At 32.8% G+C, this 72,089-nt stretch overlaps 3 protein-coding genes across 5 annotated transcripts; all 3 read left to right on the top strand.

Annotated features, from left to right (window-relative positions):
• Positions 1–2,963: 2,963 nt before the first annotated feature.
• LOC129314239 (pentatricopeptide repeat-containing protein At1g30610, chloroplastic) lies at positions 2,964–23,606 on the top strand. Of its 2 annotated transcripts, XM_054957602.1 has the most exons (9): positions 2,965–4,170; positions 4,699–4,890; positions 5,306–5,387; positions 5,515–5,706; positions 8,269–8,382; positions 17,414–17,504; positions 17,588–17,745; positions 22,064–22,495; positions 22,978–23,606. In XM_054957602.1, the coding sequence occupies exons 1-9, from the start codon at positions 3,032–3,034 to the stop codon at positions 23,323–23,325; spliced, it is 2,748 nt and encodes a 915-aa protein (XP_054813577.1). In that variant the 5' UTR covers positions 2,965–3,031; the 3' UTR covers positions 23,326–23,606. The 2 variants fall into 2 exon arrangements, with proteins under 2 accessions (XP_054813578.1, XP_054813577.1); XM_054957603.1 differs by lacking the exon at positions 22,064–22,495 and having other exon boundaries at positions 2,964–4,170.
• Positions 23,607–25,418: 1,812 nt separating this feature from the next.
• On the top strand, positions 25,419–26,807 carry LOC129313754 (protein CDI-like). The gene is made up of 2 exons (XM_054957120.1): positions 25,419–25,590; positions 25,745–26,807. The coding sequence occupies exons 1-2, from the start codon at positions 25,451–25,453 to the stop codon at positions 26,520–26,522; spliced, it is 918 nt and encodes a 305-aa protein (XP_054813095.1). The 5' UTR covers positions 25,419–25,450; the 3' UTR covers positions 26,523–26,807.
• Positions 26,808–42,822: 16,015 nt separating this feature from the next.
• Positions 42,823–47,795, top strand: LOC129312705 (probable tocopherol O-methyltransferase, chloroplastic). 2 transcript variants are annotated; one of them, XM_054955382.1, is made up of 6 exons: positions 42,823–43,249; positions 45,812–46,023; positions 46,227–46,331; positions 46,504–46,707; positions 46,889–46,991; positions 47,450–47,795. In XM_054955382.1, the coding sequence occupies exons 1-6, from the start codon at positions 42,898–42,900 to the stop codon at positions 47,551–47,553; spliced, it is 1,080 nt and encodes a 359-aa protein (XP_054811357.1). In that variant the 5' UTR covers positions 42,823–42,897; the 3' UTR covers positions 47,554–47,795. The 2 variants fall into 2 exon arrangements, with proteins under 2 accessions (XP_054811357.1, XP_054811358.1); XM_054955383.1 differs by having other exon boundaries at positions 42,824–43,249; positions 45,854–46,023.
• The last annotated feature ends 24,294 nt before the right edge of the window (positions 47,796–72,089 follow it).

Consider the following 72,089-nt stretch of genomic DNA (forward strand, 5'->3'; position numbering starts at 1 on the left):
GAATGTATCTTTTAAAAGTTTAGGATTCAAATCGCTCCTAAACTTATAGTTCAAGATTTAAGCTGTATACTAACCCTTTTGTTTTTAATACTTATTTTTTTTTTCAGTATTTGCAGTCTTTTGAAGAAATCAAGGGATGGAAGAAACATGCAATCAGAAAATGCCACTTGGACAAGCCTCCAAATAGTGCGCTCCTAATGATCATGTTTTTTAAAATAAGAAGGAGGTCAAGGAAATGGCATCATGTCCGATAGAATGGAAGCATAGAGACTTGTGTTGATTTGGCGTGACCATCTAAAGAAAAGAAGAGTCCTACTGTCAACAATAGATAGTCTTCATATAAGGAATCTCTTTTAGGATTTAAAAGGAATTGATTATAATGGCATCGCTTAGGAAGTTCCGTCATGGAAGATGATCTTTTGATCTCGGACTTGCTTTAACAAATGTGGGACCTACTTGAACCTTTAGAGTAAATAAAAAAGCTAATGAGTATTTATCCTATCATCCCTGTCTCTCACAACGATTTTAATGATTGGTGCAGGCCTTGGAATAATACATTGGTTATCACTATTCTTGGAGCACACTTCATTCTGTGAAAGTTTAAGGAGTGTTTTGAGAAGAATTTGATACTTGAATGAATTTGAGCTTATTGACATTCCTAACAACTACTATGTTGTTCGTTTCACTGATGAGACCAACTGGGTAGTTCAGTATAAAAAAGCCTTGTTTAGAGGACCTTGGCTTATTGCATAGCATTGTGTGCTTGTTCAACGATGGACACCATATTTTGATCCTTTTCATAATTCTTTAGGGAGAATCACTACCTGGGTTCACATTCCTAACATTCCCATGCATTATTACACTAAGAGCTTCATCTATAGATTAAGTGACATGATCGGACGAACTATCAAAGTTGATATGAATACAATTGCAGATGTGGATGCCTTAAAAGCTAAAGTTGAACAAGGGAGATATGCTAGGATTTGTGTTAAGCTCAACTTGCAAAAGAAATTAGTGCCTCAAATTATCTTGGCTTCTACACTCTTCAATGTGGAATACGAGGGACTTGATCTAATTTGTTTTGCCTGTGGGAGATATGGACATCGAACAGAAGTGTGTTCATGGATATCAAGTGTGTCGTCTTCTCAAGCTTCAAGCCCAATTATTGCTATTCCACTACCTTGCTTGTTGCTGGAGAGTAAGCTACCTGGAGTAGATGAAATATTCAAGATTTAGATGTTTCCTCTGGAGCCTGCTCATCTTCATTTTGCACATCCAAAAAGCTATAAGGTTAGGTATGATTTCAAGGGAAGAAACACGCCTTAAGGGGAAAAAGTTGATTACATATGGATTTCTTCAAGATATGCAGCCCTTATAGACTTAGGGGATGATGATGGGAAGTTTTGCTTTTGACACTATGGATAAATCACTGATAATGTATGTTGAGAAAAGGGAGGCTCAAAAAAAAGCCATTTCTGAGATGGGACAAAGGGGTAATTCTTATAGAAAGGACCTAAATAATGGAAAAGGGATTTGTGTAGCAAAAGGTAAGGAAGCTGTAAGACCTAATCCATCAAGCTTGATTGACAAAGTTCATCCTAAAAATTTAGCCAATAATGGGCTAAAAAATGGATCCAAATCTATAATAAAGTCAAGCAAGACAAAAGAATTATGGCCCAAAGAGCCTATATAGTGGTAAGTGCTTCTTTAAACTTTAGCCCAAACTAATTGCAAGCTAATCATTGATGAGAAGGAATTTCCACCTTTTGTGTCTCTGCCCTAATTGATGCCTTCTGATATGTCCATAGTTATCACACATTCCTTGAAACATCTTCTCCCTGAGCCTTAACTACTAGAGGAAATCAAAAACCAAGAGTAATCCTTAAAGGGCAAAAATTAATGCCACAGTCACCCTTTTATATGGTATTATGGAGGTTGACATTCATCACGAGTATGGTAAAGTTTTTTAAATGTACAAATCTCATTATAGGAGATAGTCATGGAGTAGGCAGATCTGATAACTTTTATTACTAATATTCCTATTGATTGTTATGTATTTTTACATGAGGATAGGTTGAGGGTTATCTAGATACTTTTATTTGTAAACTCTTCAAGTCCCAAGCTTGCCTTACTTATTAAAAAAAAAAGTATTTTCAATCTTTTTACGAGTTAAAACCATTGAAAATATTGAAATTATAGAACCTAAATGATAAATATAATTCAACCTTACTAAAAGGAAAAATGACAATAAAATTCTTTTGAATTGTGTAAATAACAATTTGGTCCCTCAAAATGCCATAATACTAATAAAGTCATTAAGGACTTTTTTGTCAATAACTTTTTTTAAAAAAAATACTATTTTACCCTTACTGAAAATAACAAAACTCAATCACAACTCTTGTTTAAAAAGTCACAATTTTTGTTCTGTAAATTACAAAAATTGAATAATAAATCACAATATGTCAAATTTAATTTTTGTTATTAAAAAACAAGCTCTAATCATAACTTTTGTTTAAGGAACAATAACTTTTGTTCTGTGAATCACAAGAGTTAAATAAAAAATCACAATTTATTAAGTGTAATTTCTATTATTAAAAAATAAGTTCTTAAAATAACAAACTTTATTCATAACTTTTGTTTTAAGAATAATAATTTTTTTTCAAAGAATTATAAGAATTTAATAAGAAATCATAATTTGTCAATAAAGATAAAATAAGTTTTTTAAAAAAAATTTATGAACAAAGAGGTTACTGAAAACTTTATTAATATTATAATATTTTAAGGGATTAAATTATCATTTATATAATTTTAAAAAATTTTACTATCATTTTTTTTATTAAAACTATAATAAATAAAACGATGGAAAAAATTATAAAAATTTAAAATAAAATCTAATAAAATTTTAGAGGCCAATAATGGTGTTTTACCAACAATAAAACAAAAGACATTTCCAAACAAGCTCTCTCTACTGGTCCTTGTCTTTCAAAACTCAGAAACATCGAGTTTGGCTGTCCTACCCTTTGATGAAGAAATGGGAGGTGTTAGCTTTGAAATTAGTAGAAATTCAGCTTTTGCTATGCATTGCTATGGAAATTCGTTTTCTTCCGGGGTTACGGTATCTTGGAGACCCTTTCTTGGTACGTCTTTGGACACTAGAACTGCAAGGAAATATCAAGTTTTTCATGCTCAAAAGCTCAATTATGGACCAGCTTGTGCTTCGTCGAAGAGTGTCTTCAACGCTGGGTTGATTAGTGATGGTCTGGTTTCAAGTGAATTAGAGTTTAAGCCATCATTCGATGATTATTTGAAGGAAATGGATTCTGCCAGAGCGGACAAGGAAAAATTGTCCTCCAGAAATGTTAGGGTAAAGAAGCATGCTGCCAATACTGAAAACCAAAAGAGGGAAAAGGTTATGTCGAGGAAACCAAGGTTGGAAGGAGTTGAAAAAAGTACAAAACTTGAAAAGCTGGGAGGACATGTGGATAAAACAAATGAGTTAGGATTTGCTGAAAAAAATGGGGCATTGCAAGTAGTTGAAACAGTCCTGGGAAAAGAAAGCTCCTCCGTAGGTCATATTAAGCTCAGACCACGAGGGGCTAAAAGACGTGAACCTGAGTATGACGGGGAAGAAAGCAAGCTTGATAGTGCTGTGAAGCAGAAAAAGGAGGCAGAGGTAATAGAAGACAGGTGGTTGGAATGCCGGATTAATAGATCAAAACCAGATTCTGATGGCAGTTTGTTTAAAAGGGAACGTAGAAGGACAGGCAATAGCAAAGCTTCACTTAATCGGAACAGCAACTGTGGCAACACCATAGAGGTGGAAGTCGGCCACGAAGTACAATCTTTAAAGATGGTAGGAGAAAAGGATGTTACAACCCGCCAAATATGCTGCAACTCAAAAGGGAAAATGCCTATGATAAACAAAACTGTTGTTAGCAACAACGGCATTCACAATGGACGTGAGAAAATCTGCACAAAAAATGAGAACGTGGGGAAAGAAAATGGGTGGGAAAATCTCAACTTGAATGGAAGCATTAGATGTTATGGTTATGACAACTTGGAGGTGGAAAGAGCAGCATTTAAGACTTTTGAAGAGTTGAATGGTGTTGTCAACAAGCCACAGGTTTCGCACAAGGAAACGGAGGATAGAATCCAAAGGCTAGCAAATTCGTACGGAGTCATTTCCTCCTTCTTTGCTCATGGAATACGTGAAAATAGAAAATATTTACTCAGAAGTTTAATGTGTTCTTGATTTTTATCGCATTATTATTTTGATTCATTAGCTAAGAAATTGAAGCAGTGTGCATGGGGAACCTGTAGAAGCCTTTACTGCCGAAAGGAAAGAAAAAGGCATAAAAGTATGATACAAATAGCATTGACGATCACAAGTTGGATGTCTCAATGGCCACTGAAGTATTTTCGGCATAGAAATTAAATTAGGAGTAAAACTCGTCTCCTAAGGATGAACTTCTGTGATTTTGTATTTATTATTTCCTTCTTACATTTCTGGAGTGGACATTGGCTTGCTTCCATCACTGTAATTGATACCTGGAGGATTTTTTTTCATGTGATGCATTCATCTTTTTCTTTCGTTTTATGCTCTTTCATACTTGATACATGTATGGTTCAAGGGTTTTTTGTTATTTCAATCATACTAAATTGTCTTTTTCCGTCCCCTTGGATAATTTTCCCAAACAGGTTGAATGGTGCTGATATAAATATGCCTGAATGGATCTTTTCTAAGATGATGAGAAGTGCAAAGATAAAATTTAATGATTATTCTATTGTGAGGGTTATCCAAAGATTGGGAAAACTAGGAAACTGGCAGCGGGTGATACAGGTCATTGAATGGCTTCAAAGGCGTGAGCGTTTCAAATCCCACAAGCTAAGGTACTTGTATCCTTCTCTAAATCAATAGGTCTTGTGCCTGACGTTTAGTTAACATTGTGTGATGTATTATCTGGCATATAACTATGTTTGTATGAAAACCCCAGTTTAATTTGTATTAGTAGCAGGTGAAAACCTCTGTTACAGATGGTTCATTTGTAAGGGCAGTCATACTTCCAGACTAAACTGGAATATTTACGGCATTGCACTTTGTTTTTATGTGTTCCCTTTTTCTTTTTCTTCTTGTTACTAGAGGTACATGTTTTCATCCTTCATGCATTTGACTTTGATTTCTCTGCAACAAAATTTGTTGCCTGTATATGGAAAGGGAATTTGAAAGCTGTGAAGTTTTATTTTTGGCCAGTCCCTGGCATTATTTGCTCTGAGTATCCTTTGATGTGTGGATCTTCAACGCCAGGCATATATACACTGCTGCTCTTGATGCACTTGGAAAGGCAAGGAGACCCATAGAGGCACTAAATGTATTTCACGCGATGCTGGTAATGCACGTGGTTCATGCATCATGCTCTTTTGTTGGGAAATGTGTTTTCTGATATTGAGGTTAGAATATGGAGTTTGCATTACTTTCCTAACTCACTTTCCTCTCTTGTTTTTTTTTTTTTCCAGCAACAATTGTCCACATACCCTGATTTGGTAGCTTACCGTAGTATTGCTGTCACTCTTGGACAAGCAGGGCACATGAAGGAACTCTTTGATGTGATTGACATCATGCGGTTGCCACCTAAGAAGAAGTTCAAAGTAGGGGCACTTGGGAACTGGGACCCTAGGCTGGAACCAGATGTCGTAGTTTATAATGCCGTAAGTTTTAGTTGGTGAATAATTTGTGCAAGAGACGGCAGTTTTCTTTAAATTCTTTGAAGGTTTTTCTCACAGTGAATTAGATGGACTTTGGTGCAGCCTTTTAATTTCTTGAGATTATAAGTTGAAGTTTTGATAGAAACTTGGATATATTTGATTATACAGGAAGAATTACACCTCTTCAATGGGAAATGCAAGAGGAAAATCATATATCACAAGCAATCCCCTTACTACAGCAGCTAATCACTCTTGAAAACTAAAGAAATTTTGAGAAATTTGAATGAAGAACGGAATTAGACATTTGAGATAGACAAATGCTGTACCATTTGACTTCAAATAATTCAAATTCATACATCTCAATCACTTATTAGCACAAACAGCTAAATCGTGCATTACAAAAAACATTCACGAGCCCACACAACTTGGCTTCCTATAGAATTTATATATTAGTAGATAAAAGCAGAGAGGTAGAGCAAGCAAAGCAAACGACAGAACTCCCTTGAGTTTCAACTTTCAAGAGGTCAGGTATCTCCTGACTACACTAAAATCCTTGCCTGCATTGCCTCTGCAAAAGTATAGCCCGTAAACGTCCACTCACTCCATGTAGACACTCACAGACCCACTCACTCCATGTAGACACTCGTACCACCACAAACAAAATACAGATGCACCAGCTTGGTGACCACTTTTGGGACCACCTCCTTCCCCTCCTTGCTCATCTCCTAGTGTACACATTTCTACACCTCTTAACAGATGGGTCTTTGTTCTATCCTCTAGTGTAGACTTGGCCCAATAGACTATTGGGCCCATCATCTCCCCCTCCTGCCAGTCTCACCTTGTCCTCAAGTGTCAGGGTGAAATTCAGGAAATTGATTTACTGTAACTTCTGTATTCTCTCAAGTGCTATAACAATCAGGAAGATTCTTCCATATAATGAGAGCTTGAGTTCTGCTGTCTGCCAATCTTTACACTCTTTTGAAACTCTGGCTGAACTTGCAGTTCCTGCTCCTTGGATAGGAATGAAGGGAGTTGTTGGGCTCTAATTTAGGGAAGAATGGATTTTTTTTCCCCCCTTTGAACTGGGACACACGATAGGTGGGGTGAATTTGGGCTGTTGCAGGTAACTCCAGTTTGTAGGTCACATTCCCATGCTTTCCAGCACTTTGAAAGGTCCGTAAAAGAACCAGCTATATGGTGCATGGATTCTTTTCAGTTGGTCAGAGAGAAGTGTGATTTACGGGCGCCATATGTAATTTGCTTGGTTTCATCGGTAATAATTTTAGAAAAAAATCCTCAAAATTGAGGGAAGATCTTCTCATTGATCTTTTAAGCCAATATCTTCAGTTTGTGAGGCTAAAATTTGAGATAAACCATGTCTCCCACTTCAAACTCATCCTCCCTCCTCTTCTTCTCAGCTCGCTCTTTCATATGCTGCTGTGCTTGCTCCAAATGGGACTTGAGTTTATCTAAGGTCTCTTTCTTTTCTTCAATCTGTTCATTCTCTTCTTCTGCCAATTAGATAGAGAACATAGTGTAGCTTTTATATATTTGATTATATAGGAAGAGTTACTCCTCATCAACGGGAATGGAAGAGGAAAATCAGTGTATTACTAGCAATTTCTCCCTATTACAGCTGCTAATCACACTGGAAAATTAGAGAAATTTTGAGCAAATAAAAGCAAAGAGATAGAGCAAAGCAAGTGAGAGAACTTCTGTGTGTTTTGAGAGGTCAGGGTCTCTCAACAATACCAAAATCCTTGCCTTCCCCCCACCCTTCGAACCACTGTGCAACAAGACAACCTTTAAAACACCCACCTACTCCTTTCAGACACCCATACACCCACTAACAGACAAAAGTTAGATGTGCCAGCTTAGTGACCAATTTTGGAATTACCTCCTTTCCCATCCCTAGCTCTTCTTGTATGCACCTTTCCCCATCTCTTTATAGATGGATCCTTGGTCTTTCTTCTGGTGTAGACTCAGTCTACTTGACTATTTGGCCTATCAAGTTCTAGATTATCCGGATGATTAAATTCACGTGATACAGTTTGATTTTTTTTTTTTTTTAATTAGCTGAAGAGAGGATAGATATGCAGAACATGTGGAACCATTTTTCATGCGCTGTCTCAATTATATTCTCTATAGTACACTACTTTTTGCTTAGTTAAGGAGTTTCTCAAATAAAATGCTGAACTGAAATAGTTTTCTGACTTTATCTTGCTTGAAGTAGCTTCTAGCTTGCTGAGTCACTGTGGTTTACTTTGTACTCTATGTTGCATTTTGAAAAATAGATGGCTTCTTTAAATGGATGTTCGTGAAAAAAAGCATCATGCTTGCATTTCCACACATCATAGGTGCATGCTCTTTTCTTTTGTGAGTTTTTTGATTGAGTTTTGATTACACTAGTTGGAGTGGATTTTACTATGCTAATAGTTATTTTTTTCCTATAATCTTGTGCTTAATTAACATCCTTTGGTAAGTGATGTTCTGTTGTATAAATTTATTTATTTTTAATTAATTTGGATTTGATTTAGTATTTCCATGTATCAATTGAGCATGCAGGTCCTCAACGCTTGTGTTCAGCAGAAACAGTGGGAAGGGGCTTTCTGGGTTTTACAGCAGTTAAAGAAGCAACGTCAACAACCTTCTACTACAACTTCTGGCCTTGTCATGGAGGTAATAGTAGTAGCCTCCAGTTTCTTAATGTTTCATATTATTGTACAAACGTCCCATTTCTTGGTAATCAATTTGTAAAGTGAAATTTGGAATTTTAATTTTCAATTTTGTGATAAATAAATTATAAAGTAGATTATTTAGGGAGATAATCCAAGGAGGATGGATGAAGCATTTAGCAAAAGCCGTAGCAGGGGACGAATGACAAAAAAGGTGGGAAAAACTATAACAGCAAAGAACAAAAGTCTGACCCAAATGGATAGCCGGAAGCATGGTTTAAAAACTCTTTCATCATACTTTTGCCAAGAACTATGCCAGTTCACAACTCCTCTAGACATTTCTTTATTGCTGCCTATAACTTGATAGTGACTTATAATGAAGTCCTCAAGGTAGTTGGGCAAGCCCAAAACTTGAGACAAAGTAAGAGCCTGTTCCAAAGATGCTAAGCCACTTCTCAATGCAAAAAAAAAAAAAAAAAAAAAAAAAAAAAAGAAAAAAAGTGGCTGTTAAATTCTGGACTCTTAGAATAAGTCACGAATGCACTGGTAGTATTTCATTTGCATTTATATCAGAGTAAGGCTCTGTTTGTTACACTGAAGGTAACGCAACAGGAATGGGACAACATTGTGCAATGTCTATTATTACCGTATAATTATTCAACAATTTCTTTCTGTTTGAAATAGTTTTGAGTAAGGGCATCAAAGTCATTTTTCATCTAAAATGTTTTTTTTTTTTGGCATTTTATTCTCCATTCCGTTGTGCATGCCAAACAGTCTTAAATCACAAGCTTTCCCTGAAATAGAAAGTTACTCGGATCTCAAGTCCAAATTAAATTTTTCGACTAAAATGCTTCCCGCATGCATAGGTTTTGGTTCATATTATACAAACTGAAAAAAAAAATAGAGAGTATTTTGATCATGAAATTTAAAAATTAGATTATAGTGTAGGGTAATGATGTAGACTAAGGTAGCATGGGATGCCAAAACCTCACATTGAGTAATAAGGAATTCACTATGGGGTTCTTAAATGGGTTGGTTTTATAGCCCCAATAACTAGCTTTTGGGGAAAGGCTTGTCACTCCACTCCGGTGCAGATTAAAGAACATCAAACTTTGCAGTTAGTGATTCCAAAAATGGCTGCAAGTAGTGGGTTTTGACCTGTTGACTATTCTGATCAGTGAGGAAACCAAGTGAAGTGTCTTGGAATGTAGTTGTTGGGACGACAACTCTACAAGGAGGGTGATTGATATAGACTGAGGTAGTATGCAGTGCCTTATCCTTGTTGAATATCCTAACGTGTCAAGGAGATTTGTGTATGTCTTGAAAATAAAGTGAGGGTTTGAAAAACTTCAGCAAAATTGAGGGTAGGCTTATGTAATTTACTCATAATATTCTTTATTTGAAAATCAGTATTGTTTAGGGATTTGAATTGTGAAGTCAAATAGGGCTTTTGATATGAAAATCTTTTAATTTTATCAAATGGATTTTATTCCTTTAAATGGGAAGATTACCATTGCTTTTTATTGCTTGTTTGTTTGCTACTTTGTTTCTTCAATAGATTGCATTATACTTTGCTACATATCCTTTAAGATGAAATTTTTTGAAATTCTCACCACCTCAGTCACTAACTTCAGTTGACGGTCCATTAGCAATCTTCACTAAAAAAAACTTCAAACACATGTATGAAGATTGGAAATACGATATAGTCATATGGTTTGTTGCACCTGAGTTGAGCATCCAGATATTGATTTTTTAAGTCGAGTCATGAAAGGATTACATGTGTAGGCGATAACACCTATGCCAATGACTTTTCCTGAAATTTGGCCTTGATGAGTAGTCATTCTTGGGGGAATGACAAGAAAGGACCTCATGAGAATACTAATGCCAAATCAAGATTTTTTTAAAGATCTTAGTACTGAAATATGGGGAGAGAAGTGCTGAATTTTGGAACTTTAGTTGTGAATATACCCTAACTTGACATTAATGTTTTTATGAGGTCCTTATTTGTTATTCCCCTGATATTTTTATTTCTTTTACAATGGAACCAATTGTTCCTTTATCTCAATAAATGAATTAGGCTCCACTTGGCCTTGAGTTTGCTCCTCACTAGCCACCATAAGCCATGTGTCTCCCTTTGTTGACTTGACTTCCTATTATTTGGATTCTATGAAACTTTTGCATATGCCCTTGATATGACTTGTCTTATTATGGTGATTACGCTACATATTCCAACCTTTTTTCCTTGAGCTCAGGAGCAGTGTGTCTAGTGACCATAGCAGAAGAATTAGTCATGGTTGATTTCATGGAACGCCTCTCGAAGTGAAAGAGTGAGTTATGCGGACATAATACTCCCCTTTTACTCTTCAAAGATGGGATTAAGTCCCAACAGAAGGTGGTAAATTCTTTCCCTTCTTTACTAACTTTTGATAGTAGGATATGTGAGTGGGGATTCAAAAAAATGAACTATCTTATTCAGCTGAGATATGCTCTATATATGCAAGAAGGGAATCAAAGAGTTAGAAATATAATCACCTAATCAAACCCAACATATTAGGGGAAGTAATGACTCTGATTTGCAGTGGTCACAGGCTAATAATCAGGGATTAAAATCAAATTCATTAAATTTCGATATTTCCCACACTCCCCTTCAAGTTGGATGGTACATATCAACCATATCCGACTTGCCACTTCTTTGTAAAGACCCTTGGTAAAAATATCAGCCATTTGATTCCATGTGGGCACATGTATGAGTGATACAAGACCACCTTCGATCTTCTCTTTAATGAAGTGTCTATCCACCTCCACATGTTTTGTCCTATCATGTTGAACTGGATTGTGTGAGATATTTATAGTAGCCTTGCTATGTGTGTATAGTCTCATTGGAAATTGTAGCTCAATCTTTGGCTCCTTTAATGCCTTCTTTACCTAGATTACTTCAAATATGCCATGTGCCACTGCTCTAAATTCTGCCTTAGCACGGCTTCTTGCAACCACATTTTGTTCTTTTACTCCTCTAAGATACTAGGTTCCCCCATACATATGTACAATAGCCTAATGAAGATCTTCTATCACCATATGCTTTAGCCCAGTCTGCATCAGTAAATATTTCTACAGTCTTCCTTTCTGTCTTTTTGTATAGTGTTCCTTTTCCTGGCGTGCCCTTTAGGTACCGTATGATCTTATAGACTGCTTCAAGATGTTTCTCCTTGGATTATGCAAATGTTGACTTGCGACACTAATTGCAAAAGCAATGTCTGGTTTAGTATGGGAAAGGCAAATAAGTTTCCCAACTAGTCTTTGGTATCTCCCTTTATCAACATCTTTTCCTTTGTTTTCTGCTTCTTCTTCTTCCTCTTCTTCTCTATCATCTCCATCCTTGTTTTTGTTTTCTATCTTCCTTTTATCCTTCTTCTTGGTTGTTACATCTATGGGAGTCATGCTAGGTTTGCATCCCATCATTCTATTTCCTTTAGGAGATCAAGAACATTCTTCTTTTGGGATATATAAATCCCTTTCTTGGATCGTGCTACTTCCATATCCAAGAAGTATTTCATTTCTCCTAGATCTTTTCTTGGAAAGCTTTAGCCAATGACTACTTTATTTTTTCCATTTCTTCTTGATCATCTCTTGTAAGAATGATATCATCCACATACATACTCAGGATGGTTCTTCTTGTTTCCTTGTGCTTGAAGAATAAAGTATGATCACTTTGGCCTTGGATGAACCCTTCTCTTTTAAGGACTTGAGTGAACCTTTTAAACCAAGCACGGGGTGACTGTTTCAATCTATATAGAGACTTCTTTAGTTTGCAAACCATATTTCGCCTTTGACTGGGGAACCTAGGTGGATATGTCATATATACCTCCTCTTTCGAATCGCCATTGAGAAAGGCATTTTTCACATTTATTTGATAAAAGGGCTAGTCGATATTAGCAACCAAAGACATCAAAATTCTCATAGTATTGAGTTTGGCTATTGGTGCAAACGTTTCTGTATAATCTATTCCATAGATTTGAGAGAAACCTTTGCAACAAGATGAGCCTTGAATTTTTCAATAGTACGATTTGCTTCATATTTCACGGTGAACACCAACTTACACCCTTGTACCCTTTTTCCTTTTGGTAGTTTGGCCTCGTCCCAAGTATTATTCAATTTGAGAGCATTCATTTCTTCTATGACAGCCTTTTTCCATTTTGGTGACTTTAGAGCCTCTTCAATGCATGTTGGTATTTTATACTGTCCAAGTTAGTTGTGAAAGCCAAATAATGTGGTGACAGGGCTTGGTAGGATACAAACCTTTTTATTGGGTGTTTAGTGCAGCATCTTGGCTTTTTCCTTAATACTGGTTGATCATCATAATTGTAATCTCCTCTTCAAGTTTCTCAGGAGCTGTCGTAGGTTCAGATTCATGGTGTGTCAGGAATTTGCGTCTTATTCGTTGATGCTTTTCTCCGAACACAGTATTTTTTAGTGGTTGGTTTCTGGTACTCTCTAGGTTCATTCTCAGAAGTTATACTCTCTAGGTTAGACTTAGTCATAGACTCAAAGGGAAGTTCAAATGGGGGTTCATAAGGTACAGGTTCTATAGGTTTAGGGTTAGGTTCAAAAGAGGACAACACAGCATCTTCCATAGACTCCAATTCAGTCATATTCTCCCCCTGAGTTGGAGGCTTGGGATAAAAAGATTCTTCCTCATGAAATGTGACATCACAACTGACAAAGATCTTTTTAGAAGTAGGATCATAGCATTTGTAGCCTTTTTGAGAGGCGGAACAGCCAATGAAGATACATTTGATAGCACAAGGATCAAGTTTGTTACTGTGATAAATGTTGAACAAAGGCAGCACACCCAAAAACTTGTAAAGGAAGGTGGTTTTCAAGGTGAAGGTTAGAGTGGGTGCTATGGAGAACATCAAGAGGAGCTTTGAATGATAGTATGTGGCTAGGTATTCTATTGATGAGATGGGTGGCAGTAAGAATAGCATCACCCCAATAAAATTTTGGCACATTATGGGTGAGCAAAAGGGCTCTGGCAACGTCCAAGATGTGGTGATTTTTTCTTTCAGCTACCCCATTTTGTTGAGGGCTATGAACAAATGTACTTTTATGAACAATACCATTTTTTTGAAGGAAAGTGCTGAGAGCACTATTAATGAACTCTATGCCATTATTAGTGTGAATAATTTTTATGGCTGTTTGGAACTGGGTTTGAATCATATGGTAGAAATTCACATATATTGAGACAACTTCAGTTTTCTCTTTAAGGAGATAGGTCTAGCAAACTTGAGTGTGATCATCAATAAATGTTGTGAACCATTTTTGATTGGTTCTATTTGAAATATGGCTAGTTCCCCAAATATCACTATGGATAGTAGTGAAAGGTTGGGATGGTTGATAAATATTACAAGAAAACGTAGTCCTTTGGTGCTTTGCAAGTTCACAAACATCACAGTAAAACTTGGAACATCTTTATTGGAACAAAGAGAAGGAAACATTTGACTCAAATACTAAAAGTTTGGATGATCAAAATGTTGAATGGTACTCAAAGCTTATGAGAAATTACCTACGACAGTTGCTGTTGGTTGTTGGGATGAACTCAGCATTTGGAGTTTGTTTAAGAAACTCATAAATTTGGTGAACTGTTCAGACGAGAATGCATGAGATGTGGGGTTTACCTCATCAAGTTTTTCTGAACCGACATGGTAACCACATCCCCTTGGCCTTTTTGGTTTCCAATCTGGAGGTTTGCCATGAATATCTCAACAAGTTTCTTTAGTGTGACCTATCTTCTTGCAACACTCGCAAACAAGTTTGTTCTTTTGATTCCTTGAATCCACATTTTTAGAGGTAAGAGCAGAAGGTTCTGGCGCAGTATTAGATATACAATTATTATTTTTAAGCATTACCCGTTGTCGAGAATCTTCACATTTGACTTCAGCAAAAGCTTCTCAAATTGATGGAAGTGGTGCACAGTTGAGAATTCTTCCTTGAATGGCGTCAAGATTTGCATTAAGTCCAACAAGAAATTCAAACAGGTGTTCCTTATCTACATGTTGTTTGTATTGGGCAACATCATTGGCATTCTTCCATGTCATCTCATTGTTCAAATCTAGCTTGTGCCAAAGTGTAGTCATTTCAAGATAATAGTGATTAAGACTTTGGGCCCCTTACTTCATATTCCATAGCTTGGTTTTTTTCTCAAAAATTTGTGAGACATTTTCACCATCCGAGTATGCCTCACGAACAGCCTCCCAAATTTCATGGGCAGTAGGTAAATACATAAAAATCCTCCTTATGGTTGGCATCATAGCATTTACAAGCCACGATGCAACCATAGAATTTTCAGATTTCCAAGTGTGCACCCCTTTAGTGTTCAACTTGTCAGGTTTTTTAGTCTCACCTGTTAGAAATCCGAGATGTTCATGTCCTTCAATGGCAAGTCGAATTGTTTAGGCCCACTCTTTGTAGTTATCACTGGTGAGCTTCTCTGCTTCTCTAGGATGATGAGGACAGTGGACCCTTCCAGAAGTGGTATTGTGCCTATTCCTCCTCCCTGACGTCGATTTGAGCTCTCCATTTCAGTATGGGATCGTGGTCGATGATAGGCTTCAGTTTCAGTGGTGGACCGTGTTGGGTCATCGTGCGACGTTGCTGCCTGCTCTATCTCTTCTTTAGAGGATTGAAAAATCTTGATCTCTCCCTCTTGCTCTGATACCATGTGAGTAGAGATTCGAAGATGAACTATCTTATTTAGCTGAGATGCTCTATATATACAAGAAGGGAATCAAAGAATTAGAAATATAATGGCCTAATCTAAGCCAACATATCAGGGGAAGTAATGACTCCAATTTGCAATGGTCACAAGCTAGTAATCAGTGATTAAAATCAAACTCATTAAATTTTGATATTTCCCACAGGATACATCAACATTAGACATCCACTGATGAACTTCATACAAGTTCAGCTTGTGTCACAACTTCACAAGATTGTTAAGTTTTAGGTAAAACTCAAATTCTCATCTTACATCATGAATGTTTCCCCTAATATGATGAGATACATGGGATTCCTTCACACCTTCCAATATCTCCTTGGCTATTTTGCATTGCACAAATATCTCCTCAATCTCTCTCGTCACTAATTCACATAAAATCTGCGAGTCATATCTTGTATTAAGAATCTGACATTTTTGGTTGGATGTTGTCACCCTTGATATAATCTTTTTCACAGCCTCTGGGTGAAAACTATAGCACTCTGAAGCTATGGCAAGTAGTTATTTTACTTACTTTCATTTAATTTGTGACCTTTGGTCATTACAGGACAGTTTTTGGCAGCCATGGAGAAGGATGAAAGATAGTTGAAGCTTTTTGGTTATGCATTTGATGGAGAGATGCTGATGAAGAGTCTGCAATGTTGGCCTTTGGCATTGGAGAATTTTGTTCCCTTAGGACTTTGATGCCATGAAGCAAACCATGGAAATTTAGAGACCCTTTTTGTTTATAATGTGTGCTTCTTTATTGAAGAAAAAAGTGTGACATCTATAAAGGCATAGGAGTAAGACCTGGTCCTAGATGTTTGACTAAGCATGTTCAATCGGAAAATTTCTAAATGCATGCTTTTTGCGGATGATATAGTTCTTATCACAAAGATGAGAAAAGATTAATTGTAAACTTGAATTATGGAGAACATTAGAGTCAAAAGGTTTTTGCCTGAGTAGAAGTAACACAAAATATTTGCATTGCAATTTTGATAAGAGGTCAATCAGTAGTAATTTAGAAGTGAAACTGGGAGATCAGATTATGTCTTAAGTGAAGAAGTTTAGATATTTGGGAGTTATTATGCAACATGATAGGGAAATTGAAGGGGATATTGCACATAGGATACAAGCTAGTTGGTTTAATTGAAGAAAGGCTAAAAGAGTTATTTGCGATTATAAAGTACCTAATAAACTTAAAAGAAAGTTTTATCGAACTGCAATAAGACCAGCTATGTTATATGGTAGTGAATATTCGGCTTTAATGGGATAGGAAGAGTATAAAGTTGGAGTGGCAGAGATGAGAATGTTAAGATAGATGTGCAAACATATACGTAAAAATAAAATCCGAACTGAGCACATATGTGAAAAAGTGTGCATAGCACCTATTGAGGGAAAAATAGTGGAAAATCATTTCAAATGGTTTGAACATGTATAAAGAAGACTACAGGACACACCAGTGAAGAGAGTGGAATGGATAATTTTGAGCTTTATTAAAAGAGGTGGAGGACGGCTAAAGAGAATAATTTTGGAAGTTGTTGAGTGAGATCTCTTAGTTAACAATATTTTTAAAAGCTTGGTATATGATAGATTATAATGGCGTCGTATAATCCACGTAACCAATCTCACCTAGTAGGATGAGGCTTGTTGTTATTGTAAAATATAAAAGCATAGACCAAGAGAGTTTTGACCTCTATAATCCTATAATACTAGAAATTAAGCTAAATCGAGTTTACTTATTCTACTCTAATTAGCTGACATATATAACAAGTATAAATAAAATACATAATAAAAAACTTATCATCATGTGGAAGGAAACACTTGATAACCCCTGCAGCCAAGACACGGACGGTGCAAGACCAACTGATTCCGTACAAAGGCTAAAATTAGAACCTTCCAAACATGAGAGGAAGTAGAGGACAAAAGAGACGATATACATGAGAGTTAATTTCAATAGGCTAGCATCATTGGTCCTAATGTTATCATCATGGCCGGTCTGACAAATACCATGTTTGACCTTCAGCACTATTTATTAGAGGAAATTGATGGAAATGCCATTACCACTTTGCCACTGGCCCTGGTCCTTTCTTGGGTCTACTTCACATTTCCCAACTGTTAAAATATTCAGTGAAAGCAGACTCATTTTGTCAGAAAATTTGAAATTAAAGAAACCTGTAGCTAATGCTATGCTTTTACTAGCTACAATGCAATTGCATGTGTGAACGTCAGCTTGGCTGTCATTGATAATAAAGTTTTACTTTTCAATTTGTGTATGCTTGAGCAGGTGATGTTTACATGTGGCAAGTACGATCTAGTTCATGAATTTTTCATGAAAGTTCAGAAGTTTTCTATTCCCAATGCATTGACATATAGAGGTACGGTCATGTATTTTTTCATGTAAAAGTGAAATCATGTAATTTTGAGATGATTTTGATGTTGACCATGATGTTACATCCAGTTCTTGTGAATACACTATGGAAAGAGGGCAAAACTGATGAGGCTATATTGGCAGTGCAAGATATGGAAAGACGAGGAGTTGTAGGTTCTGCTTCTCTTTATTATGACCTTGCTCGATGTCTTTGTGCAGCTGGAAGGTGTGGTGAGGCACTGATGCAGGTGGTGTTCCTCAGTTACGCTTTTAGAGTTCTTTTTTATTTATTTATTATTATTATTATTTTTTTTTTTTGGGGTGTTGGTGTTGTTGAAGTTGGGAGGGGCTGAAGTTTTTTCTGGTTCTTTGAAGATCATGCTTGTCTTTGAAATTATGAGTGCATTTGGGGGATATGATGCATGCAGATACTTGCACCGCCTGGGTGGAAAAAGACTTCAACAACAACAACAACAACAAGCCTTTATCCCACTAGGTGGGGTCGGCTACATGGATTGCAAGACGCCATTGTGCTCTATCATTTATCAAACTTTTAGGAATATTATTAATTAAGAGATCGCGTTCAACAACTTCCAAGAGTGTTCTCTTAGGCCTTCCTCTATCTCTCTTAATCGGACTCAAAGTTATATGTTCCATTCTTCTGACTGGTGCCTCTCTTGGTCTTCTTTGTACATGCCCAAACCATCTCAACCGATTTTCTACCATTTTTTCCTCAATAGGTGCCACCCTCACTTTTTCGCGTACGTACTCATTTCGAATTTTATCTTTACGTGTATGTCCGCACATCCATCGTAACATTCTCATCTCTGCTACTCCAACTTTATGCTCTTGCTGTCCCGTTAGAGCCCAGCATTCACTACTATATAACATTGCCGGTCTGATAGCAGTGCGATAAAACTTTCCTTTAAGTTTATTAGGCACCTTACGGTCACAAATAACTCCTTTAGCTTTTCTCCAATTAAACCACCCAGCTTGAATTCTATGTGAAATATCTCCACTGATTTCGCCATCATTTTGAATAATGGCTCCCAAATATCTAAACTTTTCCACTTGAGGTATAATTTGATCTCCCAATTTCACTTCCAAATTATTGTCGAATATTCCTTTACCAAATTTACAATATAAATATTCCGTCTTACTTCTACTCAGACGAAAACCTTTCGACTCCAATGTCCTCCTCCATAATTCAAGTTTACAATTAACCTCTTCTCTTGTCTCTGCTATAAGAACTATATCATCCGCGAAAAGCATACATTTCGGGATTTCTTCTTGAATATGTTCCGTCAAAACATTTAAAATCAAGTTGAACAAATAAGGACTCAGAGATGATCTCTGATGTAGTCCAATCTTTATAGGAAAATCCTTTGTTTGACCACTAGGTGTTCTTATACTAGTTTTTACCCCCTCATACATATCTTGTATGGCTTTAATATAAGCAATCCGTACTCCCTTTTTTTCCAACGCTTTCCAAAGTACTTCTCTTGGTATACGGTCATAAGCTTTTTCCAAATCAATAAAAACCATGTGTAGATCTTTATCTTTACAACGATACTTTTCCATTAATCCCCTTAGTAGATAAATCGCCTCTGTAGTTGATCTACCTGGCATAAAACCAAATTGATTCTCAGAAATACTTGTCTCCAATCTCAACCTGTGCTCAATTACTTTCTCCCACAATTTCATTGTGTGGCTCATGAGTTTAATCCCTCTATAGTTAGTACAATTCTGAATATCTCCTTTATTTTTATAAATAGGAATTAATGTACTCTTCCACTCATCAGGCATTTTCTTGGACTGTAAAATCACATTAAATAACTTAGTTAACCATCTCACCCCTTCTTCACCTAAACATTTCCACGCTTTGATAGATATACAATCAGGTCCTTGGCTCTACCATTTGCCATTTTCTTAAGAGCTTCCTTTACCTCCTTATCACGTATTATTCGATAGAATGACAAATTTTGTTCTCCTTCACCAGTTACTAAATCCTCAAGTTATTAGATGAATCCTCTCCATCATTGAAAAGTTTAGAAAAGTAAGTCTCCCATCTATTTTTAATTTCATCATCTGTAACTAAAATTCTTCCCTCTTCATCCTTAATACACCTTACCTGTTCTAGATCTCTTGATTTTCTTTCCCTACTCTTGGCAATCTTATAAATATTTTGCTCTCCTTCCTTCGTCTCAAGGTTCTTATAAAATTCTTCAAAAGCTTTAGAACGAGCTTCACCCACAGCTCTCTTAGTTTCCTTCTTAGCCATACGGTACCTCTCCCAATTTTCCTCATTGTTACACAAATGTATGGCTTTAAAACAGTTCTTCTTATACTTGATTTTGTCCTGTACACTATTATTCCACCACCAAGACTCCTTATCTCTCGGACCAGAACCTTTCGATTCTCCCAAAACTACTTTTGCAACCTCCCGTATCTTTTTAGCCATATCCTCCCATATGATGTTAGCACTTCCCTGAGATTCCCAAATTCCTTTATCCAAAAGATTTCGCTTGAAAATATCTTGCTTCTCACCTTTTAATTGCCACCACCTAATCCTTGGTGTTACTACTTATCGATGTTTTTGAATTTTACTCATAATACACACATCAAGGACTAGGACCCTATGTTGTTGTCGTAACAGCATCTCCGGGGATCACCTTACAATTTTTACAAAGTCTTCTATCTGTGTTCCTAACCAAAAGAAAATCAATCTGTGACCTTAAGGCTCTACTTTTGTAAGTGATGAGATGCTCATCTCTCTTCTTGAAACAAGTGTTGGCAATCTTAAAATCATACGCCAATGAGAAATCAAGAAGAGTTTGTCCTTTATTGTTTAGCTCTCCAAAACCAAAACCACCATGCACCCTCGCATACTGACCAGCTTCCCTCCCAACATGCCCATTAAAGTCTCCTCCAATAAAAATCTTTTCACTCTGTGGTATATGTCGAATCAACCCCTCTAGATCCTCCCAAAATAATTCCTTAAGACTGGCTTCTGTCCCGACTTGCGGCGCATAAGCGCTAATAATATTAACAGTCTCACGTCCAATTATCATTTTTAAGGAAATAATTCTGTCTCCGATTCTGCTAACTTCTACAACGTTCTTCTTCCACTCCTTATCTATAATGATGCCTACTCCATTGCGTGCACTTACTTTTCCTGTATACCAAAGTTTGAAACCTTGAATATCCTTAGCTTCTTCTCCACGCCATTTTGTTTCTTGCAGGCAAAGGATATTGATTTTCCTTTGAATCATAACCCCTACAACCTCTAAAGATTTACAATTTAATGTCCCAACATTCCAAGTACCAAATCTAATTTTGCTCTTATGGAATAACTTCTTTAGCCGCGTGCGTCCAGAATGACGCGGTAGCCCTTGCTCATTTAACACTACATCTGGGCGCCGATGCAGCGGCTCTAACTCACTTATCACTGTACTCGAGCCATGCAGCGCGTTACTTACGGGCAACGACCTAGCATTAACATTATAACGTCTATTGTCCATGTTCATGATAGATTCAACAAAGTTTTACATTGGCTGTTGATGGCCTAACACAACCCTCCTCCTTTACCCGGGCTTGGGATTGGCTATAAACATAGGCGGAGTTGGGTGGAAAAAGACTTCCATATGTTAAAATCTGAGGAAAAACCTAAAGCGCAGAGAGAGAGAGAGAGAGAGAGGGAGGGAGGGGGTCTAATAGGAGAGAAGTCAGGATGTTTTGGCTAGTGGAAAATAGTCAGATTCAAGATGTTTAAATTTTGGCCCCTCTTATTAAACTTGTAGATGAGGGCCAAAATCAAAGAAAAAACTCAATATCTTTTAGCTCTTAGATTGCTCAGTTACCTTTGCTCAAGAGTGATGCCATATTGATAAATACTTCCTCTAGTCCTATTTATAAGGCAAAGAGAACAGATTTTTTTTTTTTTTGGTCTCATTTACAAGTCACTTTATGAAATTTTCAACAGAAATTCCCCCTTACCTTCTATTGAATGTTGGAGGAGAAAATATGTTGTTAAAGTATGTATATTTAACAAGGGGCAAATTTGAGGATTTATTAAATTTTAAGAAATCTAATGAGTTTTTTTGGTTTTCTTTGGTTTCGGTGAAACATGTTGGAAGTGACTTATAAATAGGACTAGAGGAATATTTTTCAACTTTTACAAGCAAACTTTTTTCTCTTCTCAACTATTCCAATTCAATCTATCCATTATTGTTTGATTATCCAACACTTTGTCAAGTCGTAGATTCCAAAAGAACAAATAAGATCTGAAAGGTAAACTATGTGTGGTTGAATTTTGAAGCCAGATACCTCACTGTTTCAAATCGCAAAAATAGCCCTGGCACCAAAAAGCCTCCTTTAACAACTCAATTTTTTTGCTCACTTGCACTGTACAAATTTCAGGACCTACCAAATCTGTATTGAAGATTCTTTCCCCCATAGAGAGAAATGCCAGTTATTTATTGACTGGTGGGATTTTATTTTTTGTAAGAAATAATATATCTACACCACAAGGCTTGATCACAGAAGGTGTTGCTTATCCTATGACAGATAGAGAAGATATGCAAGGTTGCAAACAAGCCACTTGTAGTGACTTACACCGGCTTAATTCAAGCATGTCTGGAATCTGGAAACATACAAGATGGGGCATACATTTTTGAAAAAATGAAGGATGTTTGCTCCCCTAATCTTGTTACTTGTAATACAATGCTGAAAGCTTACCTGGAATATGGGATGTTTGAAGAAGCAAAAGAATTGTTTGAGAAGATGTCAGAAAACACGAATCATGTGAGGAGAAATTCTGATTACAAAGTTGTGGTGATACCAGATATTTACACATTCAACACCATGTTAGATGCATGCATTGTAGAGAAGAAATGGAATTATTTTGACTACGCTTATCAAAAGATGCTATACCATGGTTACCACTTCAATCCAAAACGTCATCTTCGAATGATACTGGAGGCATCAAGAGCTGGAAAGGTGATCTTCCTTTCAACTGCTTTTTCTGTGTGTGTGGGTGAGTGGTTCATTCATGATTCTCGGAAAAGTGAATTTTACGCTGTGTCATGTGGGTAGTTGAGGGTATGTGCTTGATAGATAAGAGTTAATTGAAAATAGATCAGGTGTTTTCAGCAGGCCTACTTGGTAAGCCAACAAAGAGGAGCAATACTATGTGTTTCAGAATGTATCTGTTCTTTTGTGGTGATGAACTCTTTGCAGAATAGGTCCTGCGTGACATACTTCTAAACTTTCATTCTACAACAGCTTTTGCTGCTAACAAAGAGGAACTCTGGCCATTTTGTCACAATTTTTGACGTTAAATATATTGATTGACAGGAGATATTTAATCTACGCCATATTACTTTCACCTTTTTTTCCTTTCTGTTTCATTAGTTAGAAGCTTTAGATTTGTGGAAACCCGTTAAGCATTCCATTAACTCAGAACTTTGAATGTTTGCCAGGAAGAGCCTATTGAAACGACGTGGAAGCACTTGATCCAAACAGATCGTATTATTCCAGCTACTCTTATAAAGGAAAGATTCTGTATGAAGCTTGAAAAGGATGACCATGTTGAGGCTCTTAGATGTATCACCAGTGATCTCTCTAAAGACATGCAGGCATTTTCTAAGCTATCTTGGTTGAATCTATTGAAAGAAAATGCTCAACGCTTTCAGAAGGATACACTAGTTAGGTTAATGGATGACGTAAACACCTTAGTTTCCAAAAGTAGTTTGTCACTTCCAGCACTTGAAGCACTTGAAAACCTAATGCTATCTTGGAAAGAAATCTGTACCCTGACCTTGGTGTGACTGACATCAAACAGGTGGTTAACTCTAGATGAACTAGTGTGTAAAGAGCACTATGATTGTAACATACGCTATTAACACCACCGGTTCAAAATTAGATGTCAATGGTTACTGTCACCTTTTTTTTTTTTGGGCATTATCTGGTGCCTGGTGGAGTGGTGGTCAGGCTAGTCCCATTTTGTGTAGATTATTGTTATTTTTTTCCAATTCGTTTTTGTTGTGCTTGAAGTTTTGTATTTTTTGTATTTTTTGTCAAGAAACAATCGATTAACTCTTTGGCATAAGTTGATTGATATAATATTGACAGTGATAAGAATCGGTTATCCCGATTTTCGATGGATGAAAGGAATCTAATCACGTTTTGAAAGGAATCAAACTCATGGATTTAGCTAACTTGATTGATCTAAATTGTTCAAATTTAAATTGGAAAATTACAAAGAGTCGACAAGAAAATTAATTACAAATGAGTTCTTTGAATTCGAGTTATTTCTCATGGGTCCCCCAAAATTCCCTCCAATAATCGGTCCCCCTGAAGGACCTGCGCAATATGAATTGTAAAATTCTTTGTCTGACACGGAGATATTGGGGAGGATTTGTAAATAAGTACTAGATGAATTTCTTTAGGAGAATTTTAATTAAGGACTAGGAATTTGACTTAATTATTAGTAAATTCTAAAAAAAATTGAAATTTCAATTCATTCCAAAAGGATTAAAGTGAACATAACTTTAACATTAAAAAAATTAAAGTATTATTCACTTGTTAATTTTGCTTGAGATACATATCATTAGTTGTTAATTTTTTAAATTCACTTATGAATTTATCAATGAGTTATAAGTTACATCAGTTTGTCAAACAAGCAGCAATATCAATTGTTAATTTACTAACTCTACTTATTAGTTTATTAACATCAGTTGTAAATCATAAAACTTGTCAATAATTTACAATTAATATTAATAAATTAATAAGTAAAGTTAGTAAATTAACAACTGACATTATTGTTTGTGATTGAACAAACAGGTTAAGTTATGTAATTTATAACTTATATTGATAAATTAACAAGTGAAGTAAACAAATTAACAAGTGAAGTAAATAAATTAACAATTAATAATTTTACATTTTGAATAAAAATAATAAATGAAAGGTACTTTAATTTTTTTACTATTGAAATTATTTTCACTTCAATTCCTGAAATAAATTGAAGTTTTAATTTTTTTTAAAACTCACTAATAATTAAGTCACATTTTTGGTACTTAATTGAAATTCTTCCAAGTTTTTTTGAGAAAATAATAATTATAGACTTTGTAAAAGTACTAATGACAATCGAAAATATCATAAAAGGATTATGATTTTTATTTATAATTAAAAATAAATAATTATTGAAATAGTGAATGAAATATAAATTTTAAAAAGTTGGTGGTAAATTTTTTAAGAGTATCATTCGTGAATTCATGAAAATTATTTTATGATATTTTCAATTGTCATTAGTACTTTTACAAATACTGTTGAGAAAGTCCTAGTGAGAAAGCAACGTACCGGAGGATTAAATAGCAACGTGCTGGAGTGGAAAACACGGAAATGTGTGCATGCATCTGTCCTTTCAACTATGCAAGCAGATCAAGCGTGTGACTATTTTCTTCCACCCCACACCGGGGGCATATGGATTTGTGTGCAAGGTTCCACATTCGTTCGGTTAATTTTGGGTCTAGATAAATAAATATTTAGAGAAAATAAATTTTAAAAAATTTATTTAATCCTCCAAAAATGAAATTCTATTTTTAAGGATTTTTTTTAAAAAGTATTAATAAAGTCCTTCCGATGTGTTAAAAATTTGAACTTTAAATAAAACTAATTATAATAGTTAAATACACTTTTATATTTTTATTTTTAAAATTTATTAAACCAGAATATTAAATAATAGTAATTTTAAAAAATTAAATCAAATGACTCCATATTATATAAATTAAATGAAAAAGTCTAAATCTTAAGTAAAAGAATTTTAATTTTAAGTGATTATAAAAGATGACTAGTTGGGAAAACGGGGGCGGCAAATCAACGGGTCCGATCATTGCCATTGGATTTAGACGCTGTTTATAGTGCGATCTTTCCGCTGTATTTTTGGCAATTATTATGTTCTGGGATATGTGGGTATATAATATAGATTCACGTTGTTCACCTCACAATTATCTAAATCCTAGCTCCAACGGTCATGCTCTCTGCTTTTCAATTCTTTGGTTCCGCTTCTCTCTGCATTCTCAATCGGGCTTCTGGTTTGAATTTAGCATTACTTTTTTTGACTCCCCATTTCCTATTCTCTTGCTTCTTATAATACCTGGGATCTCAGGGAATAGTTCCTTGCAGAGACGACAATTTATTTTTGGTGTTCCTAGTTTGTACTAATTTCTTAAGCCTCGATCTGTACAGGGAGGAGCGACATTCATCATCTGCTAATATGAGTTCAACTAATGGTGAAGTCGCAGATCAGAAGCCCTTCAGGATCTTCGTGGGTTATGATCCTCGCGAAGAAGATGCCTACCAGGTCTGTCGCCACTCAATCCTCAAGAGGTCTTCCATTCCTGTGGAGATCGTACCCATCAAGCAGTCCGATCTGAGGAGCAAGGGCTTGTATTGGCGTGAAAGAGGGCAGCTCGAGAGCACCGAGTTCTCCTTTTCCAGATTCCTGACCCCGTGCTTGGCCGGTTATGAGGGCTGGGCAATGTTTGTGGACTGCGATTTTCTGTACTTGGCAGATATTAAGGAACTAAGGGACCTGATCAATGATAAGTATGCCGTGATGTGTGTTCAACATGACTATGCTCCAAAGGAGACCACAAAAATGGACGGGGCTGTTCAGACCGTGTATCCAAGGAAGAATTGGTCTTCCATGGTGCTGTACAATTGTGGTCATCCCAAGAACCGTGTCCTCGCTCCCGACACAGTGAACTCACAGACGGGTGCTTTCCTTCATAGATTTCAATGGCTTGAGGATGCTGAGATTGGGTCCATCCCACTTGTGTGGAATTTTCTCGAGGGTCATAATAAGGTTGTAGAGAAAGATCCAAATACATTCCCCAAGGCTATCCATTATACTCGTGGAGGGCCGTGGTTTGAAACTTGGAAGAATTGCGAATTTGCTGATCTCTGGCTCAATGAAAGGGAAGATTATCTGATGCAAGCAAAGAAGAAACTGTCTACAAATTAGATTGGAATTGAATTGTTGGTACGTTTTCATGTTATTACGAGTCAATTACGTCATTTGATAACTTTCTCAGCCTTTTGGCTAAGATAGGCGTAGAATATGTTCTCATACTCAAGTAGTAGAAAGTTCTGAGACCATTGGTCCCAATTCTATTTGCAGCATAGTGGATTATAATAAAGTGAAGCTATTGAGAGTGGGCTAATGGTATGGGCTGTATTTTGTTTTTCGGCCATTATGAGCTGTGTACACATTAAAGTGCTAAATTTTAAGGCATTCATTTCCGTTTTATTCTATTCTTCCGTTCGCCGCCACCCAATTTTGCCATTATTCTCCATTTAATTTTTGTGTGAATTATGAGACTTGAATTTAATGACTGTATTTGATAGTGGTATTGAGTGCCTATACCATATGAACATTAAAATCTATATCAATAATTCTGAATTTATACTCTATTTGAGATTAATGAATGAGTGGGTTCATTTGAACTATTAATTTAAATTTTAAAGGTTTAAATGATACAAAAATTCAATACTTGAATTAAATACAGTCACTAAATTTAAATTCATATTATGCTTCCCTTCACGAGTATTTGTATTACTGCGTAATCCTTTTTATTTTAAAATTTTATTAATATTCTTTCAATAAAATCAAACTTTACTTTAAATTAATTTTTGAATTAAGGATTAATTTTGTTCCTAAACTATACTCGAAAATTCATAAATAACTCTAAACTCAACTTATGGTCAATTCTGCCACTTAACTCTAAAAAATTCACTGCTTACGCCCCTGACATTAACTTCTACCCTTTTTCCAATTATGTGGGTCCCATATTTAAACTTTTATAATATTTTTATTATAAAATATTATATAGTGGGTCCTACTTTTTTAATATATTTTATAATATAAACTCTTTCTTTGCTCCATTCATCTACTCCCTCTTGTCCCACTCTCCCTTTCTCCTTCATTATATCTCTCCCAAGTCCATGTATGATGCAGCCTATTTGTACATTCTCATTCTCATGGCTACCATACGAAGGAAGCTTTAGAGAGAAGTTGAAGGTGAAGGCATTGCCAACAATCATCTTGGTCTCTACTCTCCCTCCTCCATTTTGCTTTGAGAAGAAATTACTTTGAGAATAACCCATCTTGGTTTTAGCTTGATGTCAGCATTGGTAGCAACTACCCTCTCTTCGCCACCATCATTCATTTCAAAATAAAATGATTTTGAAATGAATGGTCTTGCAGGTTCTCAATGGTGGCTTATCTCAACAAAACAGGTTCTTAGGAAAGCATATTTGTGCAAGAAAGATGAGAGGAAGCAAAAGATGAAGGCTCTATTTTAAGGGAACCAGAGAGAGATGTTGAGGGGGCCATTAGTCGTGACAAAAGAAGATCAAAAATAGCCATCGAGAAGGTGAGATGGATGGATATTGAGTTAGGGGAGCTTGCTCTGTTTTGTGATTGTGAAATAGAGTATGGTTCACTAGTTGTAACATCTTGAGTTTCCAAACTTTTAAAATTTAAGTGTTAAAAAAGGTAAATTGATAAAATTAAGTGATTTATGAATTATTGATGTTTTTGAATGACTCATATGGCTTTTAGATCATTAGACAGCCTGGAAGATGGCTAAGTTAAAGCTCGAATGGACCATGACATGGAGAGAGGCCCACAACGTATTTGAGCCTCTTTGTGCCATCTATCACGATGGACGCACCATGTGTTGTGGTGGATCCATGAAAATTTGGATAAATTAAATAGTGATGCGTGCCAGAAAACATAAGAGGGAGTTGAGGAAACAGAAGAGGCGTCAGAGGTTAAGCTTAGGGCTACTAGGCTAATCCCCAACTTCATTTTGAGAGCATTTGGAGCTTGATTATTATTGGGTAAGCTTCCTATACCTCCCCCTCTCCCTTTATATGAATTTTCTATGGTTTTAAGGTTGTTTGAAGTTTGATTTTGGTTTATCTTTGGTTGTAATAGAACCTATTGGCTTAGTTAAGGTCTTGAGGAGTTAAATCAATCTTCTAAACCTTGGTTTATAGATTTTATAATGATTTGAAATTTTTTGTTATGGTTTGGATGAACCTTAAGTGATATTTAGGAGTTTTGAAATAATGTAGGTAAAGGATTGGTGTTATCAGTGTGTTGGGTGTTAAATGGAATTAATAGAATGTATTAAAAGTGTTGTGGGTGTTAAAGTGAATTTTGAGTATTATGAGTACCTAAAATTAGATTAAAAATAGATTTATTAGAGTGATAATTGATAATCAAGTGTTGAGAGTGTTAAAATAAGATTTTACGTATTATGTGAGTGGACATATTTGAAGTTGGTAATTGACCGCGATAAACCTTTTTTATGACAAAAGACAAAAGGGTTGAGATAACTAAATTATCTAAACTTATTATTTGTATGTTTGGATAGTTGTGTGTGTTGTTGCAAAATTTTATTCAACTATTATTTTCAACTAGTATACTCTTAGTGAAAATAATTATTAATTTATAAACTTCTATGTGAAGTGGATTGGACAACTATGTTTGGCACATTTGTAATTTTGAAAGTTTTATGCTAAATCCTATATATATGTATATGTATATGTGTTTGAAAAATTGTATAATTTATGGTGAAAATGATTATTCAAGTGTAATTTACATGTTTATGGCTATGTGTGGAATTATTAAACATATGTTTGGCATGATCATTATGAGAGAGTAGGAGTTCACTTTAATATTGTTTGAGGTTGGAGGTGGTAGAGGTTAGAGGTTTGAGTCTGAGAAAGCTCAAAAAGACATCTTTAGTGGGGTGAGGAATAACCAAGTACCACATTAGCAAAAGTTAGCCTCCGTTGCAGTGATGTGGGTAGGCCCAGTCCAAAAGACCCTCGAGAGGGTGGGGTGAGAGATATTACATTTTCTACCATGGTAACGATTAATAAATGACATTAATCTTTAGGTCAAAAGGAAAACATATCGATAAAGCTCTCTTCCAGTGGCACTAGCACCATTAAATGAAAGAGGGTGCAAAAGTACCCCCTAACATTTACTTAATGAGTACTAGGTGTACCCCTAGTGTCAAGATTCTTTGAGGGGGTAAACATTCATTATATCCTTCATAGTCATTGCTAGGTGTACACCAAGTATTGCTAAATTAGCCATTAACTTTTCCTCCCCTTATACTTGTCTTTTAGATAATGCCTTCTATCTCCTCTCATTCTCTCCCTCAAATTCCTATACCCTATTTGGGACCAAACACTCCTTTTGTCCATTGAAGCTTCCTGCCCTCCACAGCCACAACCATACTCTATCTCATTCTACTCCTTCTCTTCCATCCTTTCATTGTGCTTCCCACTTAAGTCTTCACAGCCACAGCCATATGCAATGGTCTTTGCCTAAGACTGAACATAGTGATTCAAGTATTAGTAACAGGATTGTGAGATTACCTTCTTATCAAAAAAATCAATAGAGAACTAGCTTTATTTGGTGATTTTGTTTAGTAGTTTAATTGCCTCCCATCTTCTATTGAACGAAAACCAAGTGGTGGTAATGATGATGAGGCTAAGGAACACACTTGTTAAAGCACCTGGGAAAGACTTTGTTGGAGAAATTACTAAAGCTATTTAAAAAATAATTAAAAAACTAAGAAATCCATAGCATTTGAGATTAATATACCTAGACCAACCTAAATCATTTGATATCATTTAGACTAAGGATGAAAACAAAAACAGTAGGATGTGGGTAAACAAACTATTGGTGAACGCGATCAAAGAATTACAGAAGGTGGACGATGTAGTGATAGAGCTAGTAAAGCTGGTAATAACATAGTCAAACGATCTATCACTTCACACAGTGGTGAAGCTATCATTAACCTTTTTTGAAGTTGCTTGTTCATCTCATAGTCTCTCTCTCTCTAAAGCTATCATCATCATCAAGAATAATAGCAAACATATTTTCTTGTTCATTTTTCCTTCTCTCTTATTATGTATAACATAAAGATTCGATTGATTGATTCACTTTGTCTATCGGAGATTCAATTAATGGATGCATATGATGGGTAAGAGGGAGAGAGAGATTAAGAAGAATGAGGGCACAACCATAGGGAAATGTGGTTTAAGGAGATCAAGGAAGATGAAATATATATGGGGCCCATTTGACTAGGATATAATATATAAGGTAAAGGGGCAATTATAACATCCTAGATTTGTATTTTGGGAATTTTTTTAGTGTTTATGAGGGTATTTTGATCAATTAGATAAATTATTGTCTGATGGTATTTTTAGGAGACTAATATAGCTAATAGATCATTGGACAGCCTTAGAAGAGCGATAGATTAAAGTTCAAGCAGGCTGTGGCATAGAAAGAGAGATTCAAACATATGTGGAGTTCTCCATGCTATGCATTGTGGCGGACAAGCCAATGTGCTATGGTACATGTGTAAATTTTTGTATTTATTAGTTCATAAAATTATGCACAAATATGAGAAGTGGGAAAGAGAGAAGACGAGGAGGTAATGGGAGACAACCAGTGGGTGTTAGAACTCAACATTAGGATCACTTTATAAGCATATGGAGCAAGATTTAGCTTTATGTAAGCTTTCTACACCTCTTCCTCTCCCTCTATATGAATTTTTCTAAAAGTTTAGGGTATTTTCGAGCTTTGTTTTGATTGTTCTTAAGTAATAATTGAACTTATTGCCTTAGTTAAGATATTGGAGAGTTGAATTAAGCCTCTAAACCTATATTTATGAATTATATAATGATGTGGAGTTGTTAGTTAGGGTTTGGATGAACATTAGGTAGAAATTAGGTGATTAAGACCAATTTGGGTATTAGAATGGTATTGTTTATATGTTTGGGTGTTAAATAAAATTAATGGAACGTGTTAGGAAAATTATTGTGGCTAAATCAAAATTTTAGGTATTGTGGGTACCAAAAATTGTGTTATAAATTAGGTAATTAGTGTGTGAATTGACAATTAAAGGTTTAATCTTGTAGATTAGCCTTCGATCAAGCATTGTGATACTAGTAGATACATGTGGAGCCTTTGGTTGATCACGATAACCTTTTTAGTGACAAAAGCATTGAAGTAATCGGATTGTCTAATATCTCATTTTGTGTTTAAATGGTAGTGTATTAGAATTCAAAGTTAATATTTTGGTTTGGTCTAGCATAGTAATAATATGAAATTATGATTTTGCAGTTATGTGAAGTGGAATAAAAAGTTGTTTTAATGTTTTAATATTTGGAAGCTAAATGTTATTTTTATGTATAACTACTTATGAAATTCTATGATCTAGGTATAAATAAGAATTTGTAATAATTTATATGTTATGACTATGTGTTGGAGCATTGAGCATGTTTGGTATGATCATTATGAGAGGGTGGGAGTTCACCCTAATGTATTGTTGGGATATTGTTTGAAAATCCATATGGTACACTAGCACTGTGGAGGCCCCAGTGCTCAGTATTATATTGTTTGAAAGTCCTAGTACTACGTAATGTAGATTAGGCATCGACACCCTTAATATTCGAGGACAGGGGGAATCTGTGGTCCATAATAGGCAAAGGCACTTTTGGTCAAGGCTGCCTCCTATTAATGGTGAGTTTGGGCCAGTCCAATCTCATGGACTTGATTCTATCAAGTTGTTAGCCCACAGATGTAGTCGAAAGATATAAAGAGGATACAAGGTGGTGTGTTGATCATGTATATCGTACTATAATCATATATGTATATATATGACTTGATACATGTTTTGTAATGCCACTTTGCATACACATAAACTGTTCTCACACATGAGTAGTTAGATTAGACTATTTTGTTACTGAGTTCTTAACTTACTCCATGGTTATACTTTATAGGTTAAGGCTTTGATAGGGACAAAGAAAAGGAAGGTGCAATTAGGCATCGAGAGGACTAGCTTGTAAATTTTATAGTCCTTCATTTACTTTGGGTTTGTAATGAATTGAATATGCATATACCAACTTAAGATTCAGTGTTGTTATGTAATGTACTTGCACGAACTTTACTATAAAATGTGTGTATCTAGGCCTGAGATCTTGTATCCGTGTTGTTGTGGCTATAAGAGATTGAGATACTAGTGCAAGTACTAGTTTTATATTGATTTATATGTTAGTGTTGCCATTTGAAAGATTGTGGTATATTTTACCCTTAGCGAGATTTATGTCAAATATGGGGTTTTGGTGGCTAAATCTTGTCTGAGTTGTTGTTGTGATTTGAATGTTTGTACAAGTTGTTTGTGATCAATTTGAGTTAGTATAAGTGGTTCCACAATTATTGGCACTTGACTTGGGAGTTTGGGGCACCTTGGTAGTGATTTTTGAAAGAAAATATGCTATTTTAGGTTTAGGTGTCCAAATCTCATTTGACTTAGTGGTTGGGTGTGTGACCATGCCAATAGATAGATGGCTCTGAGAGTTATGTGTAGATACTTGAATTACTCGAATCAAACATCATATGGCAAAATGACATGCACCGAAAGTTAGCTTGGAGAGCTGTCATGACAATGATTGTTGTCATGATAGTGGTTGCGCACCATAGTGTGAGGCATAGAAAGGGATGTTTCCCTCTGTGTAGTATGCCGCAATAGACAATGCATTGTGCCACAGTGCACTGTATCCTGTTATTGAGAAATTGTTCAGTTCTACTCACTATTTTTATGTGATGAATTATCATGCTTCTATTGTCTTATTTATTTGATTTTAAACTATAGTTTGAGCTCAAATAATCTTTCAAAAAAGGTTTTCTTAGGATCCCATTTTCTTAAATATTTTTTTAACTCTCAAGTTATGATAACTGTTTTTATGGGATTAGTTTAATCTCGGTTATTATAACAGTGTTTCATGTTTGGTGTCCTGTGTGTTTAGTAATGTTGGAGGCGGATATTACAGCAACAATACTTATGAAGTCATCAATTAGGAACATCTAGTAGCTTAAAGTGAGAAAATGAGTAAAAATATCTATAACGTTACCTAACTGGTGCAAAAGTGATCAATTCATTAAATCCCTTAAACGTTAATCGTTTAACTAACATCTAAATAGATGTTGACCATTTTTTGCTAATATGGACTAAAAAGGGGGGCAAAATACCCACAAAGTCATCATCAATAGACATCTAGTAGTCTAAAGTGAGAAAAAAGACAAAAATACCCATACTATTACCTAATATTACCTAAATTAGTGCAAGAGTGATAAATCCATTAAATCCCTCAAACATTGACCATTTATATGACATCTAAGTACATATTGATCATTTTTTCACTGATGTGGACTAAAAACGTGGCAAAAATACTCACAAAGTCATCGAATAAGGGCATGTAGAAGACTAAAGTGAGAAAAAGGTTAGAAATACCTTTAATGTTACTTTAGTAGGTTCAATAGTGACTAATATGATGAATCCCTCAAAAGTTGATCGTTTAGTTGAAATCTAAGCAAAAGTTTACCTTTGTTTAACTAAGGTGAATTAAAAAATATTTCCTTGTAGATTCTATATTACCATGGTAGGTTTATTTTGCTATGTTTACTATTTTTCTACCATGGTAGTTTATTTTAAGAAATATTTTATTATAAGAGAAATTCTTTCTACGATGGTAAACTTTATAAAAATGATTTTTATTCGTAATTACTATGGTTTCCCTTTTCTACTATGATAGGGTTTTGAATAATATCATTTACTCTTTACTACTATGGTAGACACTTTTCTACTATGGTAAGTACTCCATAGTTAAGGGTTAATTATTTAGTTGTATTGGGAAAAAAAATAAGAGTGAAATTTTAAAGAGTTATAACATCTGCATTGACTAATTTGACTGGGAAAGATCAACTATTTATGGACAAAAAAATGTAAAGCAGCATTCCATGAACTTAAGAATAAGTTGACTTCAACACCTATGTTCATTATTCTTGATTCACATCTGCCATATGTTATATACACTGATGTGTCATCATGAGGTTTAAGTTGCATATTAATGTAAGAGGAAAGAGTTGTGGCCTATGCATCTTGATAGGTGGGACCGCATAAGGAAAACTACCTACCTATGATTTAGAATTAGCAATAGTAATAGTGTTCGCTTTAAGAATTTAGCAATATTATCTATATGCACGTAGTCTTTGATGTATTTAGTGACCATAAAAGTTTGAAGTACTTAATGGATTAGAAAGAGTGGAACATGAGACTAAAGAGATGGATAGAGTTCTTGAAGAATTACAACTTTGACCTGAAGTACCATCCTATAAATGCTGATGTTGTAGCCAATGTGCTAAGTCGAAAGACTCTCCATATCACTCGATTGATGGTGCATGAACATGAATTGCTCAAAGCATTTATGGGCTTACATAAGGAGGCTTCACACATGACCTTGTTCAATGTGTATTCCATCTTTATCACTAATAATTTTTGGAGAGAATTAAGGGTAGCCAAGTTGGAAGATGATTATCTTGTGGGGATCAGAGAAGAGATATAGAAAGATCATATTGTTGACTTCAATTTTAATAATAATGGGTTTATAGTGTGTCATGATTGAATTTGTGTACCAAATGATAGTAAGATGAGGAAGTCTTTTTTGAATAAGGCACATTGTATGAGGTACACATAACATCCCAAAAAATTTAACCTTTAATTAGCTGCTTAAATGAGGTTAATTAAATAAATTAATATAGTGTGTGGTTACAGAGAGTTAACGAATGTTTTAGGTTGTGATTTCAGCTTTAAGATTGAGTCTAGAATGAAATTGGGTTGCCTAAACATCAAAAAGTGAGAAAAACAAAGAGGAATGGCTATATGTCATATACCACGGTGTGTGCATAAGATGCCAGGGTGCATGAGTCATCAAAACATGGAATGTGCTTCGTTGTACTACATGCCATAGCATATGGACAATTTTAGTTTATCAAACACAGTCTGATATGAAAAATAGAGGAAAAAGAGAGAGTTAATCGAGAAGGAAAGAGAAAACCAAGTAAGCTCTGCTAGGGCTTGGGATTTTGAAGCTTTAGGAGTGTTTTAAAGCTTCTAAACACTAGATATAAGTCTACTAAGTATTAATCTCTCTTTTTCCATTTTCCTTAAATATGGAAGTTAGGTTTTGTTAGAAAAGATGATTTTCATTTTATAGAGGCTATGTGTCCAAACTCATTGACTTAAATAGAGTTAATGGAAGTTGTTTAAGCTATTTAAATCTAGCATTTATGGCATTCTGGGTTTTGATAGTTGTGGGGTAGTAAATACCCAAAATTATATCATAAATGAGGTAGTTGGAGCAATGAGAAACCACTAATTGCAAGTTAGAAGTTTAATGAAGTTAATATAAGTTAGAGAAACTAATAAACCCTATGAATACCTTTGTATATGAGGAGATTGAACTGTGAGAATGTTGAAATGTAGAAATAGATATTGAAAATTATCTAAAAAGGGATATTGATGATTAATTTTGTCATTAAAAATGTGAAATGATCATATTTGTCACCATTTAAGCTTTGTGAAAGCTTTAGAAGTACGTATTTGGGGGGTAAACCTTTGACCTCTTAAAAGTTTGAGGTAACAGAAAGAAATATTTCTTATATTTTTGTGTGTTAATTGATTTATTAATTAATGCATTATATTTGAAGTGTGTGAAATACTAAAATTATTTGAAATATAAGTGTGGCATAAAATATTTGAAAATCAAGTATTATGATTTTGTGAAGTCTAATGAATTTTTGTGAGTGAAGTTCAATAAGAAGTTATTTTTGTGGAGTTTGATGATGTAAAATGATATGGAGTTCAATGATTGGTTGTTATATGTTTATATGATAATCATGTGTGATATAAGTACAATGATAATATTAAGCAAGCCTATGAATTGACTATTTTGCACGCTAAGGAATATTGCATTTTATGCATTACATAATCATAAGATGCAGGAGTTCTCCTAGTAAGAAGAGTAGTGAGTTTAAAAATCCACGTGATAAGGCTATCATTGGAGCTTGATGGTTTTCTTGGATTCATTTATATTTATCATCCTACTTGTTTAATAAGGGCTCTCATTATGTAATTAGGGACTTGAACCTACTTTAGTTTTCACTTGTTCAATAAGGAAGCTAGTTTACAGAGAATGATACCCTATAATGTGAGATTTGGGAGAAACCATGTTTTTAAAGTGAGTTAGGTAAACTTGGCTGGGTAGTCCCTCATGCGTGAATGGTTAGAGTAGTTTCATCTCATAGAAGATCTCAGTGTGTTATAGCCTATGATTTTATGTTAGAGGTATAAAGATGATAAAAAGGAGGTATGATCATATATATTATGATAAATGGCACATGGTTGTTTATATTGTGTCCCTTATATTGAGAATATGAGATAATATAAGTTTAATATCATAATTATGAAATTTATGTTTCCATTTGTGTGAATGAATATTGTGAATTTTGAGAAAATTGATATTATTAGTCATGAAAATTGAGAATAACATGTGTGAAATAATTGATTGCCTCTTACATTTAAATTAATTGATATGCATTAGCATAAGTTGGATAGACCTTGATTGTTGAATGGTTGTACTCACCTCTCTCTATTTTATATTACAAGAGCTAGCCCATTGGGATAAGATCGAGAAAAACAAATTTAGGCTTAGGATTTTGATCATAAAAATGTAGGCTTCTTTTATTTTGAGTAGTATATGTGTATAACTATTGAGGATATTTCCAACTAGGAGTTTTTCATGTGTTCTTACTTGCATTATGTGTCGATTAATGTTAAACTATCTATTTTGGGTTGTGGGTTGTGTTTATGTGTAAATTATGAGATATAAAAAGGGCCAAAATACTAATACAAGTAAGAAGTAAGGAAAATATGATTGTTGTGAAATGATTATAATGATTGTGAATTTGAGGCTCCCTCTTCTATTTTTATGATTATGAGATTGAGCATTGAAAATGTGTTTGATGTGTTGAATTTGTGAGGTAGTGTATTGCATAGGTTTATTACAATCCATTGAGTTTGGTCTAGGGTGTAAAACCCAATTTATGTTTGAAATGTAAAAAGGAGTGACTTGAGAAAAGGCTATCTAACTTTTAACTGAGAAATAATTTAATTGTGAAACTAGTTCCATTAGCTAAAGTTAAGAGAAATCTCTCTTTAAATACCTAAATCACCTCAATCAGATGTCAGACATAAAATGGGCCGTGTCAGAAGTTCACCCCAATTATTGTCATTGGATAGCAACAATGCTATAAAAAATGTGCAATGTGCCATGTATACGTGCCACAGCGCACATGTGACAAACCATGATGCACCTAAGTTGTTTTGCATTACAATGGTTTTTTTTAATAAAAATGGAAATACCTTGTTGTAAAACTATATCACATGCTTTCGTGAACTTATTTTACTTGAATTTGTGGTTAGTAAAAGTATATTAATGTATTTTGAAAGTTTTAGAACTTGGGATCCTGTTTATAAAATTTTACAAACTTAAAAATCTTTTTGGGTTATTCTCATAATTACTTTGATTTTTGGAGATAATTATAGATTAGTAAGTGAGACCTTAAAGTACACAATCCATCTTGAAATTACTAAGATGTATCAGAATATGAAGAGGTAATGGTGGTGACCAGGAATGAGAGGAGAAGGTTACCTTAATGGTTAGAGGCCTTAAACCTCATCAAAATAATGGCCAAGTAATGCATTAGCAGAGCCTCAAGTGATCTCCGTTTGCCCCTTCTTTTCTTCCTCTTCTTTCTTTCTTTCTTTTGAGCTTAATTTGATTTGAGAATTTTAAGCAATTCAATATGGCACATTGTGCAGTCTTCCATGGTGGATGGCATAGAGGCCCAAGTATGAATGTGTTGTACTTCAATTGGGCCCAGGTGGCCCAATATAGTAATACACTCCCTAACCCAATTCTAAAGTTGCTAATAAGTCTAAAAGGCCCATTAGTCATCTGGAAATACCCTTGACTTAATTAATGCACAAATTTTCTAATTTACCTTTCATTAACTTGTTAATATGAGATTTAAAATTCAAGATGTTATATTTTGGACTTATAATTTAGGAGCTAAATTTCTCTTTAACCCTAAAATCATAAAACTACAAAACTAAAGTTCTTTCCCACCTCTACTTACAATTGAATTAATTACTCAATTTATTATACAATTAATACTCCCTCCATATTATAATATAAGTCACTTTTTAGAAGCATTTCTTAATCCAAAATATATGACATTGGATAAATTTTATGTTTCTCTCCATTTATACCCTTGCTTTTAAGTACTCAATATTTAAAAACTATGCACATGTTATTAGAAATTCTTGAAAGGACATAAATGACAAGATATAGACATTTTTAGGAAATCAAAGTGTCAATTAATTTTTTTTATAAATTGTGAATTAATTAATAACGACATATATTGTAGTTTGGATGATGTACATTATAATTAAAACACAATAATAGAGAAAAAAATGAGCTCTAAGTTTACTAGTTTCTGAAATAGCTTGCCTATCAACAAAATTAAATGCCTCTTAATTCCTTATTGGTAAATGTATAGGTCATGTCAACCGTAGAAAAAATCTCTATAGTGCTTGAGGTGAGATGATATTGAGAATGCGTACCATCACATACTATCTACATGCATTCTTTTTTCCTTGGTTGTCATTGACTTTATAGAGAAGAACATATAATTAACTCACCCACCATTGAATCATATTTTTAAGTTATATATTCTCTATCAGTTGATTAATTCATCTAATATAAAAGTTATAACTCAATTTTCAATTATAACTCAATACACTAAATTTTTATATTTTTTTACTCACTTAAAATTTAATTTTTTTTTCATTTTTTAAAAATTTTATCCCTGTCATCTATATAACATGCATATGTCACACTAAGCCATCAATAAGTTATAATCCAACTTGACCAAAAACATCATTAACGCCATTAATAATTGCATTTGCGGCATCCACTTTAGATCCATGTGGGTTTTGTATGATTTTGACATAACCTAAACTTATCCAATCAAAAAGTACACTAAATTTATAATTTTAACAAAATAATACTACGATGAAAAGGTTGAACATATTTTATCATCGTTGGCCAAAAAAAAACATGTTTTTATTATTGTTTAATACAGATATTATGGGATAAAGTAAATTAATATTATATTTTGAAATGAGATAAAAACCTATGTAATATATAGTTGAAATTTTTTCAAAAATAAGTTATTTATTGATTTTTTTAACAAAGGTTGTTTTGGTGCTAAAATTTAATTTTAGTCCCAAGCTCAGCTATTTGGGTTAAGAAGAATTGATACACCACTTCAGAAATGACAAAGGGTGGATAAAATTGGGGAGAAAACTGCAGCTAATGATCCTTAAAAAGCATCAAGCCCGAGAAAAATGTGTTATTTTATGCTTATAAAAGAAGTCACCACATACATGCCAAACTCTCCAATCTCTTCAACAATTCTAATTTTTATTGACTCAAAAACACTCCAATTGCTTCAATACATAGTCTGACAAAACCAGACTCTTTCTTCTTCAACAAATTTGACATACTTCCTTTAGAATATCATGCATTTAGCAAAAAGTAGCAAGGCTTTTAGCAACCAACAAAGCACCAGGTATTTATGAAATAGTAGTAATTGCGTGCCTATGCTTTTTTTAAAAAAATTTCATCTTTTATTTCATGTAATTTTACTTATACTATTTTCAGTATTATGTTTGCTTTTATCATACAAGTCTCTCATTTTTTTTTTCATATTTATTTCTTCATTTTTGTTATTTTTAAATACTTGCCTCTAAGAAAATTATAGTGAAGGACTTTAGAAATCCATTGTTTGATTTAGAAATAATGTACATCATTTTTTTTTAGGTCAGGCTCTTCTGGCAAGCCCTCGTAAAATTACTGCCAAACAGGTTGGTATGTATATACTAATTAAAATTTTTATTTTGCGTATATACATTTTGTTGTCAGGTCTGCAGTATCCTCACGTCTTTCATTTTAAATTTTGATTTGAGTTTTGCTTATGATTGGTTCGAGACTTCGAGATCTATGGTAAGATACATGTGTTTTATTTTGATTAATTTGCTTTTTATGCTCAGGCCATTCAATCAAGGGGAGAGGGAAAGGGGGGGAATCTGGTAGTGATTTTTCTTTCTTGCTTTGCTTCGAGATAAAAACAAACAATTGCAGGTAAGGAACGTAATTCCGTCCGTCCATTTGGCTTATAAATTATTTATTTAATTTATTATTTAATAAAGAGTATTGAGTGGATCCAAATAGCGGGTATGGGTAAGGGTTGCTAAAAGAGGATGAGAAAAATGAGGCATACATTCTGGTTTTATTTATCAGATAAAAAGATAAAAAATTTTTATTTTATTTATAAATTACATCACTAATTTTTTATCAAAAATTTTTTTGTCATCTAATAAATAGAGGTAAGAGAAAATATATTATTAATATCTATATATGTCAATAAGGATGAAGTTATACATACATATATACACTCACACACACACATATAGGTACTATATATTCAAGAAAGACAATGTTAACAATTTGTCAAATTTTTAAACACAATTAATGAATTTTAAAATTTAAAATATATTAAAAGTTACTCATAAATATAATTAGAGAAATAAGTCATTATTAACTAATTTATATTTTTAGAAAAAAAATTAGTTAAAATTTTAATTGTTTTTAAAAAATTTCATATACTTATGATTATAATAAATATAACATTTGATTTACTGAAATTTTTTTATTAATTACATGAATAGAGTATAATAAAATGAGAATATAATTGAAATATATATATATATATATATATAATACATATCTAATATTATATATTTTGAAACGAATGCGGCGAGAGTAATGGCCTGTTTGATTTCTACTTTTATTTTTTATTTTTAAAAACTATTTTATAGTATAGTTTTTAAAATTATTTTTAAAATAAAATAAACCAAAAATATATTTGGTTATATCAATTAAATAATAGTTTTAGAATTAAAATTGAATTGATAGTAAAAGTCATAGGTAGTTAATGGTGATGATTAACAACCAAAATTGATTAAAGTAATTATAATTTTCAACAATCAAAGTGTATTTTAAAAATAAAAAAATAAAATAAAAAAACTTAAAGTTGTTTCTGTTTTTTTGTTTTTAAAAATAAAAAATTAAAATAATTTTAAAATAATTAAATGAAAAATACTTATCTAAATAAGTTCTAAAATATTTTTTATTTCAGAAATAAAAATTTTTAAAAAATAAAAAATAGGTGCTAAATTTTTTTTTCTTGCCCACTGGTGAGGTACTTTTTAAAATGAAGTATCGCATAAATAATTATAACTACTGTTATTATTTATCAATAATAAGAGGTTTCAGGTAATGAGTAGAGTCATAAATAAGAGCTATATCTATAGGATTGGACTTAAAATCCCTATTTAAATAAAGCTTCGGGTTTGAAAAATACAAAATTTTTAGGATTATTAAGCTTCTAGGCCCGTTCTAATAAGCCTTAAAAAAAAAAAAACTTAAGTGGGTGGCCTTCCAAGGCTTATTCTATTTTTCCCTTCTACCTTATAACACACCATTTGGAAAAAGAAAAAAAAATCAAAAGCATTCTATCATTTCAAGTTTTATAACTCTTTTCGTCTTTTTACTCAATCTTTCCCTCTTACCATCTAGCTATTCTCACTTCTTTCTCTTGTCACTCTGCTCACCTTCTTGCTCTCTTTCTCTTGACTCACCTCTCCATCTTGTTTTTTGACTTAGTGTCTCTTGACTTGGTGTCCCCCTTTTGATATTCTATTTTTTTGGTTTTTTTTTTATTCTTTTACTTTCAGGTAATTTCTCTTTTGGCATGCACCTTTTTTTAGGCCATGGATGTTTGAGATTTTAATTTGATACTCACTTTAAGATTTCAATTTGATTAATCTCTCATCTTATTTTGTGAAAATTATATTGATATTCCTTATTTATTTATTTTTAAAACTTTATTGTGAATTATGATAACATCAACTAACATATATTTAAATTTTAAAATTTTTTGTTTATTTTATAGATTACGTAAGACTTTGATTTAATTTTCATTAAATTTTAAAATTAAATTATAATATTAAATATTATGAAATTAAATTAAATTATTTTTATGAAAAAACAACATTAAATTATAATATTAATTTTTTTTTTAAATTAGACTTTCAATAAGAGTGATTCTCAAGATTCAATGAAAATTTAAAAAATCAAACCTTAAGATTAAAAATCGGGCCCATGAAGACTAGGCCCTTTACGGCGGACCCGCTTGTATCCCCATCTCGAGCAATGAGGGAAGCGAGTTCATATCGCAGTTCAGACTAAAGGCCAAAAAGGAAAAAGGTATTGTGTGAGCCATGACTGCTACCAACACCGCGTTCCTATGCTCCAGTCCTTTGTCCTATTCATCTTTTCCATCAGTCGCAACACCGAGTAAAACGCCTGTCAGTATAACCCTCGCCCTCAGATCCAGATCCTGGGGCTCTACCCGCTTTGCAGCAAGAGCAAGCAGCCGCCACATGGACCCTGAGTTCCTGCGGAAGGGCATCGCTGAGTTCTATGATGAGTCTTCTGTCATTTGGGAAGACATCTGGGGTGACCATATGCATCACGGCTTTTACGACCCCGGTTCTGACGTTTCTGTTTCCGACCACCGGGCTGCTCAGGTCCGGATGATTGAGGAGGCCCTTCGTTTTGCTGGTGTATCTGGTACTATCTAGTCTCTGCACTTCAAATATAACGTCGAAAATACAGTTATCATCCCTGCAGCTTGATTTGCTTTTAATTTCTGTACTTTTTTTAATATTTTTATTTTCTATAATTTGAGCAAGATTGTGAGATCCCATATAACTATAACATCAATGATTATGTTTTTTCAATATAATAATACAAATTCAACTCTTTAAACATAATATTTAATATTTAATCTTTCAGAAGTTCAAATTGTAAAACAAAATTAAATATCGTTTAATTCCTTTAAGCATGTGGTGACTTCAATATTGTCAAATTTCTCATTCTTTTTATTAAAGATTACAGAATATTGGATTATCAACAAGCCCTCAGTTTTTATATTAGAGAACGACAATGAAGAGCCTCATAAAAAAATTAAGGTTAAATATATAAAATTCGTTAAATTTTAAGATAATTATATATAAACCTCCTCACCTATAAACATTTAAAATTAACCCCCTCAATTTTTAATTTTATTTTTCAGAACTCTTGCCATTAATTAATTGTTATTTTATTAATATATTTATTGTCATATAAGATTAATACAATACACATGGCATATGATATAAAAAAAATATTATTATTATTTTTAACACAATTTAAAGTGAAAAAAAATAATAATTTGTACTTTTAATACATATGACGATGGTGTCATTTTTTTTAGTTGAATGATATTATTCCCATTGTTGATAAGTAACACAATTTAAAAAAAAAAATTATAATTTTATTATTTTTTATCAATCAAAACAACATTTTATATTAAACAATTTTAAATTTTTTTTCATTTGTTTAATATAAAATGTTATTTTAATTGATAAAAAATAATAAAATTATAATTTTTTTTAATTGTGTTATCCGTGAGCTATAAGAATAATGTTACTTAATTAAAAGAAATAAGAGCATCGTCATGTGTGTTAAATGTCAAAAATTACAATTTTATCCCTCTTTAAATTGTATTAAAAAATAATAAAAAAATATTTTTTCATGTCATTTGACATATATATTACATTAATATGACATGCTAATAGCAATATTAATAAAATAGCAATTAATTAATAGTAATGAGTTTTGAAAAATAAAATTAAATATTAGGGGAGTTAATTTTAAACATTAAAAGATGATGGGGTCATATGCAATTGCTTAAAGTTGTGTGCATTTTAACTAAAAATTAAGGAAGAATGACAGTAAAGTCGAAAAGAATAAATTAATGATATTTAGGATTCCGAATTGAAAATTAATTATAAATTAAATAGGAATTCGAATTGCAAACTAATTTTGTAAATAGTTAATATGGAAATCCAAATTGTAAGCTGATTGTTATATGTAGAATTGAAATATCTTATTTACAATTGAAACTTTTAAATTTATAATTGTTTGAATTGATATTTATAATTAATTTTTTTAACAAAATTTGTTGAGAATTTAACTGTCATAAATTTCTTCTTTTGGGATTTAATTGTCATCCTCCCAAAAATTAATGTCAAATCAAGATCTCATCATAATTAGGTTTTTAAATTTAGCACTCATGGTCTTACATTTCAATGCTGAAAATCTTTTAAAAGTTTTGATGTAGTATTAGGTATTAACTTTTTTAGAAAGTCTTTAATTATCACTCTCTCCTTTTATTATATTAGCTTGAAATGCCTGGGGTTGAGGATGACAAAAGGAACACTTATAGAAGTCTCTGAATGAGACTTTTTAATTAATATTAATATTAATAATTAATAATATTTTTAAAAACTTATTGATGAGAAAGTACAGTGACATTATATAATTCATATCGCCAACATCATTTGGTGGGATAAGCTTTGTTTTTGTTGTTTGTGGTTGTTGTTAGATTGAAATTCGTGTTTGAAGTTGGAAACAGAAATAAACTCGATTGTGTTTTGCGTTTCACACTTAAAAAAATAAAATAAAATAAAACGATTTTAAACGGATAGTCTGTGCTTTTCCTGAGCATATATGGGTTAGACCCGAAAGTCCTTTAATACATAAAAAAAGCTTATAATTTTTAAAGCTCAAGCCAGGAAAAAAACGTTTGAACGAGTAGCCTAACCAACCCAACCCGTATTCTTGGTTTAATCGCCAATGAAGCATGCCTAAAGCCAAAAAAAAAAAAAAGGGAAAGAAAGAGACTGGAATTTGGCAATTTTGAATCTAAAGTTGTAGTCAATGAAAACCCTGCTGGCAAAATGTAGAACAAGCTATTTATATATTTGTTTTAATGAATTTAGATTATAGAAAAATTGGGAAGATATAACAAGACTCAAAACTTACGCAATATTAAAATGGTTATGTGAAGAGGCTTATTTTCAGCAACTAATTTTTCTTTTAGTCTTGATGTTTTAACCCGTTTCATCAACTCTTCTGCCAAACGTTTTTCGTCTCTCATTTGGAAAAGTGATTATGTCAATCTTATTATTATTTTTCCTTAAAAAATAGATCAATAGCCTGTAAATATCACAATAAACTAAAAGGAGTTGGAATTGGGTACTTACTCCTTAGTCCTGATTTCTCTGAATATGATGTTGTGCATTGGAGATGAAAGGGCACTAACTCCTAGTTTCATCTCGGAACGGCTAGAGGACCCAACCATGTGGCCCAAGGCTATTGTTGATGTTGGATGTGGCATAGGTGGCAGTTCAAGATACATGGCAAAGAAATTTGGGGCAAAGAGCATAGGCATCACTCTAAGTCCTGTTCAAGCTACTAGAGCAAACGCTCTTTCTGCTGCCCAAGGATTAGCTGACCAGGTCTCTGCTGATCTTTTCTTTTTTTTCTTCTTTTCTTATCTTTTCTTTTTCTCATTAATCATTTTATGCTTGCTGCCTAAAATCGATATTAAAAAAAAAAATTTTAAGAAACCAACGTTTTTGACTTTTTCTTTTTCTTTTTTATAGGATGTATTCAATGTAGTTCCTTTTTCATCTTTACCTTCCTGTTTCTGCGAAAGCAGGTTTCCTTTCAAGTTGCAGATGCTTTAAAGCAACCATTCCTCGATGGGCAGTTTGATCTGGTGTGGTCCATGGAGAGTGGAGAACATATGCCTGACAAAGCAAAGGTTTCTTTTCTCTCTTCCAGTATATATTTAGCATGAATGGACTGATCTTTATGAAATTCTTTAGTTCCATCTGACACTAACATGGCAAGTATGCTTGAATCTCCATTTTTGTTCAAAGTGCTGGTAAGTGGTAATCTCATATCAATTTCTTCATGTCACAACCTACTGACAGTTTGTTGGTGAGTTAGCTCGAGTAGCAGCACCGGGTGGCACAATAATAATCGCAACATGGTGCCACAGGGATATCGGCCCTTCTGAAGAATCTCTGACGCCGTGGGAGGAAAATCTCCTGAAAAAGATATGTGATTCATATTATCTCCCAGCCTGGTGCTCAACTGCTGATTATGTCAGATTGCTTGAGTCTCTGTCACTTCAGGTAGTTAACTAAGGATGGAACTCAGTTATTGAGGAGAGTCATGTGGTTACTTAGTCTTCCGTGTTCACGAAAGTCTTGGGCATGACATGACCTATCTCCTGCTTAGTCTATGAATGGAGCATGGACGATATAAGGTTCTGTGTGCACTGTGCAAATATGACATGCTTGCTTGCTGTTGCAGAACATCAGATCAGCAGATTGGTCTCCCTTTGTGGCTCCATTTTGGCCAGCAGTCATACGCTCAGTTTTGACATGGAAAGGACTTACATCACTCTTGCGCAGTGGTAAGAACTCCCTTGCCTTGTAACCTTTTAAATCTGTAGTAGTTAACAATATTTTTTTTTAGATATCTTTGATAAATCCGTCGATCAACACATGTCAAACCTACTTTTTGCTAGAACATCTATCATTCATATATTATAGTCTATAATCTATTCTTGAATAACTTAATCCATAATTTTTTATGAAGCGGTTTGAATTTCCGTTACCTTCTCTATCTCTAGAGATTTTTTTTTTTCTTTTAATAAAATGACCTAGATTAGAAACGCAGCATAGTATAATGACACTTACCTGAAAATATCTGAGCAGAACATGTGATTCAAATGAGGACTAGATTGTGCTTGGCAAATGGCAAGCATACCCTTGTTAATGATAATTTCTGATGACAATCTCTACTTTACTAAGTTTTGCTCATGTTTTGAAACATTTGGTGGATCTGAATGTGGCTACTCTTTTGGGGCAGGATTCAAAACCATAAGAGGAGCGTTGGCTATGCCATTGATGATGGAAGGATACAAGAAAGGTCTAATTAAATTTGCTGTCATTACATGTCAAAAGCTAGCATAAATGAATGAAGGCGAAAGATTTTATAGCATAAGATGGGTCTCCCAACATTCTCATTCATTCTTGATTCCTTGCAATGGGGTGCTTGTTATTATAGCAGAGAAATGAAGAAGTGATTTCCCCCTTAAAATTAATTGTGCAAAATGGTTCATCTCCATTGTATCATATTATCAACATAAAAAATCCTAGGTTTGTCAAAACACTACTTGTAGCATGCAATCCATCGGTGTATTTAAATTTCTTTTTCCCCTTTCTTTTTAGAAAATCCGAGCAGTATTATCTTGTTTGTCTAAACTTGATTGGAGCACAAAGTGCATACAAATAGACATGGTTCAGAAACTGAACTAATGAAATTATACAATCACCAAAAATGTACAGGTCAGTCAGCAGTAAACTTCAATCAGGCTACAAAAAAATCAGCCTAACTTTTAAGAATGAATGAATCAGATAATTACAGAATGTGCTTACAGCAGCACTTTATCTATCAGCATGTTTTCAACTTCTTAGTCTGATAATTGAAATAGCATTAAAGCAATCTTTTCCCTCTAACTGCATATATTGATATTTTCTCATATAACCATAAAACCTCTCTTGCGTTGTGCCACAAGTCACGGCTATTGCAACCTGATGAAACGGAACATGGTTGCATGGATAGCTGGCAACCCCCAAAAATATAGATGTTGTTATGATAACTTAAGAATGAAAAATATAACTATTGCTTCTATATTTTTAACGTGTTTTGGTATTAATATTTATATTTTTTTTGGTTGCTCATAATCCCTTAAGTTTCATTTGTTTGCCATCATTGACAGTTAAATTTACTAATGTATATATAACTCGGTTAATTCTGTTATTAAGTTGATAAAATTATAATAAGTTAGATATTATGTGAACAGAAGTTAAAAAAAACAAGAAAGAAAGAAATTGGGGCTTCACTTAAATGAGAAAAGGTAGAAGCACATCAGAAGCTAAACGCGCGAAGGGGATTTAGGCATTGGATCCCAGCGACCCTAGTTGAGTTGGATGCCAGATTTCATTTTTAAAGGTTGATGAAGACACCGTCGAAATAGTCTATGTTGGAGATGATCGTCAAATGGAGGTCAGAAGAGGCAATGATGTTAACGTTAATGTACAAAAGCTTCCAAAACATTTACATCACAACAACGAAATCTAATCCTACTACAACATTCTTAGTAATCCTATATTTATAGACATTAACATTTAGTGCTTCCCGCAAAAAGAAAAAAAATAAAAACAAAAAAAATCAAAAACAAAAAAAAACAAAAAAAGAAAAGAAAAATAATTTACAACATTTTGATTTAATGTCCTGCTCATTATTATAATTTTTTTGCCTTCAAATCATTTTTATATAAAATTAATCATAACTTTATGGAATTAATATAAAAAGTAATAGAGCTTATATACATATCAATGACCATTAAGTCCTTACGAATATTTAACAATATAATAACTAATGTTGCAGATGTAACATCCTTATTTTGTTAGGAACTTAATTATGAGACTATGGGTTTGATTGGAAATTTTACAATAGAATTTACATATGCCCGTTAGAGTTAAATTTAGGAATTAAATTTGAGACAATTGATGAATGATAAATTACATATTTTGTATATTTTTTTTATATTTGTGACCATATTTTATTAGTTTAGACCTTTATATGCATGGTTACTGAATTTGATCATTGACTCATTTTTTATTTAGTTTTGACATTAGAAGTATTTTGATCATTTTATACATTTTATTGGAATTAATTGTTTTTAATTTGAAATTTCAGTTCTTTGTCACATATTATTATTTGGGCAATTTTTATTCTCATTTTTAAGATTTTATTTTGTTCAATTTTATTAGATTGATTTAGTTTTTGATTATTTTGCGATTTTAAATATTTAGGGGCTAATTTGGTAAATTTTTCTTATTTTAAATCAGTTTTTTTGACTATTTAGCAAAGAAGAAAATAGAGAAACAGAATCATGCACACGCGATCATCTTCCGTGGAGCCATTCACGAAAGAAGAGGGAAGAACAAAATCGAAGAACGGGAACAGGGGCACGGATTCATCACACACGCCCATCACTCATCTCAACCTCATCTCTGTTGCACGAGTTTGTGCACAGGAATGATCATCGTGTTAGATATATTAAAAATATATATTAGTATTTTAAAAGGAATAAATATTTGTATTAATGATATTAAACACTATTTAAGGCTATTAAAACTGAAAATTGATTTCTTTCATTGTCTTCAAATGCAACGTTTAGAAACCGCTAGAATGAATTAGTGTAATGAGCTATAATGTTCATGAAATTATTAATTAAATCATGCTTTCAAGCTGTCCAAAGGTTGTCTCATTTTGTCTATAAATACTAAGGAGTGTTGTGATTCCAGTGCCAGGCTCTTGAGTTTTTGAGCCAATTCTTTCCTCTAACTCTATACTATATTGTGTTGCCTGAGTATTTATTTAGCTAGTCTTTGTTGTTCTGTGTCCTTGTTTATTTCGCAGGACGAGTCTGTTTAATATTGAGGAGCTGTCGCTCGATCTATTGGTGTGGTGGAATAGCTTTTAAGGATAGTGTCCTTAAGCACGACTCAAGCTATAATTTTACCCACTGTTGCCAACACATCTTCCCCAATCCATGGAGCTCGGACGCTCATTGCACAGCTCGGCTACCATATGCCACAGAGATGTAATCACTTATCTTCTTCTCTCAGCCATCACACACACGGATGAGATAGAAATCTTCTTTCTCATCATCGCTCATCCTTTCTTAGTTCAAGTTCAGCCAGGGGAGATTCTTCACACTCAAACGCACAGCTCTCTTGGTTTTAGCCTATCGCACACCATTGTACATCTCCTTCAGGTTAAGCTCTTTGCACGTCATTCACTCACAGATTTGTCAAGCAAGCATCCATGGTAGCTCTTCGTGGACGTTTTCTTTGACCAGTCATTGAAGAGGACGAGATGAGTGATTGAATTCTTTCTAGAGTTCTTCAAGGGAGATTAAACTTTCACTTGAGTTTTGTTAGCTCCTTTTCATTTTGGTTTTGATGTAATTCACCTTTAATTACTCTAATTTTCTTGTTACAGTTGGTTTGATGATTCAATTCTGGTTAGATTGAATCCTCTAGGTGATTTCACTCCTTTAAGAGAATTAGATGCTATGCTTCCATTCTTAAATTGGATAATGCACATTATATGTTTAAATTTATCCTTCAATGGTTATTGTTGTGTAATCCTTATGGTGATGTTTGAACCATTAGCTTCTGTTTAGGTCTTAAATTGAAGTTAATTACTTACTTATTGATTGGTTCTAAGTGTTAAAATGTGGTCAAGGCAAGGCAAGTCCTAATTGTAGAGTCAAATCATTGTTTGGCATAATTTTTAGAGAGATTGTGTCTTGATCTAAGCTATAATCAACTACTCCTAATGGTAATTAGGCATTTCACTTGATGTCAAATGAATTACAAGAACTAAATGAATTAAACTTAGGATTCTAGGATGGTGAAAGTGGATTCAAGCCTTAAGATTCTTCGAGCCCTCTAACTAATGGCATAAGTTTCATATCTAAATAATTATACATTAAAAAGATGGACATCTGAACCTAAAATGGTTCGTTTTCACCTCAATATATTCAAAGGTGTCTAATTCACACCACTAAATGCCATTAGCTCTGGAATCACTTTGACTAACTCAAATGAACCACACACAAAATACATAGCTAATCATATCACACAAATAACTATTCATACTCAAAATGATCACCAAAATCCCAATTCTCAATAATACAAATTGGTGGATCAAATTCCATATAATATTCATTTTGGTCATTCTAACACATAGTTAACATAATAGATCACTTGTGTTAGTATCTTGGCCATTCACACCAACTTAACCACAAGCATCACAATTTCAGGCTGAGATATGCACACATTATACAAAGTTTCATACAAGTGATAGTAAAACAATGTAATGATCTTAAGTTAGCATACAACATGACATATTTATCACAAACCCAAAATAAGAAAGAGAAGAGCTATACATACAAAGCTCTTCACTCTTCAGTTGTTATGTTCTTTTCTTTGCCCCTACTGAAGCCCTCACCTATAAAATATAATCACGGAGTAAGATAAATATCTTAGTAATAGAATAATTCACTGCTATCAATTAACATGCACAACCAAAAATACTCTTTTAGCATATTTCAACATATCATTTCCATGAACACAATTTATTTACCACTTGCATGATTTTTCTACCATCCGAACCTCCATATCACCTCGACTGAAACCATAGGTTGTTGGAATAAGTGCACATTCACAATGGCCTAAGCTCACCCTCAGTGGTAAGATCACTCGACCAAAAGTGTCCTATCCCCTTTCGGATTATAGTCTCCCCCTATCGAACATGAATTGGATTGTTGTTACTGTAACACCACATATCTAATGCTAAGGAGTATCAATCTCTAATGCCGTATCCCACTTGAATACTAAGGAGATAATTTTTAACACCATGCCTCACTAAGCATTAAGTAGATATATGCCATATGGATTTTCATTTTTCCTTCTTATGAGTGAACTCCCATCCCCTATCATAATCATGTTAACACATCTCATACATAACACATATTCTTATCCAATTCTCATTAAATTCATATAAGATTTTCACAATTATTATCATTTGAAAATCATTTCACATGCATAAAATTATATTTTGCCATGTGCAAAGCTTTTACATCACAAGTAAAAAATTTATATATCTACTCATAAACAATTAGACAATATAATTGAATAGTATAAATTATTTCATTACCTCAACCCTTTTGTCACAAAATGTGGTTTAATGTTAGCTCTGCACGTTCCCATTTGCACGATAATACTCGAGCACACTTAATCTACATAATTAATTCATAATTATTAATTATTACTTCGATTAAACCCTAAAATCACTAGATTATAAGTACCCATAAAATCTAAAATCTAAATTTAACAACATCCGCCTTTTCAACACACTTCGACAATCCTATTTAACATCTAAACATGCTAAACTCATCAACCAACTATCCACATTATCCCAAAACTTTAATTTCTCACATAGGGTTCATTTAAACCCTAGTTAAAATTTTTAAATCACCATAAAACCCATAAACCTAGGTTTAGAGGTTTGATTTAACTTTCTAAGACCTTATTTAAGTCAATGGGTTCGTCCATTACACAAGAACAACCAAAAACAAGCCTCAACCATGCCTAAAAGCATTAAAATTCGCATAAAAGAGAGAGGGAGAAGAAAGGGAAGCTTACCTAAGGTGTAGTAAGCCTAATGTGCCTCCAAGATACCCTTAAGATCGTGCCCTAACCACCTCTGGGTCTCTTCTATCGCTCTCTCATTTCCTTTCTTTCTTTTCTCTGGCTTTCAACCTATCATGTTTTTGATACACGTAAATTTCTATACATGTATCATGGCATGTTCATCGTGGCACATGGCACAAAGAACCTCAAACATAAATTGAGTCTCTCTCTATGCTAAGGCCCACTTGACCATTGATCCAACCCTCTTCCAAGGTTGTCTAATAATTCAAAAACTATATTAGTTTCTCTTAATGTCATTAATAAAAAATTCCACTCAAAAATTACCATCCTACCCCTAAAATCCCTAGATTGAAGACTTAGGATGTTACACCACTGGGTATTAATTTAAGTTTCTATACCTACGATTGGTGGGTTTATGTTGTTTTGAAGTTGGGGCCTAGGATTTCAACAGGCCCTAGGTTAAATTTTGGGATTTTAAAGCAACATGGGCTCTAAATTAGCGCTATTTAGCTTTATAGAACCTAGTTGGAGTTAATGGGATTTTATTAAGGGATTAGTTGAGCTAATGATTAGAGAGCATAGGTGACTAATTATAGTCTAAAAGTTTAATTATTGCATTTGTAAATTAATGCCAAACATCTAATCTTGTAGATTAATTATTGTTTGGACTATTTTTGAACTAGTAAAGGCTAGAGGAGTAGTTATTTTTCCATTAGTAACCCTTCTTGTGATAAAAGGGTTGATGTAATTGGATGATCTAATCCTTTTACTTGCTTGTTTAGTTTGTCACAAGTTTTTAGAAATATTATAATATTATTTTGCTATAAGATGTACAAGTATAAATGTTTGTAATTTTAGAAAACTTATGTGAAGGGGGGCTTTTGTGAAAGGGTGTTGTTTTTAGGTCAAACACATGTATATAAATGTTTGTAAAATTGGTTATAAACTTGGAAATGCTAGTCTGTTGCTTTTTTATTAAGAATCTAAATATCATTTATAAACTGAGCAAACAAAGAACTAAAATCAGATTACAGGAGAGCCAAAATCATTCATCATTCATCATTCACCTCTTATAATAAACTACGGTAGTGGATGATCATAGTTTGTCATTTTTGAACTAGATATGATATGATGTAAATATGCCTGTTTAGAATCTGCACATATCTTGTTGTGACACAAGAATGAGCATGATCAATCATGAGAGGGTAGGAGCTCACCCTAAAGGAGGAGAATTTTATAAATTTCTATGGTACTTACTAACATTTTAGGTGGCCTCGTTGCTTAGTCATTATTGTTTGGAAGTCTCAATATTACCTATGTGTTAAATTAGGCATTTGATACCCTGTGTATTTGTAAAGGGGGAATGTGATTTGAGAATGGGTGAAGGTGCTTTTGGCCAAGTTGCCTCCCATAATTGGTGAATTTAGGCTAGTCTAGTTATATAGAATTAGTCTTATTGAATGTTAGCCCACATGTTCAATCAAAGGTAATAAGGAGGATATTAGGCAGTGGTGAGAGATCATGCATTATTTGGATGCGTAATATGTCGTTATTCTCTTTAATTGATTACTTGTGTTTTATGCCTACTTTACATGTTGATTTACTTCCCTAATTTACTTGTAGACATATTAGATTATTTAGTTATTGAGACATTATTCTCACTCTTGTGGTTACAATTTTATAGGTGAAGGCTACTCTAGGGGTAAGGGAAATGAAGAAGCATCTAAGGAGTAAGAAAACTATTAATTGTATAGCCCTCTTCTTTTGGTTGTGTGTAACTAAGATATATATATATATATATATTTTCATTGCCAACTTAGGACATGCATTCTTTTGGTTCACTTGTATGAAGATTATGATGTTCTTTTAGTGTATTTCAACCGGATAAGGTGTATGAGTTGATTGTATAGTGAGTGACTAATATACTAATGTAAGTATATGTTTTGTGTTAGTTAGAATGTTATGATTGGCCATTGTGATATATTTATATGAATTATGACTTTGTGCCTCATTATAATTGTTAAATAGGGTCTAGTGGCCAAAATGTGATTGGTATATTGATTTGATTGTATGATTGCTTTATTAAGTAGATTTTGGTGCATTTGAGTTAGTTGAAGAGGTTTAAGGGCTTTTAGCTCAAATCATATTTGTTTTGTACTCGAGTGTTCAACTTTTAATTGGTGTAATGTTTTTTATGTAACTACTGCCATTAGCTAGGTGGCTTAATTAGCTATGTGTGGACATTTGAATTGCTCAAATTAGAGGATGAATGGCAAAACAACTTGCTTCAAAAATTCATCTCCAGGTGTCGTCATGACAGCAAGTATGCTATCATGATAGGTTGTGTTTGCCACGGTGAAGTGCACTAGCTACAAGAGATGCCAACTATGTCATTCACCATGGTGAATTACTAGTTAGCTACAACAAGTGCTACAGTTTAGGCAGAATGCCCATTTTATGCCATCTATTGACTACTTTTCTTGATTGCTATGCTTTTACAACTTCTTATTTCGTATCTTAAATAGATGTTTGAGCTCAAAATGTTTAAAAAATGGTTTTTTTATCCCAATCTTTAAATTATTATCCTTTAATTTTAAATTTTAATCCTTTTATATTATAGTAATTTAATATAAGGATTTATATAATCCTAACTATCTTGATATAGTGTTGTATAGTTTGTTTCGATAGTGTTAAGGTGGACATTATATCTAACCCTTAAATCTAAATTTAAAGTGTTGTTTGAGGTTAAATAAAGGTTGTTAAGGTAGTTTTGGTATTGTTTATAATTATGAGATGATTTAAATATTGGATAGGAAGGCGCAGCAGAAAATTAAAAATTTAAAATCTGTATCTTGATATGGACCGAACAAACTCATTTAAGTCAAGATGAGCTATATGAAGTTGGGTTGTTCTTGTGTGCGACCCTGTAGGCCTATATGAAGTTGGCAGTAGGATAATTATACTATTAGCCATAAGTCACAAGTGGCCTCTAGCAAGACATTACAACTACCCAATTCATATAGGGATTGATGATCTGATATAACCTATCATGCAACCATATTACATCCCTTTTGTCATGCGATATTTCAATCAAGTGTGAGACATAAAATTGGCATTCTCCTTTATCTAACCATTACTTTCTTGATTTTTGAGTGGACTAACTGTAGTAATGGAAAACTCTTTTCATTGTAGTATGGCCATACATTTTCTCAGTCTTACTTATCAAGGGGCGCAGTAATATCTCTCACTTAATGTGAGGGATAAATTTCATCTTGACCACTTATATTCCTCTATATGAATATCACTAAACTCAATCATAGCCTTTATGATCACCTAGTTAAAGGTGACTTTTGATTAAGCCAAAGTTCAGTGGTTATCATGTAGGAATTTATGATAATCTTAGGTCAAAGGGCTTAGTAATATGGTTACATACGAGATAAACTTATGACTTGTACCATGCATCTTTCTCATAACAGGTCGGTCCAACACCTTGTACTCTTTCAAGTGCCAATAACTTTGATTTGTATCTCTATAATTAATTAAAGTTATACTAGTTTTGTTTCATCTATGATCCCTCATAAATGACCGACTAAGGATATTTAAGACAATCAATATAGTTTGTCTAAGGATACAATTATCATAGTGAACGTGCAATTAATATGATAACAAAAGAGAACTTCATTAAAAAATAATATGTATAGTATAATGATTGACCTTACAGCATAATTTCTAACATTAAATCCAAAACCCTAGTTTTAGAATTGACACATTAATAAGGATTTCAAATTTTAAGGGTTAAAGCTATATATAAGGGGTATAATGAGGATTAATGGACTAAGTATGATGATTTAAGTGTATGCGAGATGTTAGGGTTTAGGGAACTAACTTGACCTAACCTTAGAATTAGTATGTGATTAGTGTTTAAGTGACGTGATTGGTGTCTAAGTGATGTTATTATCTATATAATTAGTATATATTAATGATGAATATCATTATGTGTTTGTGTAGATTGTGGTTTTGACACCTTAAAGGGTAGCCATTTGTGTATAAGGCGATGTCATGCATGATTGTGAAGTCTATCATATTATTGTATGTTTAAACTTATTTTTACTTGCCTACTTAGCAATCCACATTATTGATTGCATGATCATGTATCGTGGCATTTTAGTTTGGTTACTAGGACCTTCATGTCTCATTTCCTATGGTAAACTATTCTTTTCAAGGAGGAGCTTGATTGGAGAAGCACCTGAGATATATTATTTGTTTATAGAATACCATTTATCTATAGGACCTCTTCTTTATGTTTAGTATATACATTTGCCAACTTAAGGGTAATTTTAACATTTTAACTTTTGAATTATAAATTCATTATGGAAATTGAGGTTTTGATTGAGGATATATAATTAAGGTTAATATTATTTTAAGGTTTGGTTTGAGAAAATATGGATACATAAGGATTTAATTAAGGAAATGTGTGTAGTTGAGGATTTAATTGAAGAAACATGTATTTTAGGGATTTAATTGAGGATGCATGTTGCTTGAGATTTATGGATGTTAATTAATTATTTAGGCTCTTAGGATGTATGTTAGTTAAAATTGGGCTTAAGATCATGTGTTAGGTATTAGACTGGTTTAGGCCTAAATTGTTAGGCTTGAGTAGGATTGTTCATTATTATGCTATATGTTGTAGCATGTGCACATATGTTATGGCATATAAAGCGTTTTCAACACTTATGTTTCTATTGTGAAAATTAGAAACTAATGAGAGTATGGGAGGTATTAGAGTGCAAAAATTGAATGCACCATTAATGTTTGGTGTGGAGTATTGATTAAGCATGCTTTTAAGCTTTTAAAGGGCTAAGGTAATTATTCGAACTTCTTCTTGACCTTCTCTCCACTTTAATCTAGATTTCACCATGGGTGTGTTAGGGTTTTTATTTTTTGGGAGGCCCAGTTCTTAAATCTGAATTTAATGAGTGTTTTGAGGTTAAATAAGTGTAGTTTAAATTGTTTTGAGGTTGTTTTATAATAATGTGAAGGTTAAATTCAAAACCTTAGTTTTGGTAGGATGATTGAAATATGATTTTGGCTGTGGAGGAGTTGATTAAGTGATTAAAAAGTATAATGGTGATGATTTTAAGTGTGTTTAAGGGTTTACGCAAGTTTAACAGCTTGGGATTAATTACGTTAATTAACCTAACTCTAGGATTAGGGTGTGATTAGTGCATAGATACTTTGAATAGTGTTAATTGACACCATATTAACTGTAGTTAGTATTGTGATGTATGTAAATTGTGGCAAAAACACCATTAATGGTGAAAGTATGCTTGTTCGGTGAGCTTTAATAGCAAGGAACAAGGTAATCACTTCTAATGTGTGAATGTGTGTGTGCATTGTAACTTGCTATGTGTATTTTTATATGGTTTGGAAGTAAACTATGTTTAGGAAGCATGTTTTGTTATTTATAAGTTAGTTGCCTAGTGGGATGAATTATGTATCTATATATGCTATATTCGAAATAAATCTTGTTCGAAAGTATGATATTGTTTGATTATATTTTTATCTAGATTTGTTTAGAAATATTCATGACATGTTGGGATTTGTTTGGAAAATATTATATTGTTAGGGATTTTGTTTGGAGTTGTGTTTCTATCATATGGTAAGTCCTCATTAGATCTAATAGGTGCTTATTAGCTTGGACCAACCTAGCTTTGGTCGAGTGATTGGGTTTTAAGCATGATGTTAGGAGGGATATAAATTGTTGTCATGCTAAATACAATTTGTTTTGATTTTGTTTGAATAATTGTTGTTTGGAAATCATTGTTACCACTTAGCAATCGCATGGTTATTTGCATTACATGCATCATTGAATATTAGTCTTGGTTTAGACCTTTATGTCTCACTTCCCATGATTAACATTTTTACAAGAACAAGTTCAATTGGAGAAGCACCAAAAGTATAGCTTGGTCTCAGTAGACACCATTATGCCTTATCGACCTCCTTTTAGTTAATTTATGTATAATTGCCAACATTTGGGCATTTGTTTTGTAAATAAGCATGTAACTCTTATACTTTTGATTAACTTTCTATATGATTGTCATAGAGTAGTTTTTTATGACATTCATGGTCTTTGATATACTTAGATTCCTCTTTAGCTATTTGAATGAAAAAGAATTTCTTATGCCACATGTTATAGCATTATATATATATATATATATATATATATAATGTATTAGGTGACTATAACTCAACTATGGGAGTTGTACATACATGTATCAAGTTGTTGATGTAAAATGATTGTTTGGAATGGATTTGAGTGGGTCAAGTGTCTTACACATTAGCCCTTAGCTTTTCTTTTAGGCTTGTGAAGTGTAAAGGTGTGTTTTTTCTATAAAGAAAATTTTGTATATAAAATCCTCATTCAGAGAAATTTTGGTACTAAATTAAAACTATTAACTATGTTTTTTTAATAACTTTCATATAAACACTTGAATCACTTAATTTGAATATTTGTAAAGAAAGTTATGCTCGTTTGAAGTTCATCATCACTATTTATACTGTCAAAATACTAATACAGCACCATACACTATGACATATATTGTGTATGTCGTGGCATGTGTCATAGAGGGCAGATTTCCCTCTCTGTGCCATATGTCGCAACATATGGCACTTATGCTGCTGCATATAGCATATATTCTTTTTAGAATTGCCCCTATTAAGTTTTTAACTTATGAAATGGTCCCTTTAACCCTTTTAAACCTTTTTAAAGTTTTTTTTGGGGACAAGTTAGCCCATTAAGAACCATGATTCACTTTTAAACTCTATTTCATCATTTTATTGATTTTAAACTATTGATTTTCAATGGGATGCCATTAGGTACAAATTAATTAGCTTAATGTACTAATTATTTTTTCTTATTTATATTGCTTTTTTTTTTCAAAATTATCATGGTAGGCTTATTTTGTTATGTTGAAACCTTTTCTACGATGGTACCCCATTTTGAACAATATTTTATTGTAATTTCTACTATGGTAAACTTTATAAAAATAATTTTGATTCTTAATTAACATAGTAGCACTTTTTCTATCAGGGTAAAATTTGAAAATTATATCTAAAGCTCTTTTTACCATGGTAAACCTTTATTTACCATGGTAGCATCTAGGAAAAATTGGTTTTTCTCTTTATTACCATGGTAGATACTTTCCTGCTATGGTAAGTGTTTGATAAGGTATGATTAATTAATTGTATTCTCACAAAAACTCAGAGTGAAATCTTAGAGTGTTATAGTAATCATTTTGCAAAGTGAGAATGTGACTTCTATTTTGATACAAACTCATCTATGCTAGCCATGAGAATGGTTTTTGACTCTCATAGTACTATTTAAAATATTTTGGAACATGATGATGATTATGTGATGATATTGTAAAGCATTATGACCAAAAGTTATTCTTGTTCATTATAAAGCATTATTAAATTGTTCGGTGGTTGTAACCTAACTATAGATATATGTGTATGCTTGAGCAATTCTATGTGTATACACATTAATGTGTATGTGTGGTGTGGTCAAATGTTCTATACCTTAGTTAATAGTTTTGATGGTGGTTTTGAATTTTTAAAAGGTGTGATAGTGCGTTTTGGAATCATGGGAGGTTTTAGCAGATAAAATCCTCATATGGTAAAATTTGTGTGCCAAACCAAAACTATTAGTTAGTTTGCTTAATAAGCTTAATGGGTATACTTGAATTACCTGATTTGAATTTGTGTTAGAAGTTATGCTTATTTAAGATTTGATAGCTTCACTGTTGCCACCACTATGTAATGCATTGTGGCACATGTGCTCACATAGCAGTGCACTATCACATCTAAGGCCTTATGCCTTTGTGTCATCCATCTCAGCGTGAATAGTGTACACTGTGGTAGACAGCCCTAGTTTTATAGAGTTGTCCCTTTTTGTTAAATTATTTTAGAAAGGTCCTTTTTGACTTGTCTACCTCCTTTTAGCTTGATTTTGGACAAATTTGCCCTGGGAAACATGCTTCCTTGTTTAAAGTGTTTTTTGAAATAATATTTTAGGTGTTGCTATTTGAATTTTTGGGATCCCATTCTTGGTATTGATATATTATTTAAGTTTGAATCTTTTATTACCATTTTTAAGTCCACTTTAAGAAGTTGAAACTTTTTTATTATCATGGTAGATCATTTTCTATCATGATAGTAGATTTTATGATACATATGAAATTGTGAGAAAAATCATTTTCTACCATGATAAGCTTTTATTAGATGTCCTCACTCTTATTTATGGTAAGGTTTTAGAGATAATAATATTTATCTTTTCTACCATGGTAAGTCTTTTATTTGCCATGGTAGTGATTTAAAAATATACTTTATTCTAATTAATATGGTAAACAATTTTCTACTATAGTAAAGGTTTAAATGTTTTATGTATATTATCTAATTTGGAAGTAAAACCAGTATATAAGTTAGAGATGTTTTAGCATGCAAATGGAACTTAAGAGATTAGGAACAATAAAAAATATATAAGGACTAATACTAAAATAGACTAAAAGTATGAAGACCAACAATTATATTTTTTAATTTAAAAAAGCTAGTGACTAGTAAATTTTTCATCATCAAGTTATGATTTTCCATCATCATCATCATCATCGTAACAATAATAAACTTAAGTAGGATTAAATAAAAGGGTCAATGAGCAAAATGGACCTTGAGCTCTTGCTTGAAAAGCATTTTGGACCTTGAACTCTTAAAATGTGCAAAATAAACCCTAAATTTTTAAATTCATAGAAAATTAAACTTTTTAACACATTATTGTTCACTATTACTGTTCACCATGGGTCTCAATTAAATGCTGATGTTAATTAGTGCCACAGACTCTAAATTATTATGCCAGTAGTGTTCTGGACCTTGAACTTTAAAATTTTAAGCAAATTAATCCTTTCATTTATTTATAAAACATTGATTATTATGTAGACCAAATTAACCTCAGCGTGGTTCGCTGCGCTGAATGCATCATTAACCTATAATTTTGTGAAACAACAATTTTTACTTTTTTTTTTGTAATGTTTTCCAAACGATTAGTATTTCACGCTTTTGTATACTCTATAACTATGTTTTAGTCTTATTTTCAATAATCTTTATTCCCTCCATTTAAAAATATAAAGCATTTTTAACTGAATCTTACCCTCTAATAAAATAGTTACCTACTTTCAAACTAACTCTATCTTTTCATATTTAGCCCTATCAAACACCCTACAATAAATATAAAGTCATTCATCAGTAGGGACACTTTTGAAAATAAAGTAATGATTACACCTCAAAAGACTAAAAATGTCTTACATTTTTTAAAATCCAACTCCTTAAAAAATGCCTTACATTTTTTAACAAAGGAAGGAATTATTTAATGATAAAAATTTAGGATCTTATTTTAAAAGAAGTTTAAGTATTATAGGATTTTATAGACAATAGATGCGAAAGCCGATGATTTCATCAATGAATTTAAAACCTAAATTAACTGATTAATTAAAATTCTCTAATATTTAAACTTCTTTTCAATGAAATCTCAAGTTTTAACCATTAAATAAATAAATATTATTCAAAATAAGACTAAATAAGAGTTATAGAGTTTACGAAAATATGTGATACCAATTATTTGAAAAACATAGCATAAAAAAGGGCAAAAATATTATTTCACAAAATTATGGGTCGTTTGCCACTACCAACGATGCATTTACCATGACGAACCACGTTGAGGTAATTTGGTCTAAATAATAGTCAACATTCTATGCATAAATGGAGGGGGTAATTTGCTCAAAATTTTAAAGTTTAGGATTTAAAATGCTACTCACATAATAGTTTAGGGTCTGTGGTGCTAATTAACAATAACACATCAGCATTTAACTAGAGCCTATGGTGAACAACAACGGTGTTAAAAAAAGATAATGAGAGGGTTTAATTTGCTACGAATTTAAAAGTTTAGTGCTTGTTTTATACATTTTAAAAGTTTAGGTTCAGGGCATTTTTTGAGCAAAAGTTCAAGGTTCATTTTGCTCATTAACCCTAAATAAAATTATGCAAATTATTTTCCCATATAAAAGATTAAAATTATTTAAATATTAAAAATTTATATTTGACCAAAATATAAAAATTAAGTTTACTCATTTTGAATTTTATGAGAACCTTAGAAAATTGTGGAAGAAGATTGAATATTTATTAGGCCATGACAAAATTTTTTAGAGTAAATAAAGGTCTTATATTCTCATAAAATAAATTAAGAAAAGAAAAAATAAAAAGAGAAAATTGCCAAAAATGACTCCACCACAAATTAATTTCATCGCAAGGACTTAGGAGAGATTCTAATTTGAGGTTCTTCCTTGGAATTAATTTGAATCTCCCAATAACTAGATTGCCCTTGAGATTAAAAAGCAAAAGTTGAGCAAGGTCCTTCGCTGTCAATATGTTGCACTAGGTCCTTTGTTGTTAATATGTCACAAGGTCCTTTGTTATCAATAATTTCATTTCAACATGTAACACTTGGTCCTTCGATGTCAATATCTTAAACAAGGTCCTTCAATAGTCCTAAAGCAAAAGGTTCTTCGATGTCAATATGTGATATGCAATGTTTCTTCTATGGCATGCAAATCATTTTCAACAAACATATTTGATGTTTTTTCCATGATATGTAACTAATCTTCAATGAAATACAATTTTCTTCTATATATTCAAATATCACTTTTGCATATTTAAGTATCATTTGTTAATATCCCTTATAGACACCTTTGGAAGCATATCAAATGTTTCTTCCACAATATGTGACCGATATGCAACGAAGTGCAATGTTCTTCCATATATTTGAACATTACTTATGCATATTTGAATATCTCTTTTTAATATTCCTTATGGATACCTTTAGAAGCGTATGCAATGTTTTTTCCACGATATGTGAGTGATCTTCAACAACATGTAATTTTCTTCCATATATTCAAATATTACTTATATATATATATATATATATATTTGAATATCCCATGTTAATATCCCTTTTGGACACTTACAGAAACATGCAACATTTCTTTCATGATATGTAATTGATATTCAACATGTAAAATCCTTAATTAAATTTACAAGGTAATTTAATTAATTAATTAATTAATTAGGGTAACTAGGAATTAATAATTGGGTTTGAATGACCATTTAGACCAATTGAACCTTGTAATAGGTTTAGAATATTAATAGGGCTTTAAGGCCTATTGAGTTGAATTCGGCCAAAAAATTTGGGTTTAAGTGATGCTGCTTGTTTCGAGTTTTTTGTTGTAGTGAATAGTGTAACTTGTTGCGATGAACATGATAGAAATTTTAAATCAAAAAATGCTATCAATTTTATTCCAAAGGAGAATTTTGAGAGAGGAAACATGAGAGAGAGAGAGAGAGATATGTCTTTCCCTTTTAGGGTTTACTTAGGAGTATTTATGGAGGCATTTTAAGGCATTCAAGACTTGGATAAGCTTTCTAACCTCTAAGTCCCCCTTCCGCTTGTATTTTCCACACTCTTTTAAGTAGTTTTAGTTGATGTCTAAAAATGTATGAATGTTACAGCCATCCTGAGGACTTAAATGGAGTCTATGTGTGTTAATTAATGCTTTTGCTCTTGAGCTTTGGTTAAGAGCAGCTTTGAATGTCATTAAGGAAGGGTTTAGAGTTAACCATAAGAGGTTTTTTATAAGAGGTTTGTTATAAATGTAAATAGTCATAGACATGATAAATAGGAACCTTGAGTATTTAGAACTACAACTAGAATAATAAGAAGAAGAAGAAGAAGTTAAAATAGATACATCTAGATGTACCTTATAAGCTTGCTAAAATAGAAAACTTGTGTGTTCCATATTGCTTATCTCATACATTTATTGATTTCAATATCAAGCAATAAGTTGCATGCAATTTCCTCTCTACCTAAAAAAAGAACATAAAACAAAACATAAATTGAAAAAACTAGGAGGAGTGTGATAAGTTACCTATGCATAGCAAATGCTTCATCCAAATAAGAAGAAAAACATGCACAAGTTGAAACAGATTACATATTACATAGAAAATCCAAGAATCAATCACTTCATATGCCAATTTCAATTGAAGATTTATGTTCATTATTTATGCATGTAACACATGAATACTATAATTAACTTGTTGGGTTGGGACTTGGGAGATACTTCCTTTGGTAATTAAATATTACATCCTTCTCTTTCACATTAATTACAATACAGAATTAAAGTTCTACATGTTCATCTATAATTTATTGTTATTGTTACACAAAACATTCACAATGTGTAATATCACCTATTTTAACCACATACTTAACCATTCTAATAAAAATTTATGACGGTAATTAAGTAGGGAGCATATAAATCTACAATGGTAATAAAATTTTTTTTATTCAAATTAGGATGCCAAGTTTTACAATTTAATTATAAAAAAATTTAGTTAAAAGAAACTTCAATCAAAATTATGAAATGTATGGAAGCATGAGATAATAATTAAACATGAAAATATTTGTATAAAGGGGTAAAAATGTCATTTTCCAACAATTAGGAGCTCTCGATATCATGCGCTGCTGCACATTGCATAGAATAAAACAACATTATGCAATCATGTGGCAATTTTGGGGGCTAATTGTAATGTCCTTTGTCATTAACCATTCTTAAACCGAAAATTATTAAATTAAACATTAAAACTAAAGATCAACCTAAGCCAAGGTTATTTTAACAACTGACTTTGAACACATTAAGAGCAATGTGATCTGAATTTTTTTTAAAGTGAGCAATAAAATATACACACTTGAAAATACCTAAAATTAGAGTAGAAAAGATTGTGGAAATATGGAATAAGGGTGGAGGATTTGAAAATAAGTCAAATAAGGACAAAATAGGAATTTCAAGGATTATGGGCACATCTGCTACAATTAAATGCACATTTGTCATGACTTATGGCATAGATGCTACTCGCCAAAACTAATAGTTAGTTCCATTGTGACAAACAAGATGCGCTACCATGGCCCACACTTACAGACAGCATAGATAAGGCATCACATAATTTTAAAACTCTTGGAGTATCTAATTAACTGCTCGAACCTCCACTTAAGGTGATCCAAGTGTCCATGTGTAGGTAATTAAAAGATATGTTTAATGGATCTAAGTTTATCCCATTCTAGTGGCAATTGAGGATCCTAGAACACCTGGTTCTATAACAAGCATTTGTGATAAAAGCACCAACATCAAGTGTCTCCCCTCTTATGCTATTATCATCACTACTTCACATACATAAACTACAATCATGCATAAATTACACCACATATCATAATAATCATCAAAACATCTTTTCACAATAAGCCTTCCTTTAAAAACATGAAGACCACACCATAAAATGTCTAAGTCTAATAATAAGGGCTACATGTAAATGATAGATAGTTAACATATTACAATCAATCCTTAAGTTAGCAAAATATGCATTCAATTATACTATAAGAAGACTAAAGACTTTATAGCAACAAGTTTAGTCCATGACCTCAGAGGCTTCCTTTTTGTCTTTCTCCTTGATGTCCCTTAAAAATATGTTAATATATAAGAGTGAAATTATACAATCTCAGTAACCAAGGCATATAAATTCAAGTATATACAAGTGTGGCAAATAAAAGCACATAAGGCAAGAAATCAAAATTAACAATTGCTTAATATTTAATGTAACATTCCAGTTTTTAATTGCCTGATTTATTAAACCTAATTAGGATAATTAAGTAAGTTAAGGTGGTGTGTGGCTGAGCAGGTCTAAGATTCTATTTTAGCCTAAATTATAGGTTCGGTACCAAAATAGGCCACCTAGACATCAAAAGGAGAAGAAAAGAAAGAGTTGATATTGCTCTGCTACACGCCGTGGCATGGAGACCATCTGCTGCAGCACACAAACACTTTTGATACGAGGGAGGACCTCTCTGTGCTATGTGTTGCTGCACATTATGCATTTGCCACAGTGTATGGCTATTTTCTACAGATATCAATCATGAAAATGAGACAAAAATAGAGAGAAAGAAAAGAGAAACCAGAAGAGGCATGTCAAGCTCTGTTAGGGTTGCTAGTAGATGACATTGGGAGTATTTTGAAGGCTACAAACACCCAAGGTAAGTACCACACTCCTTAATCTCTCTACCTCTTCTACATTTATGAGTTTATGAATAGTGAAGTGGAATTTCGATCCATATAGGTTATGGGTTCAAATTTATCGACTCAAATAGAGTTAATGGGAGTAGATTAGAGTATCTAAATCTAGGTATAATAATTTTTGATATTTTAGGTTGTTGGGCACCATAAATATCTAAATTTGTATTTAATATGGGTGGTTGGAAGATTGTGATGCCATTAATGGGGATTTAATGGCTCATTAATGTTATTGGAGACTAAAAATAATTAATAAACCCAAGGGATAGGCTCAAATTTTTGTGGAATGAATGTTGAGCAATTTAAAAGTGGAGATTGATGGTTTAAATGCTTGATTTGGTCATGTTGATGAAGTTTAATTTAGTTGATCATTGCCTAAGTAAATATATGAAGTATCACATATGTTAAGTTATGGCATATCGTGTGAATAATGAGTCATGGTCATATATATGAGAATATGGTGACAATGCACCTAATTTATATGAGATAAACAAGTTATTTAATAATAAATGACAAGTTATGATATATGTGAGCATGTTTTACATACTCAGTTCTTTATGCATGTACTCAGTTTTATAATTGATATATAATTGCATAGGATAGATTCTGTGTTGGTTATTGAGTGGCTCGACTTACCCCTTTCATTTAACACTTTTCAGGCTCTAGCTCTGATGCTGAGAGGGAGAAGGCTAAAAAGGTTAGGAATTAGCATATTCCTTTCTGTATGCCTCTAGCTTAGTTTATTTTGTATAATAGTATATGTTTGCTAATTCTAGGATGCATGCTATCACACTTGTATTATTTTGTGTTAGGAATGTTAGATTTATATTTTGGGCCTTGAATCTTTGTGTATGTTGATATATATTTATTAATAGGGTCAAAATACTAGTGCAAGTGTAGAAATAGACATTTAAGCATGTTTTGATTATTTTGGATATAAAGCAATGCCAATTTACCTCCCCTTCTGTTTTTGGTAAAAAAGGATTGAGGAATGAATTTTTGTTATACTATGGTTTTAATGTGTGTGACGTGTTATACTGATAGTCTTAAGTCTAATGGACATGGTCCAGGTGTCAAGAAAGGCTTTTGGCATATGTTGAGGGTTTTGGACACCTATTTTGTGTGAAAGTTGTGAAAAATAGTTAAAATGTGTTTGGGTGTCTAACTTTTGATGTGACTTATTTTGGAAGTAAAACCCATACCATTAGTTATTTCATGTTAAGAGCTTTTCATAGACACCTAGATCACGTCAATCAGATGTCGGACGAAGAATCAGGGTGCATCAGAAGTTCCTTGATTCTACTATCAAATGACAGCAGAATCTATTGATTTTTTATGCAACACACCGTAGTGCATGGCACATAGACCAATACACCACAGTGCAGTACGCGTGAGCCACAACGTATTGCCCTATAACACCACATAAGTTTTGTTTTTCAACCATTTTTGACTCATTTCACTCCTATGAGGTATCCTATACTTTCAAAACTTATTTTACTTTGATATGAAGGATTTTGATTGATTTAAACTCATTGTTACTTAAAAAGCTTAGGATCTCTTGCTTTTGAATTAAACCTTAGTAATCACTCTTTGGATTAATGCTTTGATTACCATGAGTTTTATTGATTAATTGTGTTTAGTAAAGTGAGAATATTACATTTAACATGTATCATAAGACTATTAATCATTAATCACAAGGCATATAATGAAATGATGATAATTATGCACGATCATATGTATTCTATCCTTATTCCTCTTCTTATATCTTTTGACTTAATTTATGAGCTATCAAATCATATAGGACTAACCTATGTGATGGAATTATACTTGTTCTCCAATTAACAATTGTTCAATATTCAGCATGTATTAACCCATGTTACCCAACCAAAGTACCACTCCCTACTCTTAAACCATGGATTTCCCTTTCTTGAATATTAAGGTGTCATGGATGTCACGACCCGTACCAACCCTTATAGGAAACCCATGACCCCAAGTAAGCATGCTCATATATATTGTCCTTGAGGGATAATAGATATAAACATACTATAATAAAATATGCCAACCATCATGCATAAATCTTAGTGGTAGCACACCGCATGGATTTTCTGTAACACCCTTATTCACTTAGGGTGAACTCCCACCCATCCATGATCATGCTGTTAGATATGGCAACACACCCAAAAGGGGTTGAAATGGGTCTTTAAGAAATTTTTGATTGTTTCAAAACTTTTTCAGTAAAACTGTGTGTAAGGAAAAATTTAAGCAAATTTAAGTACTAATCTCTTATTACAAGAAAGCCAAAGTAATTTCCACAAGCTTAATATGTGTAAAATTAATTTTTAAGTGAAAGTTTGAGTAAGAGCATGTAGATATATCAAATTCAACTTTGTACACTAAAACATAGCATTAACTAAGGTTGTTAGAAATATAAAGAGTTAAAGGATGAGAGAGTGCAAACTATGATTTATCATGGTTTAGCTTCACTACTTGAGCCTACATCTAGTCCCCAAGTAACTACTTGAGATTTCTTCACTATAATACAAGTTTAACTAGGTGCTTGCCACCACAATACAACCACAAGTTTAGTTTGGGCACTTGTGAGCCTTTATAGCAACTCATTTCAACAGTGAGCTTCTTTTCCAAGAGAACAACCTCTCCTAATTGCAAGAAAAATCTCTCCCTCACCTTTACAATGATTTAAAACATGTAGATCACTCAATTGAAACTCTCTCTAAGAATAATGATGAGTACAATGAAGCTCTAATACTCAAATAATGAAGATATAAATTATATTATCTCAAGAACAATGATTTTTCATATAATAAGAGTAATATGATCATGAATTTTATAGCTTGATGGTTTATAAGGTTAATCTCATGTTAAGATAAGTTTTGAGTGTTATATTTATAGTCCATAGAGTGTAATAACTGTTAGAGAAATCATATGATCATATATAGTCGTTGCACAATGATTATAGCCATTAGTAATGTTTCTTGCGTGGAACCAAAGCTCATTCACACATGTTTTAGAGTGTTCACAACCAAAGGTGACAAATTACGTGTGTTTTGGATCACAGAAGCTATTGAATGAAAAATAAGGCTCTGGAGGACATTTCATGCATGTGTGAGAATTGTTGCAAGCATGTTTTGGACCACAGAAGCTATTCGATAAAAAAAAAAGCTTCTGAGTGACATTTCACGTGTGCATAAGAGGTGATTCACGCATGATTTAGATACTGAAGCTTTTTCAAAATGATTTACACGTGTGTCTCAATTGCACTCATATGTGTTTTGAAGGGTGTCACTATATATAATTTCATTAGGCTCTAACTGACTCAATACAACTCTAAATTTGACAAATTATGTGTTGTTGGAAAGCTTTTGAAGCTTAGTAATAAAAAAAGTTTCACACTTCAGTTCAATATAACTTTTAAGATATGATCAAAATAGTGAACAAAGGTCAATTCTAAATGCTATACAAAATCAATGTCGCAACATTCAACTTCTAAAATTTATATCATTCTTAATCGAATTTTATTTTGAATAAATAAATTATCATTGAAAAGCTGTTGGAGTCTTTTTTTAAATGAGATATTTTACATTAAAATGATTTATGTAGTAAGAGATATGATAAGAAATATGACCAAAGGTCAAAAATAATTTTCTACACAGTTACCATTTCAAAGCTTAGATTTCAAGTGTTCATAACTTTTTTAACTTAACTCTATTTGGAACAAATAAAATAATTTTGAAAACTTTATGGAGTTAGAAATCAAAACATTTAAAACTTTGTGAGATATATGTGATCAAAGATGAAAAACAAGATTATAAAAAATTATATCTCACTCTTTCTCTCAAGAGCTAGAATGAATGTTTTGATTTAAAATATCTTGAGCTAATATTTCATATCTAAATTAATGAGTTTAACATAAATAATTCTAACCTAATGATATTATACCTGTCAAGTCCAAGGCTTCCAAGGTGCAACTAAGTTTGTATGAAACTTCAATCTTTTTAAGCTCTTCTTAGATTATCATTCTCTTTATGTTCTCTCATCTTGAGTGTGGCATGCATGCTAATGATGTTTTTAATTTCTTCATCTTCATGCTCACTCTCATCTTTACTTTGGACAACCTTAAATGATATATCATAAATAAAATGATTAGTCCAAGTATCAATATGCATATATCTAAATTATGAAATATAATACAATGAACATTCTTAGATATAGAATCAATATGATAGTCTAAAATAACTTTGATTAATATAAATTATTTTTTCAAATCTCATGTAATATGAAACAATATAAATAAGAATACTTTAAAACACTTGTTCCATAGTCATAGTTAACTATTATATATATATATATATATATGAAAATAATTAGGCATAGGTATAGTTAATTCATTTATATTTTTCATTATCAAAACTTAAACTAAACATAATGCCACAAACCATTATGTCCAATAATCTCTCCCTTTTTGATGATGACAATCACCTTTGAAAAATATGCTTATATGATAGAAAGTAAGTATTTAAAAAATTATATTTTTCATGATAACTTCTCCCCCTATTTGTCATTAATAAAAAGGCTTTGAAGTAAATGCAAAAGAATACAAAAATAAGATAAGGTTTAGAGTTTTCCCTTGAATATGACTACTTATCCTTATATGACTACATCAAGGTGGCCTTATTTTAGAATTTTCTCCCTCCATTGGAGAAATATGAACATGAGGGTTCTTGATGTGAAAATTACTCCTTAAAGATGATTTCTCCCCCTTAGTGACACCATTTTGCAATAAGCTGATGAAGTACTTGGTGTACTAGTTTGATGAATTGTCCTTAAGGATTAACTCTTCTTTTGCACAAGAGTTGGAGGATTTGCTTGCTGATGAATATTGATTCTTCTCTGTGCATGAATTGAACACCAATAATATGAACAAATTAATTATCAAATATAGTGTCATCATAAAAATGTATTAGAATATAGTTATAACCC

Source organism: Prosopis cineraria, unplaced genomic scaffold, assembly GCF_029017545.1.
Source record: "Prosopis cineraria cultivar Desert tree isolate PC_DT_omini unplaced genomic scaffold, ASM2901754v1 PC6, whole genome shotgun sequence".
In the NCBI taxonomy this organism is placed as follows: domain Eukaryota; kingdom Viridiplantae; phylum Streptophyta; class Magnoliopsida; order Fabales; family Fabaceae; genus Prosopis; species Prosopis cineraria.

What these genes read in the sequence shown, in the direction of transcription:
- LOC129314239 (XM_054957602.1), top strand. Translation starts at nt 3,032, where the DNA reads ATGGGAGGTGTTAGCTTTGAAATTAGTAGAAATTCAGCTTTTGCTATG. An exon ending in TTCAAATCCCACAAGCTAAG is followed by an intron (nt 4,891 to 5,305) that starts GTACTTGTATCC and finishes CTTCAACGCCAG; the next exon opens with GCATATATACACTGCTGCTC. An exon ending in ATGTCGTAGTTTATAATGCC is followed by an intron (nt 5,707 to 8,268) that starts GTAAGTTTTAGT and finishes TTGAGCATGCAG; the next exon opens with GTCCTCAACGCTTGTGTTCA.
- LOC129313754 (XM_054957120.1), top strand. Translation starts at nt 25,451, where the DNA reads ATGTTCTGGGATATGTGGGTATATAATATAGATTCACGTTGTTCACCT. An exon ending in CATTCTCAATCGGGCTTCTG is followed by an intron (nt 25,591 to 25,744) that starts GTTTGAATTTAG and finishes CGATCTGTACAG; the next exon opens with GGAGGAGCGACATTCATCAT.
- LOC129312705 (XM_054955382.1), top strand. Translation starts at nt 42,898, where the DNA reads ATGACTGCTACCAACACCGCGTTCCTATGCTCCAGTCCTTTGTCCTAT. An exon ending in TCGTTTTGCTGGTGTATCTG is followed by an intron (nt 43,250 to 45,811) that starts GTACTATCTAGT and finishes TGTGCATTGGAG; the next exon opens with ATGAAAGGGCACTAACTCCT. An exon ending in ATATGCCTGACAAAGCAAAG is followed by an intron (nt 46,332 to 46,503) that starts GTTTCTTTTCTC and finishes ACCTACTGACAG; the next exon opens with TTTGTTGGTGAGTTAGCTCG.